The 72,089-nt window shown below is 44.9% G+C and overlaps 2 protein-coding genes across 3 annotated transcripts; both read left to right on the forward strand.

Annotated features, from left to right (window-relative positions):
- The first annotated feature begins 6,990 nt into the window (after positions 1–6,990).
- Positions 6,991–17,384, forward strand: LOC142249998 (protein SSUH2 homolog). The gene is made up of 11 exons (XM_075322062.1): positions 6,991–7,279; positions 11,290–11,359; positions 11,826–11,955; positions 12,353–12,413; positions 14,221–14,345; positions 14,844–14,906; positions 15,092–15,174; positions 15,311–15,403; positions 15,910–16,015; positions 16,735–16,842; positions 17,189–17,384. Exons 1-11 carry the CDS (start codon positions 6,991–6,993, stop codon positions 17,327–17,329), a joined length of 1,269 nt encoding a protein of 422 aa, XP_075178177.1. The 3' UTR covers positions 17,330–17,384.
- A 2,034-nt stretch (positions 17,385–19,418) lies between these two features.
- Positions 19,419–39,519, forward strand: LOC142249169 (protein SSUH2 homolog). Of its 2 annotated transcripts, XM_075320769.1 has the most exons (11): positions 19,419–19,655; positions 21,062–21,128; positions 21,243–21,375; positions 21,732–21,792; positions 22,034–22,158; positions 24,034–24,096; positions 24,636–24,718; positions 26,364–26,456; positions 27,854–27,968; positions 30,959–31,069; positions 38,605–39,519. In XM_075320769.1, exons 1-11 carry the CDS (start codon positions 19,646–19,648, stop codon positions 38,743–38,745), a joined length of 1,002 nt encoding a protein of 333 aa, XP_075176884.1. In that variant the 5' UTR covers positions 19,419–19,645; the 3' UTR covers positions 38,746–39,519. The 2 variants fall into 2 exon arrangements, with proteins under 2 accessions (XP_075176884.1, XP_075176885.1); XM_075320770.1 differs by lacking the exon at positions 19,419–19,655 and having other exon boundaries at positions 21,067–21,128; positions 21,265–21,375.
- The last annotated feature ends 32,570 nt before the right edge of the window (positions 39,520–72,089 follow it).

Below are 72,089 nucleotides of genomic sequence, written 5' to 3' on the forward strand. Positions count from 1 at the left end.
TGCCTCCTGACGTCAGCGCTGTCTATGCCCGTCTCACGAGCGGCCCGAGACTGTCACTAGCGGTGACGTCACGGGCTCTCGCGATACTTCTGACAACGCAGTCAGTGACAGCGCTGACATCAGCAGTACAGGAGATGATCACAGAAGGTAATGATCTCATCTATGCTCCTGATGGCAGCGCTCGTCATCCCCTGCAGTGACCTGAGCTGACCTATTGATGTTAGCTCAGGTCACTGCACAGCTCTCCCAGCCAATGGGGAACATTCTGATCTTCATTGACTGGGACAGCGACTATGGTATGGATCGCCGTGGGACCCCCCCCCCTATTGGATTACGCCGGACGTGGATTGATTGTTCTTTTCAATAAATTGGTTAAAGAGGCTATGTGGGGAGTGTTTTTTCAAATAAAACTTTTTTTGTTGTCTATTTTTTAATTACTACTGACTGGGTTGGTGATGTCGGGTATCTGATAGACGCCTGACCTCACAAACCCCAGGGCTTGATGCCAGGTGACATTACACATCTGGCATCAACCCCATATATTACCCCATTTGCCAACGCACCAGGGCGCGGGATGAGCTGGGGCAAAGCGCCAGGATTGGCACGTCTAATGGATGCGCCACTTCTGGGGCGGCTGCGGCCTGCTATTTTTAGGCTGGGGAGTGTCCAATAACAGTGGACCTCCCTAGTCTGAGAATATCAGACCCCAGCTGTCCGCTTTACCTTGGCTGGTGATCCAATATGGGGGGGACCGCACGTTTTTTGTTTTAAATTATTTATATAATTTAAAATAACAGCGTGGGGTGCCCACTGTTTTGGATTATCAGCCAAGGTGAAGCTGCCAGCGGTGGTCTGCAGGCTGCAGCCGTCTGCTTTACCCAAGCTGGCTACAAAATATGGGGGGACCTCACGTCGTTTTTTTTTAATTATTTATTTTATGGCTAAATACAAGGCTAAGCACCCTTTAGTGCCACATGAAAGTCACTAAAGGGTGCCAGCTTAGAAAATGCAGGGAGGTGGAACATTATATAGGTTTTTCTCATCTATCTATCTATCCCTCTATCTATCTATCTATCCATCTATCTATCTATCTATCTATCTATCTATCTATCTATCTATCTATCTATCTATCTATCCCTCTATCTATCTATCTATTCATCTATCTATCTATCTATCTATCTATCTATCCATCTATCCCTCTATCTATCTATCTATCTATCCCTCTATCTATCTATCTATCCCTCTATCTATCTATCTATCTATCTATCTATCTATCTATCTATCTATCCATCTATCCCTCTATCTATCTATCTATCCATCTATCCCTCTATCTATTCATCTATCCCTCTATCTATCTATCTATCTATCTATCTATCTATCTATCCCTCTATCTATCTATCTATTAATCTATTCATCTATCTATCTATCCCTCTATCTATCTATCTATTCATCTATCCATCTTTCCCTCTATCCATTATCTGTCTATCGATTATCTTTATTATTTATTGCAGGGACAAACCTGCGGTAAATCCGCGGTAAATCCGCGGCAAATCCGCGGCAAATCCGCGGCAAATCCGCATGCGTTTTTGCCGCGGATTTTTCCGCAGGTGCGGAAATCTTCCACTCCCAGAAGTTTCTCAAGAAATTTTCTTGAGAAAATTCACATTTCTAGTGCGCACATAGCCTAATAGGGATAACGGCTAACAGGTATCTGCATATCGCTGTAGGGTGGGCCGCGGGAGGCAATTCCCCTGGTGGGCCCCAGACACAACAGTCCAACCCTGTGCGTAACCGTAACATTGGTATGTAACACATCAACATTGCAATGTGTTATGGGCAGCTATTAGTTCGAGTGAGTGTAATGCTCCATGGGGACCATCCTGGTCACAAGGACACTTTCCTGGGGGCTCAGTCACCTTTTGTTATGGTGCTGATAGAAGGATTTGGTGGTTGTAGGATACTGTGTCACCAAAGTGTAACTTTTTTTAATTAGTGTCACACCTATCACTTGGGAGAGAAGGCACCTCGCTGGAGAAGCGTCCACTCCTCGTGGGCTATGTATCCATCCCATGGGGGGAGCTCTGTCTTGTCCGGGGTGCAGCTTGCGCCCGGTGTGTGCTCGCGGTGAGGGCGCTCCGTCTCCTGCAGTAATGAGGGGCTGCGATCTGTCATCTTGTCTCCATATATCACGTTACCCTGAACGAGCGCTGGAAATGTCACACTTATCCCAATAATTGGTGCGGCTGGCGCACAGCTCTGCCCTGCCGCGGTGATGGCTTAGTCACCTCCCGGAGATGTCTAATTGTACATGGTGCAGAGGGACAGGGAGCCCCTAATTAAAGACTCAATGGGGAATCACAAGGAATCAAAATGATCGACTGCTAAAAAGTGACACGAAAAAAATATCAGGATGTGCAAGAGCAAAGTCAAAGCCCCCGACTGTCATCACCGCGGAGAGGAGACCACCGGGATCATTAGGGATAGGAAGAAGACTCAGCGCCATATGGCAGCACAGGGGCAGGAGGACAAAAACGAGACAGGGGTCAAATATTACAAGTTATTTCCATCATGATGAAGGGTGACAAGCACTTATGGCTGCCATACATTACACACGCGACCTGCTGGAATGATGAGGGAAAATATAATACATGCTCAAGGCACAGATTATATCATTCCACACTGTATAGAACTATATGTGTACTATATGGGAGTATTATTTGTGAGTGTTATATTATAGCTGCATTTTAGCATGCTGTACACATACTCATTGACCCTTGTACGCTGGTATCATTCAGGCACCCTATGGAAGCATTTTTGGCCAAGGAATAAACACTGTATGGCAGTATTATTTGACAGCCTATGGTAATATTATGCAAGCACTGTATAGGATTATTATAAGAGGATTATTTCAGGTAAGTGTGATGGTGATACCATATTGAAGAATTGTTAAGGACTTGTATGCATAATGGGATTATATGTACAATGTGTGGGAGTATTTTGTAGACTCCATATAGGAGCTTTTATATGTTCCTGTATGGCTGTATTATGCTAGCATTGACTGAACACTATGTGGGGATAATGGTGTTATTCCAGGACTACATATAGGTGTTGTATGAGCATCATATGTGAGTATTACTTACGATCTGTATATCTGTATTGCAGTAGTATGCTGGCACTGTATTAGGGTATTATTTTGGCACTATATGGCAGTATTATGTTGGTACTGTATGGCAGTATTATGTTGGCACTGTATGGCAGTATTATATTGGCACTGTATGGCAGTATTATATTGGCACTGTATGGCAGTATTATATTGGCACTGTATGGTAGTATTATGTTGGCACTGTATGGCAGTATTATGGTGGCACTGTATGGCAGTATTATGTTGGCACTGTATGGCAGTATTATATTGGCACTGTATGGTAGTATTATGTTGGTACTGTATGGCAGTATTACTGTATGTTGCTACTGTATGACAGTATTATGTTGGCACTGTATGTTAGTATTATGATGGTACTGTATGGCAGTATTATGTTAGCACTGTATGGCAGTATTATGTTGGCACTGTATGGCAGTATTATGTTAGCACTGTATGGCAGTATTATGTTGGCACTGTATGGCAGTATTATGTTGGCACTGTATGGCAGTATTATATTGGCACTGTATGGTAGTATTATGTTGGTACTGTATGGCAGTATTATGGTGGCACTGTATGACAGTATTATGTTGGCACTGTATGGCAGTATTATATTGGCACTGTATGGTAGTATTATGTTGGTACTGTATGGCAGTATTACTGTATGTTGCTACTGTATGACAGTATTATGTTGGCACTGTATGTTAGTATTATGATGGTACTGTATGGCAGTATTATGTTAGCACTGTATGGCAGTATTATGTTGGCACTGTATGGCAGTATTATGTTGGCACTGTATGGCAGTATTATGTTGGCACTGTATGGCAGTTTGTAAAATGAACAGCTTTTTGAATGACAGCTGTTGCCTAGCAGCTGATAGCTGGGGTGGAGTTTGATGGTGATTCCTGCCCTGCCTGTCCAACCTCCCCTTATCTGTAATTATTTATGCTAATTCGGGGTTGGGGCCCAGATCTTAAACAAGGGGGGGACAGCGGAAGAACCAGATGTTATTCACCGGGGGCAATGATATTGGTGGAAAATATGGAATTCAATTATTAAACGGATTGTACACTACGACCCCTTCAACCCCTTATTCTGTGCTAAAGTGACCTGAATAATCCCGGCCCCGTTCCCGTGATGTCGGTGCAGCGTCTCCTCGCAGTCACATCACATTGTGTTTGTGTGAGTTCTGTTTTATTTATTTACTTATTTTTTATTGCGGCCACTAGCATTTCACAATTCCCCGTCCTTTGATCGACATCCCCTTTAAAACTTGTGGCCCAATGATTTTCTACATACAGTGTACGCCTGGTCAGAATGACCATCCCCTTTAAGATCTGTCATGGCAGCTGAAGGGTTACAACCCTGATTTACTCCTGTCTCAGGTGTGGACATCCCCCGCCTCAAATCGTGTGATGGGAATCTTTCCCCCCTGCATGGGCTTTGGCTGTGGAGCTCCTCTGTGCTGCTGTTACAATGTAGGTAGAATAATCTCTGTCCTGTCATCTTGTGGACTGACACATTGTAGCAAACTTCAGCTGTGAGCAGGTAGAGCCCGGTATATAGTTTTCTGCCTAGTTACAAAATTAATTAAAAATGTTTTGATTCCTGATTGCAGAGGTGACTGGTGTGATTTGGGGGAAATCTGACCCACTGCACTTCCCTTCCTTGGAGTTCACACTAGGTAGCAGCTATGGCTGATAACAGAGAGCAACAGTCCACATGTCAGTCTGAGCAGTATGTAACATCTGATAAAGTTTGTATGGTCAGAATATCCCTCCCCAAGACTTGTAGATATCATCACAGCTGAGGGTTTGCTACAATTGTATCTAGTCTGTGTGAACAGCAGCCTGTCGGGGTCTGTGGCAGCCTGCGCTCTGCGCTCGGGCCTGTCGCGGTCTGTGGTAGCCTGGGCTCTGCGCTCGGGCTCTACCCTGTTGCGGTCTGTGGCAGCCTGCGCTCTGCGCTCGGGCTCTACCCTGTTGCGGTCTGTGGCAGCCTGCGCTCTGCGCTCGGGCTCTAGCCTGTCGCGGTCTGTGGCAGCCTGCGCTCTGCGCTCGGGCTCCAGCCTGTCGCGTGGTCTGTGGCAGCCTGCGCTCTGCGCTCGGGCTCTAGCCTGTCGCGGTCTGTGGCAGCCTGCGCTCTGCGCTCGGGCTCTAGCCTGTCGCGGTCTGTGGCAGCCTGCGCTCTGCGCTCGGGCTCTAGCCTGTCGCGGTCTGTGGCAGCCTGCGCTCTGCGCTCGGGCTCTAGCCTGTCGCGGTCTGTGGCAGCCTGCGCTCGGGCTCTAGCCTGTCGCGGTCTGTGGCAGCCTGCGCTCGGGCTCTAGCCTGTCGCGGTCTGTGGCAGCCTGCGCTCTGCGCTCGGGCTCCAGCCTGTCGCGCGGTCTGTGGCAGCCTGCGCTCTGCGCTCGGGCTCCAGCCTGTCGCGCGGTCTGTGGCAGCCTGCGCTCGGGCTCCAGCCTGTCGCGCGGTCTGTGGCAGCCTGCGCTCGGGCTCCAGCCTGTCGCGCGGTCTGTGGCAGCCTGCACTCTGCGCTCGAGCTCCAGCCTGTCGCGCGGTCTATGGCAGCCTGCGCTCTGCGCTCGAGCTCCAGCCTGTTGCGCGGTCTATGGCAGCCTGCACTCGGCCTCCAGCCTGTCGCGGTCTACGCTCAGGCGCTCCAGACTATTGCAGTTTTCTGCACGTTTATTTTGGCTTGTTCCTTCAGTTGCGACAATTAATTTTTAAAGAACAAAGCTTTTTTCTCCCAGTAACTCTTAAAATGTCTAAGGCTTTGTTCTTATGTTGCTTTTTTGCTCCTTTTTATTTTTTTTTATTAATTTTGCAACCAGTAATAGTAGGATATATATAGATAATATAATTTTTTTTTTTTTTTTTCTGTTTACAAAAAGCAGATTTTGCTGCGTTTTTTTTTTTTTTTGGCTGCAGGTTATGTCCTTTGTCTACATCACGTGTTGCATTCACCAAAAAAAAGCAGCAAAAACGTAGCTGTTGCATTTTTGCAGCGTTTTTGCATATTCTCATTCTAGGAATAAAAAAAAACAAATGCTGAACGAATTGATATGCTGCAGCTTTCCATTTCAGTCAGGAAAAAAAAGCGATCATGTGCATGAGACGTCTGAAATCTCAGATTTTGCTGGTGCTGTAAAAAGCAACTTTTAGGCTATGTGTCCACGCTGCGGAAAATGCGCGGATTTTGCCGCGGATTTCTCGCGGAAAAGCCACGGATTTTCCGAAAATCTGCAGCAGCGGCACTTCCCAGCCATTTCTATGGCATTTTGGAAATGCTGTGCCCATGCTGCGGATTTTTCCGCGGCGGATTTGCCGCGGATTTTGATCCGGAAAAATTTGCAACATGTCCATTATTGTTGCGGATTTTGATCCGGATTTTGGCTTCAGAATTGGGGGAAAAAAAAAAATCCGCGGCAAAAAAAAGGTGCGGATTTGCCGCGAAAGTCGCGGATTTTCATGCAGAAAAATCCGCAGCAACATTCTACCGTGGACACATAGCCTTAAAGTGCATAAAAAGCTGCAAAAAAACGCAACGTGTGAACATGGCCTTAAAGCCCAACTCTGCCCAGTGACCCGATTAGTGACCGCATGACAAGTATATGAATTGGATCCTATGTGAGCGGATTGCAATCCATGACTATCCTCTCCAGCTATTGTGAATGTACAACTCCTGCAGCGGTCAGAGCATGCTGGGAGTTGTAGTTTCCAAAGAACTGAAGAGCCAGCGTTAATGTCTGTTTTCTGGCACTGCTATACATATAATTCCCCTAGTGGGTACCATGTATCTTTTTATAATGCTGGATGATTTATGGGTTAACTCTTTGCTCTCCAGAACTGGTAAGCATGGCTGTGGCTCCACCTCTCTGCACGGATTTTGACGACATTGACTTGAGCACTCCAAACTCTTCCCCGAAAATCGCTCCGGTTCCAAGATCCATGGGCACAGCAGCCAAGATGTCATCTTCGATGGTCCCACAGGGCGGCCCTGTACCCGCTCTGCCCCTCACAACATTGAACCCTGGCACCGAGCAGCATCATCCACTAAACCCGACTGTGATCAAAGGGAACTTGGGCATGATTGTGAATTCATCCAACCTTCCAGTTGGCTTGAGTGCCAGTCTTGCACCTCCAGGTACAGCTGTGGAATCACAGAGTGGTCCTCCAGTCCAAGTAGGGGTTAATCAGAAGTGCCGCCGTGGTCCTGGTTCTGGATACTCGGGGGCTATTACTGATGGTGAGAACATGTCTTGCTTTGGCTTAGGCCACTTCTTAAAATAAACAGACCAAACAGAACTAGTGCAGGGCATGAGGCGGCATAAGGATTGTCTGGTGTTTTGGTGATTCCCTGGGTCATGTCCTACCCACTAAGGCTACAGTCACATGCCCAGGAAAAATCCATCAGAACAGATCCAGAAACACACATACACAGCAAATAATTGTCAGTTTTTCTGATATTTCTCTTTATATTTTTGAGTAAAATGTTGGCTTGTGACTATCAATCTTTCTCTTGATTACATTCCAGAGGTTTGCAATCGGGTTCAGGTCTGGAGATTGGGCTGGCCATGACAGGGTTTTGATGTGGTGGTCCTTCAGCCACACATTGATTGACCTAGCTGTGTGGCACGGTGCATTGTCCTGCTGGAAAAAACAGTCCTCAGAGTTGGGGAACATTGCCTGAGCAGAAGGAAGCAACTGTTTTTCCAGGATAACCTTGTACAGTCATGGCCAAAAGTTTTGAGACTGACACCAAAATTCTATTTTCACATGATCTGTTGCCCTCTGGTTTTTAATTGTGTTTGTCTGATGTTTACATCACATACAGGAATATAATTGCAATCATATTATGAGTACCAAAAGGTTATATTGACAGTTAGAATGAGTTAATGCAGCAAGTCAATATTTGCAGTGTTGACCCTTCTTCTTCAGGACCTCTGCAATTCTCCCTGGCATGCTCTCAATCAACTTCTGGACCAAATCCTGACTGATAGCTGTCCATTCCTGCATAAGCAATGCTTGCATTTTGCCAGAATTTGTTGGTTTTTGTTTGTCCACCCGTCTCTTGATGATTGCCCACAAGTTCTCAATGGGATTAAGATCTGGGGAGTTTCTAGGCCATGGACCCGAAATCTCTGTTTTGTTCCATGAGCCATTTAGTGATGACCTTTGCTTTATGGCAAGGTGCTCCATCATGCTGGAAAAGGCATTGTTGGGCGCCAAACTGCTCTTGGACAGTTGGGAGAAGTTGCTCTTGGAGGACATTCTGGTACCATTCTTTATTCATGGCTGTGTTTTTAGGCAAGACTGTGAGTGGTGCGATTCCCTTGGCTGAGAAGCAACCCCACCCATGAATGGTTTCAGGATGCTTAACAGTTGGCATGAGACAAGACTGGTGGTAGCACTCACCTCTTCTTCTCCTAATAAGCTGTTTTCCAGATGTCCCAAACAATCGAAAAGGGGATTCATCTGAGAAAATGACTTTACCCCAGTCCTCAGCAGTCCACTCCCTGTACCTTTTGCAGAATATCAGTCGGTCCCTGATGTTTTTTCTGGAGAGAAGTGGCTTCTTTGCTGCCCTCCTTGAAACCAGGCCTTGCTCAAGCAGTCTCCGCCTCACAGTGCATGCAGAAGCACTCACACCAGCCTGCTGCCATTGCTGAGCTAGCTCGGCACTGCTGGTAGTCCCATCCCGCAGCTGAAACAGTTTTAAGATACGGTCCTGGCGTTTGCTGGTCCTTCTTGGGCGCCCTGGAGTCTTTTTGGCAACAATGGAAGCTCTCTCCTTGAAGTTCTTGATGATGCGATAGATTGTTGACTGAGGTGCAATCTTTGTAGCTGCGATACTCTTCCCTGTTAGGCCATTTTTGTGCAGAGCAATGATGGCTGCACGTGTTTCTTTAGAGATAACCATGGTTAACTGAAGAGAAACAATGATACCAAGCACCAGCCTCATTTTAAAGTGTCCAGTGGTGTCATTCTTACTTAATCATGACTGATTGATCGCCAGCCCTGTCCTCATCAACACCCACACCTGTGTTAATGGAACAATCACTAAAACAATGTTAGCTGCTCCTTTTAAGGCAGGAATGCAATGATGTTGAAATGTGTTTTGGGGGTTAAAGTTCATTTTCTTACCAATATTGACTTTGCAAGTAATTGCTGTTAAGCTGATCACTCTTTATGACATTCTGGAGTATATGCAAATTGCCATTAGCAAATCTTAAGCAGTAGACTTTGTAAAAATTAATATTTGTAGCATTCTCAAAACTTTTGGCCATGGCTGTATGTGGCTTGATTCAGCCCGGACTCCAGACTGATACATTGTAACAAACCATCAGGAGTTGATTGTGACAGAGCCAGGGTAGGGGCAGGCATACCACTGGTATCTTCTGTGCACAGAGGCCCAGAGTGGAATTGTGCATTATGAAGAGCTATTGGACTGCAAGGATCCTATACATTGCTGGTGGCCTCCTCTGCCTGTCTCTGTGTCCACCTGGGGGGGGCTCCTCTGCCTGTCTCTGTGTCCACCTGGGGGGGGGCTCCTCTGCCTGTCTCTGTGTCCACCTGGGGGGGGGGGGCTCCTCTGCCTGTCTCTGTGTCCACCTGGGGGGCGGGGCTCCTCTGCCTGTCTCTGTGTCCACCTGGGGGGGCGGGGCTCCTCTGCCTGTCTCTGTGTCCACCTGGGGGGGCGGGGCTCCTCTGCCTGTCTCTGTGTCCACCTGGGGGGGCGGGGCTCCTCTGCCTGTCTCTGTGTCCACCTGGGGGGGCGGGGCTCCTCTGCCTGTCTCTGTGTCCACCTGGGGGGGCGGGGCTCCTCTGCCTGTCTCTGTGTCCACCTGGGGGGGCGGGGCTCCTCTGCCTGTCTCTGTGTCCACCTGGGGGGGCGGGGCTCCTCTGCCTGTCTCTGTGTCCACCTGGGGGGGCGGGGCTCCTCTGCCTGTCTCTGTGTCCACCTGGGGGGGCGGGGCTCCTCTGCCTGTCTCTGTGTCCACCTGGGGGGGCGGGGCTCCTCTGCCTGTCTCTGTGTCCACCTGGGGGGGCGGGGCTCCTCTGCCTGTCTCTGTGTCCACCTGGGGGGGCGGGGCTCCTCTGCCTGTCTCTGTGTCCACCTGGGGGGGCGGGGCTCCTCTGCCTGTCTCTGTGTCCACCTGGGGGGGCGGGGCTCCTCTGCCTGTCTCTGTGTCCACCTGGGGGGGCGGGGCTCCTCTGCCTGTCTCTGTGTCCACCCGGGGGGGCGGGGCTCCTCTGCCTGTCTCTGTGCCCACCCGGGGGGGCGGGGCTCCTCTGCCTGTCTCTGTGCCCACCCGGGGGGGCGGGGCTCCTCTGCCTGTCTCTGTGTCCACCTGGGGGGGCGGGGCTACTCTGCCTGTCTCTGTGCCCACTTGGGGGGGGGGCTACTCTGCCTGTCTCTGTGCCCACCCGGGGGGGGGGCTACTCTGCCTGTCTCTGTGCCCACCCGGGGGGGGGGCTACTCTGCCTGTCTCTGTGCCCACCCGGGGGGGGGGCTACTCTGCCTGTCTCTGTGCCCACCCGGGGGGGGGGGCTACTCTGCCTGTCTCTGTGCCCACCCGGGGGGGGGGCTACTCTGCCTGTCTCTGTGCCCACCCGGGGGGGGGCTACTCTGCCTGTCTCTGTGCCCACCCGGGGGGGGGGCTACTCTGCCTGTCTCTGTGCCCACCCGGGGGGGGGGGGGGCTACTCTGCCTGTCTCTGTGCCCACCCGGGGGGGGGGGCTACTCTGCCTGTCTCTGTGCCCACCTGGGGGGGCGGGGCGGGGCTCCTCTGCCTGTCTCTGTGCCCACCTGGGGGGGCGGGGCGGGGCTCCTCTGCCTGTCTCTGTGCCCACCTGGGGGGGCGGGGCGGGGCTCCTCTGCCTGTCTCTGTGCCCACAGCTGTAGGTTGATGGGCAATATGTATTGGGACTGCGTTATAAATATGCAATTCTCTATAGTGGATACAATGTATAACTGTAAAATTATTGACCTGATAATCCCCAGATGCTCATTTTACACATCCTCCTGTATTGTCGGCTTCTTTGTTCTGGCTGCTTTTACTTCCAGGAGCAGGAATTTGTCTTTCAGGTCTCTTGGAAAGTTGGGTGACTGACAACCCCTTGTAAGGGCTTTAATGGTCACTATTTCCACAGGTGGGAAGTGTCGCTCTTCTCTTACTCCAGATTCTGCTGGGTCATCCTGCCCCACAAATACAGACCGCAGGTAAGAAACCCCATCTTAGCCTGAAGACCTGCAAGGGTTAAATTATATTAAAGGGTTATTCCCATCCCCAAGATCCTATCCTACTATATAGTAGGTATAATACTATTAGAAAATCCCTCCAATTAGAAGTGAAGTATAGTTTTCCTTATTCACTGTCACTTACCTCATGTGCAGGGCATTGCATAACCTTAGATATCCATGGTCATGACCACTAGCAACTATGTCCTGACTATATGAGTGGTCATAACTATGAACGCCTAAATTCCTGCAATGCCCTGCACATGAGGTAAAAGACATAGCTAATCAGGAGAACTATACTACATTCCTAATTGGTGGTATTTGCTGTTATTATTATTTATTTATTATTACTCCTACTACATATTAGGATAGAATCTTTGGAAATGGGAACACCCCTTTAAAGAGACAGGCCCTTCTAATCGTGATACATTGGGGGCTTCTTCCGCAGTATGCTGCTGATCACCGAAGCTGCAGCAAAACAAGCATTTCATGAGTATGGGAACAGCAAATGTTGCTACGGGAGCTCTCCAGCCAAAGACATGACGACAGCGGAGCTGCAGCCATTTAACACTTATAGGGTGAGTGCCTAGACTGCTGCTGTCTTCACCATGCTTTTCACTCCAGCTTTTCTCTATTACAACACTGCTATAATCAGTGATATCTTATCTGCATTGTCTATTGGATTCTTAGATACCGTATGTATGAGTTTCTCGTCTCTGCATGAACTCACAATGTTACTTTCTTTTTCTCTCATACTTTACACTGCAGCTTTGCTCCACCAGACTTTAAATGGCCTGAAATCCATTTTATCACAGGTTCAAGCTACTTTTTCTCTAACTTCCCCATGCTTTACACTGCAGCTTTGCTTTTTGTGAGCGGTGTGCAAGACAAGCTCATCAGAAAGTGTTAATGACAAAGAAGATGACATATTGTTACTTTGTACATCCAGATCTGTAGTTTGCATTTTATTTGCAGTATTCCCTGGAGACCTTCACGGAGTCGCGGACCTGCGAGTGGATAACGGAACAATATACGGGTCAGTACAGAGGGGTCTCTACTACATAATAGGCCACATTTACTGAGGTTACCAAAGAGGCGGGGCATACTGCTAGTGGGTGGGGTCAGACAAATGGGTGGAGCTTATAATAAATGAGCACATTCCTCATTGGTTGGAGCATTATTATATTAGGAAATTGCTTTTCGAGGGCCCCGTCAATTTTGGGGACTGACTCATCTGGGTTGGTTTTGAAATACACCTTGTGCAGAATTATTAGGCAAGTGGCATCTTAGAGGGGTTTGTTTTTGTTTTGTTTTTTTTATTGATCAACAACTATGTTCTCAATCAACCCAAAAGACTCATAAATATCAAAGCTTAATATTTTTGGAAGTTGGAGGGGTTTTTTTTAAGATTTGGCTATCTTAGGAGGATATCTGTCTGTGCAGGTAACTATTACTGTGCAGAATTATTAGGCAACTTAATAAAAACCAAATATATTCCCATCTCACTTGTTTATTTTCACCAGGTAAACCAATATAACTTTACAAAATTTAGAAATAAACATTTCTGACATGAAAACAAAACCCTAAAAAATTAGTGACCAATATAGCCACCTTTCTGATGACACTCAGCAGCCGACCATCCATAGATTCTGTCATTGCTTGATCTGTTTACGATTAACATTGCGTGCAGCAGCCACCCCAGCCTCCAGACACTGCTCCGAGAGGTGGACTGTTTTCCCTCCCTGTAGATCTCACATTTTATGTGGGACCACAGGTTCTCTATGGGGTTCAGATCAGGTGAACAAGGGGGCCATGTCATTATTTTTTCATCTTTTAGACCTTTACTGGCCAGCCACGCTGTGGAGTAGTTGGATACATGTGATGGAGCATTGTCCTGCATGAAAATCATGTTTTTCTTGAACAATACCGACTTCTTCCTGTACCACTGCTTGAAGAAGTTGTCTTCCAGAAACTGGCAGTAGGGCTGGGAGTTGAGCTTCACTCCATCCTCAACCCAGAAAGGTCCCACAAGTTCATCTTTGATGATCCCAGCCCATACCAGTCCCCACCTCCACCTTGCTGGCGTCAGAGTGGAGCTCTCTGCCCTTTACTGATCCAGCCTCTGGCCCATCCATCTGGCCCATCAAGAGTCACTCTCATTTCATCAGTCCATAAAACCTTTGAAAAATCAGTCGTAAGATATTTCTTGGCCCAGTCTTGATGTTTTATCTTATGTTTCTTGGTCAGAGGTGGTGGTTTTTCAGCCTTCCTTACCTTGGCCATGTCACTGAGTATGGCACACCTTGTGCTTTTTCATACTCCAGTAACGTTGCAGCTCTGAAATATGGCCAAACTGGTGGCAAATGGCATCTTGGCAGCTTCACGCTTGATTTTCCTCAATTCATGGGCAGTTATTTTGCACCTTTTTTGCCCAACTCCTTCCTGCGCCCCTGTTGGCTATTTGCCATGAAACACTTGATTGTTCGGTGATCGCGCTTCAAAAGTTTGGCAATTTCAAGACTGCTGCATCCCTCTGCAAGACAGCTCACAATTGTGCACTTCTCAGAGCCCGGCAAATCTCTCTTCTGACCCATTTTGCCAAAGGAAAAGAAGTTGCCTAATAATTAAGCACCCCTTATATAGGGTGTTGATGTCATTACACCACCCCCCTCCTCATTACAGAGATGCACATCACCGGATTTACTTCATTGGTAGTTGGCTCTCAGCCTATACAGCTTGGAGTAGGACAACATGTATAACAAGTATCATGTGATCAAAATACTCATTTGCCTAATAATTCTGCACACAGTGTATTCTCATTATATTGGTTGATCTCTCCGTAGGTCAGCACGTGGATGCCACGAATGCCGGATCGGTCCTGCAGCCTTGGGAGATCCCGGTTGTTGTACCTGACATGTTCAAAGATGGAACCCAGACGATGAAGGTTCCTAATACAACCTCTGTGAAGGTACCGAGCCGGTGGGGGGCAGCACATCTATGGGATTCTGATAGTCCAGCACCTATTAGTCCAGAATCCCCCTGTGTAGAGTACACCTGGATATGAGGCCAACTATTGTATGACGGGAAAGTGGGATGCCGGGCTATGGGGGAAGTCACAAACAGCTAATCTCTATAGATTTTTGCAACCGTCCCATTCATCTGCCTGATGCTTAGAGGGCAGGGTCCTTGAGGTCTGGGAGACTAGATGATAATTGGCCCTTGTATCTGTTACTACTATCCAGAGCATAACTGGCTGATAAAAGGGAAAAATAGCCCAGAGTGAAGGAGCAGCACGAGGCCTCAGATGATCTTGGCTTTGGTACATGTAGTAATGTCTTATTTGCCTAGTAAGGATCTGTCACTGTTCACATTGCATCTACAGACCCCAGTGTCACCCCCGTCCATGGTTTATTATTTCTACATGACATTTTCCTCTTCTCGTTTCCTTTTTCTTTTGTTTTTCTAGACTTGTCCACACTGTAAAGGGATGGGAAAGAACATGTGTCTGAAGTGCCACGGGACTGGCCGGGTGCGTCCTACCAACCAGTCGCTGACCATGGGGGGAAAAGTGGTGACATGTCCCTTTTTAAGTCTGTGACAAGTCCTCCATGGAGAATAGTGGGGCCCCACGTGGCCCTCCGTGGAGAATAAGCATCGTGGGCACACACTATGCTCTTCTGGATGATGATATTCCTCTTTCTATCCTTGCTGCAGATTCAGTGCATGTGGTGTAATGGGACTGGGAGGCGGTTGCAGATGGAGATGTGTCAGCAGTGCTACGGGATCGGGACTGAGAGGTGACTAATGATCCATGCTCTTATCTCAGGCCAGAGGTCTGCACCTGGTGACTCCACGTGGAAGCCATCAGGGCATTCTAGGAGTTGTAGTTCACCATGATGGCAGTCTGACTGGTTCTACCTTTTTCCTCTGCAGCTGTAGGATGTGTAACCCCAGCATCATTCAGAACTGCGTCACCTGCACCGGGAAGGGCCAAGTCCTGACCTACCTGCAGCTGAGCACCACCTGGTGAGGGCCTGATAACAGAGAATATTGCTGCACATCTGTGTCAGAAAACGTCATCACAAGTTCTGCCACCTTGTAATAGTTTTTAATTTTCTATTCTTCACCATTTTCAAAATCTCTGGTTACCCAGGAGTACCCACATTTACCCAGAGAAGGCAGAAAGCTTACCCTGGTCAGGATGGTCTCACAGCGGAGGGTTTGCTACAATAGTATCCAGATCACTTTCTATGATACACCATCAGGACCAATAGATCTCACCTGCACTGATACATTGTAGCAACAATAGATATTTATATAATAGAGCGTGGTGTAGACTGGATACAATTGGAACCACCCGGAAATCCGTCCCATACGTCTCTGGTTAATCTGCCCCATGTGACAGCTGGATTGATTAACTCCTAATCATCTGACATGCGCCGCACACCTGTCCGCTGATTTTTTTTATTATTATATTTAATATTTATTTCCTGTATTAACGTCATCTGAGATCTTATTTACTTTCTTTGCAGGAAAAATAATAAATATCAGTTTATATCGGACGATTACTCTGAATTCTCCCCGGATCTCTTCCACGCTGTGCACGGAGAGCGGATCCACACAGACGAGCAGTTATCGGTCAGATACCCCGTGGGGTCGGTCATCCAGGGGGCACAAACGTATAGTGAATGCAGTGGTGATCCACAGCAGCACAGAGTATTTTAGGGACTAGACCACGCTGATCATAGGGTCCAAGATGATGGCATTTTTAATGCAAAGTGAAGGGAACGGTGCTTTTAAGGAGTGCAGAGTATTTCAGGAAGGACATACAAAATGCTGAATATATAGGAGCTTGGGACAGTTACATTATGGAAACAGCTGGGGGGGGGGCAGCACTGAGTATTTCAGTAGGGGAATGAGGTGATTATGTGGAAGGAGGTCTATGTATTATAAATCAAGGTCCACAGCAGCACAGAGTATTTCAGAAGGGGAATGAGATGAGTGCATGGGAGGTCTGTGTATTATAGAGCAAGGTCCACAGCAGCACAGAGTATTTTAGTAGGGGAATGAGCTTGATTGTATGGGAGGTCAGTGTATTATAGAGCAAAGTCCACAGCAGCACAGAGTATTTCAGAAGACTGTATCCACTCACAAATTATGCACAGTTATAGTGGAAGGGGCATGTTCCCAGCAGCACAGAGTATTTTTTAAGAATGTGCAGATTTTATGGGAGGGCAGGACAGGAAAGGATATTCAGGAGTACATAGTATTGCAGGAGAGACATGGAGGGGCATTTCTTTTGTGGAATAAAATGTGTAAAACTTTTTTTTTTTTTTTCTTCTTTCCTTCCCATAAAGGCGTCTCCACTGTCAAATTTCCCAGACGCCACCATTACTTGGGCTTCCCAGAATGCTTTGGACCAGCATCGTATGCAGTTCTCCTCCTCGTGTCGTGTTCTCAGACAGGTACGTGTCAGTGCACCGGATCTGCTTAGTATTGAGGGATTATTTTATAAATTATCATTATTGCATAAATGGCTCCCATAATATCATATGTAGTGGAGAACTACAACTTGGTTTAAAAAAATAAATAATTGAAGCGACCGGTCTCCTCCACTAGAGGGCGAACTCCACACAGCTGAAAATGAATCCTATGCACCTGAATAGGAGCTGCTCACAGGTTGCCTCTGAGTGGTGGTTGCAGATTACATTTTTAGTTTTTATTTTTTTGTAATAGAAAGCTTGTACTTTTTAAAATAACTTTCTCCCCCTCCATACAGTTAATATAACAGGTTTTATCCCCTTCCTGCAGAGGCAGTGCGTTGAATTACTTCCACTCACCAAGGTGCAATACGTCTGGAAAGGGAAGAAATTAAGCTACTTTGTTTATGGAACGGAAAATAAGGTGTTTGTACAGAATTACCCCCAGAAGTGCTGCTGCGCCGTCATGTGACCTCCCTGGATCAATCACATATTGTTAACCCACCTCCCCCCTCTAAACCACCAACTCTTCTAATAATTAAGTTTCCACTTAAGCAAAGAGAAGACAAAAATTCACAACACGCGAATGTACAGAAAGATTTGTTCTAAAAAATAATAATTTTAGAAATTTTATTTTATACTATTCTGTAATGGTTAAATTTAAATATCTATTAAAGTTTGTACCTTTCCTGTTGTAATGATGTGTAATGTTTATTTACAAACAAAACAAACTTTTGAGTCTGTAGTTTATGGTATCAGATTGGGTTCTTCTTTCTGCAGTTTGGACTGTGACCACAAGATGGCAGTGTTGCATTAGTTCTCCATTGGGCTGTGTTCACATTGAGGTCACATGCAGCGCTATCCCTGCTACTTATAAGCTCGAGCGGTCCATCAGGAGTTTTTGGGATCTTTCACGGTGTTTTTGTTTTTTTTATTTTATTTTTTTCTTGCACAGTGAACAAAAGCTGTGATGCAGATGTGCCTAGAGCTTTTGTTCTGTGGATGTAGCAGAGTTAACACTGGCATTTGGCACAATCGATAGTGAAATAATAATCATATATATAATATGAGATTATATATATATATATATATATATATATTTGTAATTATTCAACAATATAAAATTATTGATTTAATAATTTTATAATATAAAATCTAATTATATTTTCATTATATTTATATTATGATTTTTATACTAATATAATAAAATATATAGAATGCAAATTAATAAAATTATTCATAGTAAAATAAAAATATTTTTATTTCTATTACAATAATATGTAATATACAAATATTAATAATCTTTGAATATTTTTTTAAAATTGTATTATATAAAATGTATATTAGAATGAAAATATATTTTATAGTTATTTATTTTTATAATGTAATGAAATATAGTAGATATTTTTTTATAAATGAGAATTAATTTATTATGAATAAGTATTATCATTATTTAAAAATATTAAAATATATATTCAATTTGTATTTTATTTTTTTGCTACAAAAAGCATCTTATTAGATACCTAGCCCTGTACGAATCAATGGAAGGGGGAGTGCAAACTTTTCTGAATCAATCACTCCCATAAAATTACAGTTGAGCAGAAATATTCATACTTGACCTCTGCTCCATTCACTGCCTTGAGGGTGGGGGAAGGACAAGTGACTCAGGACCTCTATATTAGTGACTGCTGGGGGTCCCAAAGGATACATGTATTTGATGTCAAAACCTCTTTTAAGAAAAAAAAAAAGTGCACCCCACAGTGTTAGTTCACAAGTTCAGCTCTGCTGCATCTGTCCATAATGTGACGACCATAACATATAATGTGCAGTGAATGTGTCGGCCCGGCATCCTATAATTAGCAGAAGTGACACCTTGATACAATGTGTCCCCGAGCCGCGGTCCGGTCAGGATTTCCTGTGGATTTTCTCCTGTAGATACTTCTTTGTTTTGTTTTTCAATATTTGTCATAACAACGTGATTTAATAGACACAATATAACCGCCACACCCAACACCGTGCTGCAGAATAACATGACGCTATCCACTGCTTCATTGTATAGAGATCACTCTGGGGACCTGTGCCATGCGATCAGTGGGACTACAATTCCCAGCATGCCCTAACAATTCCCTTTACTGCTAATGTACTGGAAAATGCTTGACTGTTCTACTTTTTATGTTATCAGATTCTAAATGTTCCTTTTTTCCTAGTTCGAAGCTGAATGTCGATCTATATTACTACAGCTGCACACGGGTTGTCACCCAGCTTTCCCAGGATCTGATACCCAGCTTTCCCAGACACTGATATAAATAGCCGCCGCTCAGCGGGACTCGCCGGCCCCTTTACTTTCTTGATCTTATCTGTTGCTGTAGTGTGTGTGACGCCCCCTAACAATGGAGCGGTTAGTTCAGCCGCCCTATATTTAGCGTGGAACAATCCATCTCCATGAGGCCACTCTGAGCTCCTCTTATCACAATCGGACCAGATTTTACAAGCCATTGTCTGCCCCGTCCCAAGGGGCATTATTACGGAGACCCATCCCCGGGGCATGCCCCACAGAGGTGCCAGCCGTGAGATTGCCCCTAAGCACTGTGCGTCCAGGCTCCAAGCGGGACATGACCTGATTTTCTGCTCTCCGTGGTGGATTCTTTACCTGTGGAGTGGGTTGTGTTGTCTCATTGCACAATGTCTGGAGGATCTGCGTTTATTAGAGTTTATCCGAAAAAAAGAGCAACCTCAGGAAGCGTCCACTCGTTACTGACCACCTGGATGTGACACTGGAAACATCTGCATGGAGCAAGGTGGGTGACATGAAGGCAGTTTCTGCACCTATTTTCTCTTATCCATACATTACATTGCTTTCATCATGCAGGATAAGAAGCTGAAGAACATTGACTTACAGTAAAGCCATAAAATATGACTTATGAGTCCCTGGAGGGAAGATATCTGACATTAAATTGCTTCCCCCTCCTTTCTGTCACAATGTCAGTGTGTCTGCAGCCACCACAAGGAATCTCCATCCATAGAGAGAGAGAGATACATGATAAGATTCTGTCTGCAGCCACCACTAGGGGGAGCTCCCTGTATACAGAGATTCATAAGATTCGGTCTGCAGCCACCACTAGGGGGAGCTCTCTGAATACCGAGATACATTATGAGATTGTTTGCTGCCACCACTAGGGGGGGCTTCCTGTATACAGATACACAAGATTCTGTCTCCAGCCACCACTAGAGGGAGCTCCCTGTATACAGAGATACATAAGATTCTGTCTGCAGCCACCATTAGGGGGAGCTCCCTGTATACAGAGATACATGATAACATTCTGTCTGCAGCCACCACTAGGGGGAGCTCCCTGTATACAGAGATACATGATAAGATTCTGTCTGCAGCCACCACTAGGGGGAGCTCCCTGTATACAGAGATACATGATAAGATTCTGTCTGCAGCCACCACTAGGGGGAGCTCCCTGTATACAGAGATACATGATAAGATTCTGTCTGCAGTCACCACGAGGGGGGAGCTCCCTGTATACAGAGATACATGATAAGATTCTGTCTGCAGCCACCACTAGGGGGGGATCCCTGTATACAGAGATACATGATAAGATTCTGTCTGCAGCCACCACTAGGGGAAGCTCCCTGTATACAGAGATACATGATAAGGTTCTGTCTGCAGCCACCACTAGGGGAAGCTCCCTGTATACAGAGATACATGATAAGGTTCTGTCTGCAGTCACCACGAGGGGGAGCTCCCTGTATACAGAGATACATGATAAGATTCTGTCTGCAGCCACCACTAGGGGGAGCTCCCTGTATACAGAGATACATAAGATTCTGTGTGCAGCCACCACTAGGGGGAGCTCCCTGTATACAGAGATACATGATAAGATTCTGTCTGCAGCCACCACTAGGGGGAGCTCCCTGTATACAGAGATACATGATAAGATCCTGTCTGCAGCCACCACTAGGGGGAGCTCCCTGTATACAGAGATATATGATAAGATTCTGTCTGCAGCCACCACTAGGGGGGGATCCCTGTATACAGAGATACATGATAAGATTCTGTCTGCAGCCACCACTAGGGGGAGATCCCTGTATACAGGGATACATAAGATTCTGTCGGTCTAGAATAGATAATCCTGTGTGATATGAGTTACACATGTCCTGATAGTTGTTATTCTTATTCTTATTCATTCTCTTTCTACAGGAACCTCTCTGTTTAGTGACAGTTCTGCCCCGTGTGACACATCTTCCAGTGACTGCCAGAATTACAGGTGAGAGTCACCATTGGTTGTTGTGTATCTGGAGTCTCCGTTCCTGAACAACAGTTGCAGCTTCTAGAAACTCCTCCAAATCAGAACCACAACTAACTGTTACTTCTTATCTAGAAATGTTGTGTTGATCCCTAAGGAGGCTGCCAGGGACGCTGTGCGGAGATATGTATCGTCCTCGTACTGCTGCTGTACACCCAGGGGAGAAGAGCCGGTGATCGAGAGGTTAACGCAAATGCCTATCTACAAAGTGAGTTGAGTTTAGTAAAAGTTCAAGATGTCCTCCAAATACATCCAGAGCTGCGTTCATAGCCACAAAGACCGGAGACAAACTGTTAGTGTGGAAACCGTCAGTAAGCTGCTGATGGAGTCCAAGCGGCAGTGAACCAAATTCTGAAGCTTTGGATATGAATTAAGCTAAAACACTATAAGAGCAAAATCTTAATTTCTGAGATGTATTTTAAGTGCAAAACCTGGTGCAACAACCACATTTTTGAATGCAGCTCTGGAGGTAAATGGAGCATAAGATGTGATACAACGTTAGGGATGTGCATGCACCTCTTATTTTTCCATATTAGTTTGTTATATTTTCGCCCCTTATTACAGTACAAACTGGAGACGTTCACCGAAACCAGACACATCGAGAAAATCTGCAAACCGTATACTGGTAAGTGCAGAGCACAGAGATAGCGGCCGGTCCTGAGATTTACAGATCTGCAGAGCCCGGCAAATGTGTCTATAAAAAGAAGCAATGGCCTGTATTCTGCTTACTGCGCTCACTGTCATCGTTCTGCCCCGAGTGCTGGAAGGATTTTTTTTTTATGTTTTCCAAATTGTCAACTCTGAAAACTTTGATCAGATCGTCCTAGTTCTGGTTTTTCAGAAATGTGTAAATTTCGATATCCTAGGTCAGCGAATCGACGCTCAGGACGGAGAAGCCCTCCCGCAGCTGTGGGGCATTGAGGTCTCCACTCCCAAAATGTTTCATGAAGGGTCAAAGAAGATTCCACTTCCTCGATCTGGAGAAATAAAGGTGAATGGTAGTGCTGGGTGGATTAGCAGATTTCCAGGATCAGGGGGTCTAACCAGATTTAAAAAAAAGATTCTGGCCTGGAATTGATCCCAGATAGTTTGCTGGACGGCGGTCCCCATATAAGTCTATGGAGGCCAGAATCCGGCACTTAAAAATGGTGGTAGAAGGGATAGGGGGTTAGAGCAGGAGCATTATACTTACTGAGCCTCCATGTGGCTGTAACTGCTTTCGGTCCGCTCACTCTATTTCCAGGGCTGATCATTTACCTTATTACATATGCACTGATTCCCCCGCCCACTGGCAGTCCTGGAGTCTGTGATTGGTTGCAGCCAGATGCGCCCACAGCCTGTGTGACATCGTCTGACTGCAACCAATCACAGACCCGGTCTGTTGGTCGCTATCATGGTGTAAAAATAAAACAAAAAATTGACTTTGGGTCCCCCATATTATGATACCCAACACAGGTAAAGCATAAGGCTACAGGCTGCAGCCACCAGCCCTGCGCTTATCTTTGCTTTGTATCAAAATAAGAGGAACCACATGCGAGTTTTTTTTTTTTTTGTTTATTTTTTTAAATTATTTAAATAATTTTAAAAAATGGTTTGCGTTCCCCCCCCCCCCCCCCCAATTTTTATACCCAGCCATGATAAAGCCCGACAGCTGGAAGCTAGTTTTCTCAGGCTGGGGAGACCCATGCTTATTGAGCCCCCCCTAGCCTAAAAATAGCAGCTGCCCAGGATTGTCGCATCCATTAGATGCGACAATCCTGGCACTTTACACCGCTCATCCCGACTGTCCGGCTGCGGTGGCAGTTGGGGTAATAAGCGGTTAAAACAGCTCACAGCTGTCACTAAGCCCTAGATTAGTGATGGTAGGTGTCTGTGAGACCCCCCCCACCCTATTACTAATCTGTAAGTGAAAAGAAATAAACACAAACGCCAATAGACTCTCAGACAGGGTATGTGATTGAAAGCAGTCAGACACGCTGTCACACAAGCTGGGGGACACGCTGACTGCTATTAATCACAGACGCCAGGACTGCAGGTGGGGCGGGGGAAGCCATGCATATGCATGAAGGTAAATGAATGGCCCCAGAAGTAGAGTGAGCGACCCAGAAGATGTTCTAGCAGCGCCGGAGACCTTGGCTCGGCACTCGGGTACTTTTTTAACCCGTGTGGATCTGAACTTTTACACTCCGGGATGTCAGGTGGTCAATTAGAACTTCTGCTATGGGGTCCCATGATTTCTGTATATGCCCTTGAGCAGCAGAGGCAGACATATCATTGGTGCAAGGGCTCAAGAGGTAAGGGGGCCATTACTACCAAAGCAGTAATCTGCTTCTGTAAACAGTCACACAGCAGGGCCCATATACTGCTGTTGTGCAGGGACCCTCTTCTGTCTGGGTCTGAAACTATACAGGGGTATGTATAGAATAATGTTACATAGTAACAAATGTGAAAAGGGAGATACTTGACCAATGAACACCTTTTTAAGGGATTTACCTTTTTTTTTCATTTGTTTATAATTGAATGTGTGACCTTGTGATTAGTGTTGAGCGGATCCTAACTGTAAAATGTTCGGGTCCGACCTGGACCCGGAAATCCGGCTGCATGGGTCTGGTGTTGGTGTGTGGGTGTGGGGGGTCTCTCTCTCTTCTCTCTTCTCTTCTTTCTCACCTCTCTTTCTCTCTTTCTCTCTCTTTCTCCTCTTTCTCTCTTTCTCTCTTTCTCTCTTTCTCTCTTTCTCTCTTTCTCTCTTCTTTCTCTCTTTCTCTCTTTCTCTCTTTCTCTCTTTCTCTCTTTCTCTCGCAACCCGCGACGGATCCCCCGGATTATTAGCAATCTGCTCAACTCAACTTGTGATACATTGTTGCAGACATGTCACAAATGTGGAGGCCGTGGGCGCTGCAAATGCACAAGATGTGGGGGATCCGGACAGGTAAGAACAAAGCTCTTTTGGGTTAAGTTCACATGTCCAGTCATCAGTTAGAACGGACCTAGCAGCAAGCTGTTGGCAAAAATAATTGTGCGGTCACAACTTTTTTTGTCTGTTTTTAAATAACTGATTTCAGCTGGATCCGTTTTTTTTTTTTTTTTTGTTTGTTTTTTTTTTTTTATAACATTGGAGTCTATGGAAAATGGATCCGTTATTTAGCCATCATTCTTTCTCCCATTTGTAAAGGATCAATTTTGCCAGATCGGTTTAAAATGGGAGATGACTAGCAATCAGTTAACGGATCCATTATCCATATACTCAAATATTAAAAAAAAAACCCACAAAAAAACAAAACACAGATCCAGCTGAAATCAATTGTTTAAAAATAGACAAAGTTCTGTTTGCAGAATTTTTTTTCCCAACATCTTGCTGCTAGGTCCATTTTAATGGATGATTACCGGACATGGCAACACAGCCTAATTCCTTTTATACAATTTTTAGTTTTATTGATTGGCTCCTAAAGGCTCTCAATTCTTCAACAGTTTAGATGTCGATGTTCCAGCAGCAGCCGCCAGAAATCCAGAAACAAGAGGTGTCCGGCGTGTTCAGGGAGCGGCAGAAAAAGGTGAATAATGCTGTAATTACAGAGTATTGTACAAGAATATAACTACTATAATACTGCCCCTATGTACAAGAATATAACTACTATAATACTGCCCCTACGTGCAAGAATATAACTACTATAATACTGCCCCTATGTACAAGAATATAACTACTATAATACTGCCCCGTATGTACAAGAATATAACTACTATAATACTGCCCCGTATGTACAAGAATATAACTACTATAATACTGTACTGCCCCTATATACAAGAATATAACTACTATAATACTGCCCCTTTGTACAAGAATATAACTACTATAGTACTGCTCACTATGTACAGAAATAGAACTACTATATTACTGCCCTCTATGTATAAGGATATAGATATTATAATGCTGTTCCTATGTACAAGGATATAATATACTGTCCCTATGTAAAAGAATATATCTACTATAATACTGCCCCCTATGTAAAAGAATATAACTACTATAATACTGTCCCCTATGAACAAGAATATAACTACTATAATACTGCCCCTATGTACAAGAATATAACTACTATAATACTTCCCCGTATGTACAGGAATATAACTACTATAATACTGCTCCTATGTACAAGAATATAACTACTGTAATACTTCCCCCTTTGTACAAGAATATAACTGTACAGGACTCAGGGCAGTGTTCACTTTTTGTTCTTGGGAAAATCCTTCTTCCAGATGTCCCAAACTGTCTGAAGGACTTTAACTTTCCTCGTCTTCTGCACTCCAATCCCTGCCCTTCATGCAGAATGTTATTCTCTCCTTGGTGTTTCTCTTGGAGAGAAGTGGCTGCTTTGCTGCATTTCTTGACACCCATCAGCCTCCAAAAGCCTTCTCCTTGTTGTGTGTGCAGATGCACGGACACTGCCCGCTGCCATTCCTGAGCAAGCTCTGCACTGGTGGTGAACTGACCCCGTAGCTGAATTCTCTTTAGGAGTTGGTCCTGGCTCTTTCTGGACTTTCTTGGGTGTTCTGAATCCTTTTTTTTCACAGCAACTGAACCTCTATCTTTAAAGTTCTTGATGATCAGATACATGATTGATTTAGGAGCAATCTTACAAGCAGCAATGTCCTTGCCTGTAAAATCCCTTTAGTGTGTTTCCTTGGAGGTAACCATAGTTAATTGAAGAACACCAGCTTCATATGAAGATCAAGCTCAAGAGTGCTATCAGCTGCCTTGTCCTTGTTAATGCTTTCTCCTGAGATAACAAGAACATAACTAAATGATGTCTTCAGAACATTTTGTATCAAGGCTGAAATCCAGTGGAAATATTTTTTTTTTGTTTTTTAGATAGTTATCATGGCAAGGAATTACTTAAATGATGTGATTGATGTCCATAACCATCTGGATTGAATAGAAATTGCTACTATAAATACTGAAGCAGAGAACTTTAAACCCAAACCTTGTGTCGTTCTCCAAACTTATTTTTTTCCCTTTTAGCTGTTGTGTTTTTATCATTTGCGCCTTGTCTTCCTTGCTTGCTGCGGTGACATCTTTTTGTTTTATAATCATATAGAGGGAATGGTGCGAATCTCGGTGATGGAGGGCAGGGAAGGACACGGAGGGCTCAATTCTCCTGTCAGTTTGTGACTTTTTTTTTTTTTTTTAACTATTTACTGTAGATGCAGCAAATGTTCTGGACGAGGTCGAAAAATCTGTGGTTTATGTAAAGGAGAAGGACGACTTTTTTATTTCCAGCAGCTGGCGGTGAAATGGTGAGCTGTGTGTGTGCGTGTATATACAGCGGGTGAAATAAGTATTGAACACGTCACCAATTTTCTAAGTAGATATATTTCTACAGATGCTAGTGACACGAAATTCTCACCAGATGTTGGTAACAACCCATCCAATTCACATAGGCAAAGAAATCAAACCCTAGATGTCCATACATTAGTGATATGTAATAATGAGAAATGATACAGGAAAAAAGTATTGAACACGCTTACTGAAATTTAATTAACACTTTGTACATAAGCCTTTGTTGGTGATGAAGCTTCAAGACGCCTCCTGTATGGAAACTCTAGTCACCTGCATTGCTCAGGTGGGATTTTTTTCCCATTCTTCCACACAAACAGTCTTCACATCCTGCAGGTCCCGGCTCCTTCTATGATCTCTGAGCTTTAGTTCCTTCCATACATTTTCTATTGGATTCAGCTCCGGTGATCGGCTCGGCCATTCTGCAGCTTTATTTTTCTTTTTATGAAACCAATTGCGAGTCTCCCTTTCTGAGTGTTTGGGATCATCGTTATGCCGAAATGTCCACCCTCCTTTTATCTTCATCATCCTGGTAGATAGCAGTAGATTTTTATCTTGAAGGTCTCTGTACATTTTGTCCATTCATCCTTTCTTCAATCATATGAAGTTTGTCACTGCCGTATGCGGAAAACAGCCCCACACCATGATGTTCCCACCTCCACACTTCACTGTTGTTGGTGTTTTTGCCTTTTGTCCTCCAAACGTGGTGTGTATTATGGCATCCAAAGAGTTAAATTTTGCTCTCATCTGACCAGACTATATTCTCCCAATATTTCCCAGGCTTATCTAAAATGTTGACGAGCAAACTTTAAACGTGTTTGAACCTGCTATTAGTTCAGCAATGGAGTCTTGCGTAATGAGCGTGCATACCGGCCATGGAGGGGGAGTGCATTGCTATTGTTGTCTTTGATACAATTGTACCTGCTGATTCCAGGTCTTTCTGTAGTTCTTTGCACTTCCAGATTATGGTCCCAACAGTTCTCACTGGAACCTTCAATAGTTTCAAAATTCTTCTGTAACCCATGTCATGACTATGTTTTGCAACAATAAGGTTGTGAAGGTCTTGATGCAGCTCACTGGTTTTACCCATCATTTGAGGTTTCTTGTGTGGCACATTGGTAACGAGGCACCTTTTTATAAGCCATTAGTTGAACCAGCTGATATTATTTATGACTAAGTGGCAGGATTGCTATCTAATTACTGATAGATTTCAGCTGGTGTCATGACTTCCATGGCTTTTTGCACCCCTTTCTTCATGTGTTCAATAATTTTTCCCTGCTTCATTCCTCATTATTACACACAACTTAGAATTCTGCCTTCATCACTTTTCTTGGGATTTCCTTTTCTCTCTTGGCAGGAAGACTCTGCGATCTCAGGTAGTCTCAGATCCTCTGGAGCAGGAGCTCAGTTTGCCGCTTACCCTCCTGCAGAAGGTGACAGGGGAGGTGATAACGATGGACGGTGATGTGACGGTAAATGATGGAATATATACTATGTTGTATTAGATTCATAGAAACGACCTGTAGCTGAGAGCAAGCAACCTGGGTGTCAGATACATATTAATAGAATGGGTTCAGTCAATGAATTAGATACATTCATGCAGATTAGATACAAATAGATTGGAAATAACAAAAATTGCATAACTGTGTGTTAATTAGATACATTCTCATGGGTTAGATACTTTGCTGTGGATTGAGAACACTCTCTAGATACAATGCATATTCCTGGATAACTTAAAGTGCACTAATTTCCAGGATTTTCCTATATAACCTAAAGCCAGTGCTATACTGGTACTATCAGGCGGAGTCTATATATACCTTTAGTGGTCATCTAAGATGTATAGGTTTTGAACACAAGCAAGTAAAGCTTGTTGAGTGACAGCAGCTGCCGATCAGCTGATAGCTGCGGTGGGTATTCATAATTATCCCCTCCCCCTGTTACTTATGCTTATTCTATTATACAAGTGTTTTACTAAGTGGCTAGAAGGACCTGTGGTGATATCATACCCATGTGACCAGAAGGGGCGGGGCCTCAGCCAACATAGCTTATACCAGGAAGCAACATTTTCTGTTGGCCGAGGCCACGCCCCTTCTGGTCACATGGGTATGACATCAGTACAGGTCCTTGTAGCCACTTAGTAAAACGATTGTATAATAGAATTAACATAAATAACAGGGGGAGGGGATAACTATGAATACCCACCAGATATTATCTGATCCTCAGCTGCTGTCACTCAACAAGATGCTAATTTTACAAACTTGCTTGAGTTTCAAAACCTAAACATCCGAGCTGAAAATTTAAGGTATGTATGGAATCAGCCTGATAGTGCCAGTATAGCACTGGCTTTAGGTTATATAGGAAAATCCTGGTGATTGATGCGCTTTAACTAAGAATTAGATGCCTCCAGACAGATGAGATTAATACCGTACATTACATAAATTAATGTAAATATTTACCAGTGGGTTAGATACATTCATTAATTCAAAACCTATATGACAACTAGAAACCTATTTCTAGCACATTAGGTAAATACTTGTAAATACCATTGTATCTGAAGGTTAGATACTCACCCAGAAATCACATATCCATTTGTTGGTGGCACAAATAAGATGCACCAAAGTCATTAAAACTTGTGCACCTCTCGCTGAACTTTTCAGATCACTTCTCGTTCCAAAGTTAGAAAATATTGTCCGATTGTGGCCCTAGATACATTTCTGCTAGAATCCTTTATGCCATAAATGACTGTGAATGTGTCTGCGATGCCTCCTGTAAAGTTGAGCAAAAAGATCTGCAGGACCCTGGTCCAATGGTCTCGTTAGTAGCCGGTGGTAGCTGATTCGCCACTCTGCCAGCGTCTCCGGTGTGATGTCATGGATGGATCACTCCATAACAATGATGTCACTCTGGGACTATAAATCGGAAGAGGCGCCAGCATCGGTGCAGATTTGCAGAGCTCTTTTCTGGCGGCCATGGACAAACAACAAATTACTGTTTCTGGCATATAATTACTGATAAATCGTTCCCTTAGTGAGATACATGGTGGTTACCGTAATTGGATACACTTTGCTGATTGTGCAGAAAAAGGACAGAAGACGTGTTCACTCCGCGCTGCTGCTGAAGATTTTCCAATGAAAGATCCAGGACACACCGGTGGAGATGAGGGCTTTCATTCAATGCTTTTGAAAGCCACTACAAGCTCCTTCTTCAGGATTTGACCAGAGTTCCGGTGTGTCTTAGATCTTCCCTTGGAAAGTCTTCAGCAGCAGCGCGGAGTGAACATGTCTTCTGTCCTTTTTCTTGCCTCATCCGCACTATCCTGTGCACTCGTGTATCTGCAGGAGCTGAAAAGTTGAGCGGGCCTCTTTCTCTTTAACTCCGTTTATACCAGATAAGACCCTATTTTGCCACTTTGCTTCTTAGTATTCTTTCACTTTGCTGATTAGATACTCGTCTGTAAATCAGGTACCGCACACATTGATTTGACACAATCTGATTTATTATTTTTGGGGTTTTTTCTTGAGTTTTTTTATTTTTTTGCGGGGTTATTCAGGCTTCAGCTATAAATTGCGGGAGCTTTAGCGTCGTATATTCGAGCGACATTTGCCAGTAAGTGAGGGAAACTCCCATCATATCACAAAATGATGAGATTCTTGATCCGCAGATCTGCTCTGTATCACAATTCCTCTGTGCAGAGCATCTTGCACACTAGGAGATGCTCTGCTGTGTTTTCCTGGGCTACTGGCTGGAAGGTTGATTGACAGTGCTGGCTTCCATGCTGGTTCTGGGAGGTGCTGATTGCTCAGGTGTTCTTCCTTACTGGTAATTGTTCTGCTTCTTTACTGAGCATGATCTCCTAGAACCTTGCCAGTCATACTTTCTGGTTTTGCAGTTGTGCTGTTGGTTTGAGTTCCTGTGCTCTGTTTCTTGACCCCGGACTGTTGTTTGACTCCTGTCTAGCTGCCCCTTGTTCCTGTTGTGACCTCCTGGCTTTTGACCTTGGACCGTTACCTGACCACGTCTGTTTACTCCCTAAATCCATTACGTGCCTTCCCAGAATTCTGATCCTCGGATAGTGACCTGACTACGCCTCTGTGTACTCCGTGTCCATAAGTGACCTCCTGTTACCAGACCCCGGTTTTCCTGATTACTCTGTTTGTACTACCCGTAGGTAGTGACTAGCATCACCCTCTGATTATTGATGAACACTTGGTGCAGGTTCAGCACAGATACCACTCGTTACACAGATGCCCAGGTCGTGGCAGAAAACAAAGAGCCCCTCAGCCCCAACGTAGAGGCTCTCACTCCTACTTCTGCTGTTTGATACTAATATCCACTTCTGGCAAGGGTTTCTTATCCATCCCCTGCTCTCACTTTGTTGCAGGAGTCTGGAGAAGCTCAGTGACAGGAGGAGCAGTAGAGGTACATCTCTGGAATAAAGGATTTTCTTTCTTCATTATTGCAGGTTCAGCCTTTAGCCGGATTTGCTGACGTCCCGGAGATTTCTGACGCTTCTGGGAGATTGATCCAAGAACACCAGATGACGTGTGGCCCTTCGAGTCACATCCTTAAGCAGGTACAGACCCTGATCATGTCACAAGAGACAGTGGTAACAATGTAGTATTCATGGTGTAGTACTAATATACCCAGGCAGAAAAGGGCACCTGTGCAACAACAGTATATGGGCGAACAGCAGCACTAATATTGCGGAATATTGTAGTAATAAAAGCACAGTATCAATACTCTAATACTGGTATAGCAGTAATATGCTCATAGTAACTGTGCAGTAAAATGGCAATTCTAGAGCAGTGGTAACAATGTATCACCGGGGCTGTACAGTAATGTTATAGTGCCCGATTCAGCGTCCTGGCCTGAGCTGCTGATTAGAACGGAAATTCAATTGGTAAATCTCAACGATTGGTTGATTGGATCAATGTTATCTGCGTCCTCATTATTTACCCAGAGATTGGAGCGCAGACTGCATTTATCAATCAGATCCAGAAACTGGCAAAATGTGTCCATCTGTTGCTGTTGCATCTAAGCTTGTGTGATACTGTGTGCCTGTTGTGTGTGGTACTGTGTACTGGGTTGTGTATCTAATCCTATCCTGTGTGATACTGCCTGCTGAGCTGTGTATCTAGTCCTATCCTGTGTGATACTGCCTGCTGAGCTGTGTATCTAATCCTATCCTGTGTGATACCATCTGTTGAGCGGCTGTATTTAATACTACCATGTGTGATACTTTATACTGAGTTGTGTATCTAAGCCTTTGATGTATGACACTGTTAGAATTAGATACACAGCTCATCATCTGTAAAAGGGGCATTTGCACTCTCTCTTTTCAGACAACTGTGTAATTCAAGCCCTGACCGCTGGCACTTCCGAGTCAGGGTGACATCAGCAGCATGATTAGGTCATCTGATCATGCTGCTGATGTCACTCATCGGTGGTAAGTGCTCCAAAGGGCTGAAGACACACACAATTTATTGTAATTGGGGAACAAGTGAGGGGAAGATGGGTGGTGACACAGAATTGTGAGTAATAGGGGGAGAAATTTTAGGACACAGTTTGATAAGCAAGGAAGGGGATGGGTGCAGACAGTATGTGGAGCAAAGAGGGATGAGTGCAGACACAATATGGGGAGTGAGAAAAGAATGTACGTGTGACATCCTGGTAAAACCAGGTAGGCACAGATAGGCCCCTGCACAACACCATCCCCCACTTAGGAAACACACAGCCGACCTGAAACCCTAGTCACACCCCCCTTAGGGAAACATAGACACACCAGTGGGCGTGATCAGGCGGTTGAACATGCCCACCCAGGGGTCTAGACAGCCCAGGGTGGGAAAACAAGCATTTCTAGTCAGATATGTTTGGAGTAAGAGTTTGGAGAGGACTGTGGGCTGGAGCTAAGTGTAGCTCCAGCAAGAAGGAGTTCAAGTTGAACGGTACAAGGGTTGGAGCCCTGGTGCCACTGGCTAGGAGGCAGACGGTGGTCTCCGTCTGCAGGAGACGGGAAGACGGCTCGGAAGAACCGAGGTGGACCGGGACAGGGTTGTAGCCTGCCAGTACAGACACGGGGAACCGACCCGGAAACCGTAGCACAAAGGGGGGTAGTCGGACCCTGAAGCCAGAACTGGAAACAAGCGGACTGGTTAATTCACTGATTGAGGCTAGGACTAGAGGTCCTGTCCCACCCAAAGTCCCTCATAGAAGACAACAGCCCACCGATAGGGATAAGAGGTCACCGCCAGGGGCCATAGATCCCATGGGCCAGCATCTGCGGGCACAGCTCCTTAGGCCACATCCAGCCGGGAGCGGACTCCTGAGTTTCACGCTAGGAAGTCCACCTTACACAAAACAGTGCAGAGAAAAGGATAGAGAGCACCAGCCAGGTGGGGGACCCGAATGCAACCGGCCACGGCACCAGCCCCCAGCACCTTGGCTTACCAGAGACTTGTGTGGTTTATTAACTGTGAGTACACAAGCACTCCCTGCGGTCGCTATACTCTGCACAGAGACACCGGGCCCCGGGGCCACCATCCCTACCCACAGAGGGGTTAACAACTACCTGCCACAACATCTCCCCCGTGTGCCCTAAAACAGCAGTGGTGGTGTCCCACTTCACCACACACCGTGGGTGGCGTCACGAACTTACTACGGCCTAGCCCATACATCTACGTCCCCCCTTTTTATTCGGCGTGTCCGCAAGACCCCCGGGTCCGGAGACCCTTGCGCCACCACCCCAGAAGGCCTGGACCCGAGCAGCACCGGCTACTGGCACGGGGGGTGGCACACCCCAGGAAACAAAGTGAGGGGGAATATATGTGGACACAGTATGGGGAGAAAGAGGGATAGGTACACACATAGTATGGGGAGCAGGAGAGATGGGTATACACACAGTATGGGGAGTGAGGGGAGGATGGGTGCGGACATGGTAGGAGGAGTGAGGGGGATGGGATGCGTGTGGACACATTATGGTGAGCTGGAGGGTGGATAGGTACAAACGCAGTATGGTAACTGAGGGAGTCATGTATGAGGAGACTATTTCAGAGAGGTAACTATACATACACAGTATTGGGAGTGAGGGGGATGGATGCGGACACAGTATTGGGGTGCAGGGGGAATATGTGAGGGAGGAAACAGTTTGGAGAGTAAGGGGTAAATATGTGAGGAGATAATGCGTTATGATGCGGTATTGATGCAATTTGTTTTGCCAGGAGGTGTAGATTGGGTGCAGGAATATAGTGTAAAAATTTCAGCACCAAATCTGAATCTCTGCCAGGAGATATAGGTCTGTGAACTCTGTGACCTCACCTGAGGTCAGGTTACCTGCGATCTCACAGGTGGAGGGCCATGGGATCCTCCAGCTGTGACCGCAAACAACCGGAGTGATGTCACCACTCATCCCGCTGCTCAGTCTCTGCCTGAAGCTCACAGCGGTTGGTCAAGTTCTATGGCCGTGCGCTGTGCCTTCAGATATTGCAGTCTGAGAACCCTGCCTTACCCACAGCCATTTGTTTCACTTCCCATATATAGCTTGGTCCTTTGCAGAGCAACGTTTTTAACTGCAGGTGAGGTTACATATAGGCTAGGGACCCCAAAAATAGAGATTACCTTGGCTTTGGGGCTCTTTTGCAGTGATCAATACAATGGCTAAACATCTCTTATATTCCTATTATTCATAGCAGTTAGGCTTATTCCATTTTTCATGTTTTTTCACTTTTTCAGATAGTTCATTGTATTTTTCAGTCTAGTATTCCCATAGCAACATTCCACTATACATTGTGACTTGTGTGCAACTCTTTATCCTATTGTATGTTCAGATGTAGCAGAGCTGGAACCATCATGGGACCCTGTGTGGATTACGTCAGACCTGGGTGTTTTGGGGGTTAATAAATTAGTGAAAGAGGCTCATTTTTTGTACTCCTATTTAAAAAAAAAAAAAAGGATTTTTTCGGTGTTTGTGTTTTCTGTCTTTTCAATTACAGATTAGTATTGGGCTTAGTGGCAGCTGTGAGCTGTTACTAACCCCTTACTACCTTGATTGCCACTGCACCAGGGCAATCGGGAAGAGCCGGGTAAAGTTCTGTGATTGTCGCATCTAATGGCTTGTGATTTCTTTTCTGGTAATTCTTCTGTGCTGCTCTGGGTTCTGGTAATGTATTGTTCTGCTGGTGGTTCTTGTGATGTTTTTCTGCACTTCTGATAGTTCTGATGATGTATTTTTCTACTGCTGGGGGTTATGGTGATGTACCGTATTTCTGTACTGCTGGGGGCTATGATTATGTATTCTTGTGCTGTTATTTGTTCTGATCTTGTACACATGTAACAATCTGTAACTGGTAAGATTTCATGATTCATGGCTATGTTATTAGAGTGTTGTGTCATCTGAAAAGTTAAAGGTTTCTATGTTTTTATTATGTTTTTGTAGTTGGGAGCATTAAAAGGGTTGTCCAAGTTTGGGACGAAAGTACAGTAACTATGCGATGGCAGACGTCTGAATTCTCTCACAGCATGTGCACTGCACACTGTTAGGCTATGTGCACACTAGAAAAAGGATTTTTCTTAAAGGGGTTATCCGGCTTATTTTGAGTTTTTTTCATTATTTCCCTATTGGGCTACATTGGGGCAGGTAAGTAGATAGTGACCACTTACCTGCCCTGCTGTCAGCCCCACTCCCCCGGCTCAGAGTGGTCATGTGACCGCTCCTGCCGCGATTTTGCTGCTTCCGGTCATTTCATGTCAACATGGGTAGGGCCATGTTGACATGCAAATCTGGAAACAGCATGTCGCCTCCCTGCTGGGCTGTACAGTGCGTGGAGTCCCCGCGCCCTACCGTGCACCCTCCCACACATTTCCCCGCACCCCGTACTCTCCCCACAACCTCCCCCTGCACTGATGTGGGGTCTGTGACCTGGGGGCGGGGCCTGGCGGCGGCTGCCGTGGAGTCAGCGCCAGCGCCGGGCCCCTGCTCAGGATCACACATTCAAATGTACCGGCATCACAGATCACAGATGCCGCTACATTTGAAAGCGCTGATGAGAAGGAGCGCAGCTTCTCATCACTGCCCCGCTGTCTGTGCTCTCTTCAGCACAGCGGTGACGTCACTACTGTGCTGATATGTGCAGAGCACGGACAGCGTGCGAACGTGCAGGAGCGGCGGGGGCCGAGGACGGGTGAGTATGTACTCCCTACATGTGTTCCCTATAGGGGGGTCGGTGCAGAGCACCGTGTGTGCGTGCAGTGCAGAGCCTGATGTGTGTATGTGGTGCAGAGCCTGATGTGTGTATGTGGTGCAGAGCCTGATGTGTGTATGTGGTGCAGAGCCTGATGTGTGTATGTGGTGCAGAGCCTGATGTGTGTATGTGGTGCAGAGCCTGATGTGTGTATGTGGTGCAGAGCCTGATGTGTGTATGTGGTGCAGAGCCTGATGTGTGTATGTGGTGCAGAGCCTGATGTGTGTATGTGGTGCAGAGCCTGATGTGTGTATGTGGTGCAGAGCCTGATGTGTGTATGTGGTGCAGAGCCTGATGTGTGTATGTGGTGCAGAGCCTGAAGTGTGTATGTGGTGCAGAGCCCGATGTGTGTGTGCGGTGCAGAGCCCGATGTGTGTGTGCGGTGCAGAGCCCGATGTGTGTGTGCGGTGCAGAGCCCGATGTGTGTGTGCGGTGCAGAGCCCGATGTGTGTGTGTGTGTGTGTGTGTGCGCTGTGCAGAGCCCTGTGTGTGTGTGCTGTGCAGAGCCCGGTGTGTGTGTGTGTGTGTGCTGTGCAGAGCCCGGTGTGTGTGTGTGTGTGTGTGCGTGCTGTGCAGAGCCCGATGTGTGTGTGTGTGTGCGGTGCAGAGCCCGATGTGTGTGTGTGTGCGCGGTGCAGAGCCCGATGTGTGTGTGTGTGTGTGTGCGGTGCAGAGCCCGATGTGTGTGTGTGTGTGTGTGTGTGTGTGTGTGTGTGCGGTGCAGAGCCCGATGTGTGTGTGTGTGTGTGGTGCAGAGCCCGATGTGTGTGTGTGTGTGTGTGTGTGTGTGTGTGCGGTGCAGAGCCCGATGTGTGTGTGTGTGTGTGTGTGTGTGTGTGTGCGGTGCAGAGCCCGATGTGTGTGTGTGTGCGGTGCAGAGCCCGATGTGTGTGTGTGTGCGGTGCAGAGCCCGATGTGTGTGTGTGTGCGGTGCAGAGCCCGATGTGTGTGTGTGTGTGTGTGTGTGTGTGTGCGGTGCAGAGCCCGATGTGTGTGTGTGTGTGTGTGCGGTGCAGAGCCCGATGTGTGTGTGTGTGTGTGTGTGCGGTGCAGAGCCCGATGTGTGTGTGTGTGTGTGCGGTGCAGAGCCCGATGTGTGTGTGTGTGTGCGGTGCAGAGCCCGATGTGTGTGTGTGCGCTGCAGAGCCCGATGTGTGTGTGTGCGGTGCAGAGCCCGATGTGGGGCTATCATTTGCAATGCTGTAGTGATAACAGGTCAGGTGCTGGGGCAGAATATACTGACAGGGAATGTGTGTGCATGGGGCGGGCAGGGGGAGGGGCTGGCAGGGGTGGGGGCTGGACACTGAGGCCTGGCGGTGCCAGCTGTGACTGGGAGGTTCAGCACAGGAAGTGGTCAGTTTGCTGGAGCTGAATGTAAACAACGAGCTGCAGAGAATAAAGGGATAATTCAAGAGGAACAAAAGTTAGAAAACAAAAAATAACAATGTAGGGGTGATTAATATGACAATACAGCACAGATTAGCTTAAACTCAAAAATTTTTGTTATGTTGGACAACCCCTTTAAGAAATTTCTTGAGAAAATTTCTTGAGTGAAGGATTAGTGCACCTGCGTTTTTACCGTGATTTGGTGCGTTTTTACCGCTGGTTGCTCCCTGCGTTATTGTGCCATTATCTATGGTAACTAACGCAGTTAGCTGCAGAAAAGAAGTGACATGCTCATTCTTTTTCTTAAGAAAATCTACTGAAAGAATTTTCTTAAGAAAAAAACGCAGTGTGCGCACAGCTAATTTTTTTTGCGATAGGTTTGGCTGGGGAATGTCTGCAGAAAGGTTACAAGAATTTCTCAAGAAATTTCTGCAGCAAAAACACACCAAAAACGCAGGTAAAAAACGCAGTGTGTGAACACAGCCTTAAGATTCTCTGGTGCTGGCGGTGAGAGTGAGAGGTCCTGAAACTGCACCTAGGTGACTTGTATACATATGGCCACATGACTGGCCTTGCTCAATACATTTGAACTGAGTGAGGTTGAACACGTCTAGTCAGAATGTGTGCAAAAGTATGCAAATTCTTGTGCTCACATGGCCGTCCACTCTTGCAATTGCCATGGGATAATCCGAAAAGTGTGCGGTGCACATTCTGTGAGAATTCAGAATTCTGCAGTCACTTAGAATAACTGCAGATGTTCATCACAAACCTGGACATACCCTTTAATTAAGAAATGTAAGAACTGTAGCCCAATCCTAACAGTGTGTAATATACTCACTGTAAGGATTCAGATTTACTTTTTTATTTCAGCATGGCCACTCCACTCATGCAATATTTTTTTTTTTTTTTTTTAATTGTTTAGATAATTTAAAAAAATGGCGTGGGGTCCCCGCTATTTTTGATCACCAGCAAAAGTAAAGCAGACAGCTGGGGGCTGGTATTATCAGACTGGGTCAGCTTTTCTTCCTCTCAATGAGACAGGGGCTGTAGTTTTCCACTGAACAACTGAACAGTGAGAGAATTATAAAGAGCAGCTCATCAGCACGTGACTAAGTGTGCAAATTGCATATGAATGAGCGGTTACATGACGAATGCTCAAACTGACTGAGGGGTGCGCCAAACAGAATTCTTCCCCCAGGTGCTGAACAGCCAAGATCTGTCTCTGATGTGTAAACTGTCTGTTGACCGGCTGCATCTAAGCCTGTAATGTGTGATACTCTCTGCTGAACTACTTTAGCGATCTATATTTTTTTACCAGCTGCATTACCTAAGAGTGGCCACAAGATGTCGCCAGTTTCCACCCTGAGCTGCGCCTGATCCATTTTAATCCCATTATTACCATTGTACAGAACCTCTTACAATTAGCTGCATTATTCCTATGAGAAATAAAAGAATTTCTTTTTTTTTTTTAATGTTATTTCCCCAGCGTCAGACGGTGGAGATGATCCCAGTAGCACACGTCCAGTATGGATACAGAGGGAAGAACCTGGCATGCCATGTATACGGCCTGGAGCGCAGAGTTTTCGCTCCGCGGCGTCTCCATAATCTCGCTTGCTCGATTATGTGAGATTTGGATATTCATGTTTTACGGAAGCCATTGCCTCGCATGAAACCAATAAATAGCTTCGCCTATGAGGCTGCACTCGCTCAAAGACAAAGCTTTAATGTTCTACAGATTTACCTGCCGGCAGATTGCAGTAAAGTGTGAACGCTCTGCTACCCCGCAAGCAGCAGTTAAGGAGTAAAATGCATCATAGGGCAGCAAGTAAGCAAACAATACAGCATAAGCAATCATCCTCATAGTGGCACTTATGGGAGAGCCACCGGGGAGTGATAAATGGAATATATATATATATATATATATATATATATATATATATATACACATACACACACATATACACACATACATACATACATACATACATACATACATACATACATACATACATACATACATACACACACACACATACACACATGCACATATACATATATACACATATATACATATATACATACATACATACACATATATACAGTTAGGTCCAGAAATATTTGGACAGTGACACAAGTTTTGTTATTTTAGCTGTTTACAAAAACATGTTCAGAAATACAATTTTATATATATAATATGGGCTGAAAGTGCACACTCCCAGCTGCAATATGAGAGTTTTCACATCCAAATCGGAGAAAGGGTTTATAAATCATAGCTCTGTAATGCATAGCCTCCTCTTTTTCAAGGGACCAAAAGTAATTGGACAAGGGACTCTAAGGGCTGCAATTAACTCTGAAGGCGTCTCCCTCGTTAACCTGTAATCAATGAAGTACTTAAAAGGTCTGGGGTTGATTACAGGTGTGTGGTTTTGCATTTGGAAGCTGTTGCTGTGACCAGACAACATGCGGTCTAAGGAACTCTCAATTGAGGTGAAGCAGAACATCCTGAGGCTGAAAAAAAAGAAAAAATCCATCAGAGAGATAGCAGACATGCTTGGAGTAGCAAAATCAACAGTCGGGTACATTCTGAGAAAAAAGGAATTGACTGGTGAGCTTGGGAACTCAAAAAGGCCTGGGCGTCCACGGATGACAACAGTGGTGGATGATCGCCGCATACTTTCTTTGGTGAAGAAGAACCCGTTCACAACATCAACTGAAGTCCAGAACACTCTCAGTGAAGTAGGTGTATCTGTCTCTAAGTCAACAGTAAAGACAAGACTCCATGAAAGTAAATACAAAGGGTTCACATCTAGATGCAAACCATTCATCAATTCCAAAAATAGACAGGCCAGAGTTAAATTTGCTGAAAAACACCTCATGAAGCCAGCTCAGTTCTGGAAAAGTATTCTATGGACAGATGAGACCAAGATCAACCTGCACCAGAATGATGGGAAGAAAAAAGTTTGGAGAAGAAAGGGAACGGCACATGATCCAAGGCACACCACATCCTCTGTAAAACATGGTGGAGGCAACGTGATGGCATGGGCATGCATGGCTTTCAATGGCACTGGGTCACTTGTGTTTATTGATGACATAACAGCAGACAAGAGTAGCCGGATGAATTCTGAAGTGTACCGGGATATACTTTCAGCCCAGATTCAGCCAAATGCCGCAAAGTTGATCGGACGGCGCTTCATAGTACAGATGGACAATGACCCCAAGCATACAGCCAAAGCTACCCAGGAGTTCATGAGTGCAAAAAAGTGGAACATTCTGCAATGGCCAAGTCAATCACCAGATCTTAACCCAATTGAGCATGCATTTCACTTGCTCAAATCCAGACTTAAGACGGAAAGACCCACAAACAAGCAAGACCTGAAGGCTGCGGCTGTAAAGGCCTGGCAAAGCATTAAGAAGGAGGAAACCCAGCGTTTGGTGATGTCCATGGGTTCCAGACTTAAGGCAGTGATTGCCTCCAAAGGATTCGCAACAAAATATTGAAAATAAAAATATTTTGTTTGGGTTTGGTTTATTTGTCCAATTACTTTTGACCTCCTAAAATGTGGAGTGTTTGTAAAGAAATGTGTACAATTCCTACAATTTCTATCAGATATTTTTGTTCAAACCTTCAAATTAAACGTTACAATCTGCACTTGAATTCTGTTGTAGAGATTTCATTTCAAATCCAATGTGGTGGCATGCAGAGCCCAACTCGCCAAAATTGTGTCACTGCCCAAATATTTCTGGACCTAACTATATATATATATGTGTGTGTGTGTGTGTGTGTGTGTGTGTGTGTGTGTATATATGTATAGATATGTGTGTGTATATATAATATATATATGTATATATATATATATATATATATATATATATATATATACACACACATACATGCACACATACGCACACACATACACACACACGGTATGGAAAGTATTCAGACCCCTTTAAATTTTTCACTCTTTGTTTCATTGCAGCCATTTGGTAAATTCAAAAAAGTTCAATTTTTTTCTCAATGTACACTCTGCACCCCATCTTGACAGAAATGTAGAAATTTTTGCAAATTTATTAAACAAGAAAAACTGAAATATCACATGGTTAGAAGTATTCAGACCCTTTGCTCAATATTGAGTAGAAGCCTTTTAAGCTGGTACAACCATGAGTCTTTGTAGGAATGATCCAACAAGTTTTTCACCCCTAGATTTGGGGATCCTCTGCCATCCTTCCTTGCAGATCCTCTCCAGTGCCGTCAGGTTGGATGGTGAACGTTGGTGGACGCCATTTTCAGTTCTCTCCAGAGATGCTCAATTGGGTTTAGGTCAGGGCTCTGGCTGGGCCGGTCAAGAATGGTTACAGAGGTGTTCTGAAGCCACTCCTTTGTTATTTTAGCTGAGTGCTTAGGGTCATTGTCTTGTTGGCAGGTACTGTACAAATTCTTTTGTAACCTTGGGCAGATCTGTGCTTGCCACAATTCTGCTCTGAACTCCTTGGTCAGTTCCTTTGACCTCATGATTCTCATTTAGTCTGACCTGCACTGTGAGCTGTGAGGTCTTATATAGACAGGTGTGCGCCTTTCCAAATAAAGTCCTATCAGTTTAATTAAACACAGCTGGACTCCAATGAAGGAGGCGAACCATCTCAAGGAGGATCACAAGGAAATGGACAGCATGGGACTTACATATGAGTGTCTGAGCAAAGGGTCGGAATACTTATGACCATGCGATATTTCAGCTTTTCTTGTTTAAAAAAATGTGCAAAAACTTCTACATTTCTGTTTTCTTCTGTCAAGATGGGGGATGGGGGCAGAGTGTACATTAATGAGAAAAAAATGAACTTTTTTGAATTTACCAAATGGCTGCAATGCAATATCCATAAATATGTGTGTATGTATATGTATATATATATATATATATATATATATATATATATATATATATATATATATATATATATATATATATATATATATATTATAATATTCACATATACGTGTGTGTGTGTGCATATATATATGTGTGTGTATGTGTGTGTATATATATAATATATGTGTGTGTGTGTATATATAATGTGTATGTGAATGTATATATATGTATGTATGTGTATATATATATATATATATATATATATATTATGTATGTATGTATGTGTATATATATATATATATATATATAATGTATATATATGTATGTACGTGTGTATGTATATATATATGTATGTGTATATATATATATATAATGTATGTGTGTATGTATATATATATATATATATATATATATATATATATATATATATATATGTAAGTAAATGAATTTTTCTATGTGGGACACATATGTTTGAAGGCCAAAATCTGTCTGATTTTTCAGCAGTTAAAGATTTTTTTTCTTTCTTTTGCTTTTCCTAATTTTGCATAAAAAAAATCCAAGAAATATTACAAGAAAGAAAGAGAGACTTAAAACAAACACAAATGAATTTAGCCTCTATCTGTAACTGCACTCTTGTCCAGCAGGTGGCGCCAGTGCAGTAACAATCTGCTGCTGCTTTTTATAGGGACCTATGGGAGCACAGATAAAGGGGACAGTGCAGTGCGGCCGAAGTCTTCCATATCCTCCCCCCAAAAATAAATTCTGTACTGTTGCATTTGGTGTTGGTCGCATCATCGGGCAAATCTGTTTCATGATTCTGATGCAATTATATCACAATTTCAGTCTTTACGATGTCATCACTTTATACCTGGAGCACCTAGAAGAAGAAGCACTTGATATGTGATCGCCATTGTGCTGGGCTGGGAATGCGCTTTTGTTCGGCTGCCTGTATTTTAATAATTATAAAATAAAGATTATATCGCCTAAATCAGTGAGTGCCGTATCAATTTCTACTTTGGTGAAACTTTTGCTTTATACCTAGTGATGTCATTATTTTATACCATATGATGTAACCATTCAATCTTTATGAAGTCATTACTTTATGCCTTGTAATGCCCTCTTTTCTGTCTTTGTGATGTTGTTCCTTCATCATTGTGATATCATATATACAGTCTGTGATGTCATCGCTTATTCATTGTGATGTCATCACTTTATACCGTGTGATGTACTCTCTTCAGTCTGTGATATAATTGCTTCAGTCACTGTTATGTCATTTCTTTATAAGTTGTGATGTCATTGCTTCGTTATTGTGATGTCATCTCTTTATACAATGTGATGTCAGCTTTCCAGTCTGTAGTGTCATCACTTTGTCATTGTGATGTCATTGTGTTCACCTTATGATGTCATCGCTGTCATCTTCGGTCCTTGTGATTTCTCCTGTTTTAGATTTTGTTTAATGTGAAATAAAATATCTCTCCAAGTCGCAGCCTCAACAGGAGATCATTCATCACGTCTGTAGTGTTGGGTCACAATCAGACCATTATATTATAGCCTCTATGGTACGGTTAGTTCTGGTGTCTGCTACCTCTGCGCTCCCCATGGCTATGCCCTGATTTGGCTTTTTAATATGGCTGCCTGTATGGGGGTCTTATACTGCACCTGCTCCACAGTCTCCCCATCAGATCCGGCCGCCAGCATTCACATCAACATGTCTTATACGGCACGGTGCCTCAGTGGTTAGCACTGCAGTCTTGCGGTGGCTCAGTGGTTAGCACTGCAGTCTTGTGGTGGCTCAGTGGTTAGCACTGCAGTCTTGTGGTTGCTCAGTGGTTAGCACTGCAATCTTGTGGTGGCTCAGTGGTTAGCACTGCAGTCTTGCAGCGCTGGGGTCCTGGGTTCAAATCCCACCAAGGACACCATCTGCAAGGAGTTTGTATGTTCTTCCCGTGTTTGCGTGGGTGTTCTCCGGTTTCCTTCCACACTACAAAGACATACAGATAGGGACTCTAGATTCTGAGCCCCAATGGGGACAGTGTTGCCAATGTATGTAAAGCGCTGCGGAATTAATAGCGCTATATAAATGAATAAAATTATTATTATTGTTATTATTATAATACATTTCCCCTCTTATCTTGCATATTTAGAGCACTATAATCTGCTGACTATTATAGGCTGGCGCATACATAGAAATCATGGTCCCCATAGCAGAAGTTCTATTTGGGACACTCTTCTCACTAAAAAAATATTATTCTGCTGAGTCAAATAAGAACATATCTCACACTTTTACAGACCTTAGAAAGTAATCCTCCTCATATTGAAGCCCCTAGATTCCCCTTTCATTGCAACCATAAAGTATGATCCCAACAAACATACCCCACAATTACTGTATGATCCCCACAAGGAATCCCTTTACAGTGACTTCCTCCACATGTACAGAATGATAACCCTACTGAACCCCCCCTTAACTACACCAGCAAAGTATGGTGACCCCAACACAGTATAATCCCTAACTGTGACCCCCACACAGTCCTCCATGCAGTATAATGGCCCCCAACACAGCCCTCAAATAGACCTCCACAAAGTATAAAGACTGTCTCATAACCCTCCAAATATTATCATGGCCCCACATTGCCTTCCTTATAGGATAAGGCACCCTCTATAGTCCTCCATTTAGTATAATGCACCCCTATAGTCCTCCATATAATATAATGCCCCTCCCATAGTCCTCTATATATTATATTGTACACCCCCACAGTCCTGCATATATTAAAATGCACTTCCCATAGTCCTCCATATATTATAATGAACCTCCATAGTCCTCCATATAGTATAATGCACACTCCATAGTCCTCCATATATTATGAACCCGCATAGTCCGATATATACATTATATTGCACCCCTAACAATCCTGCATATATTAAAATGCACCCCCATAGTCCTCCATATAGTATAAGGCTCCCCCATAGTTCTCCATATAGTATAATGCTCCCCCCATAGTCCTCCATATGGTATAATGCTCCCCCCATAGTCCTCCATATAGTATAGTGTACCCCCCATAGTCCTCCATATAGTATAATGCTCCCTTCCATAGTCCTCCATATGGTACAATGTACCCCCCCCCCATAGTCCTCCATATGGTATAATGTACCGCCCCATAGTCCTCCATATGGTATAATGTACCCCCCATAGGCCTCCATATGGTATAATGTACCCCCCATAGTCCTCCATATGGTATAATGTACCCCCCCATAGTCCTCCATATGGTATAATGTAGCCCCCATAGTCCTCCATATGGTATAATGTACCCCCCCATAGTCCTCCATATGGTATAATGTACCCCCCCATAGTCCTCCATATGGTATAATGTACCCCCCCATAGTCCTCCATATGGTATAATGTACCCCCCCATAGTCCTCCATATGGTATAATGTACCCCCCCATAGTCCTCCATATGGTATAATGTACCCCTCCATATGGTATAATGTACCCCCCCATAGTCCTCCATATGGTATAATGTACCCCTCCATATGGTATAATGTACCCCCCCATAGTCCTCCATATGGTATAATGTACCCCCCCATAGTCCTCCATATGGTATAATTTACCCCCCCATAGTCCTCCATATGGTATAATGTAGCCCCCATAGTCCTCGATATAGTATAATGCACTCCCCATAGTCCTCCACCAATGTACTCAATTTAAAATACTCTCCTCTTCTCTTTCCCTCGTTGCTCCAGTCTGTGCAGTGGCGTGTGTTGTTGTTGTGCAGTACATCTTGGCACAGCGGGTGTGTAATAGTGACGTCATCCGCGTTGCTGTAACAGTTGAAAGTACGATCCTGGGCGTGGGGGTGCCACATATCTGCTATGTGGTCTGCCGCCATTGGTGGATGCCACTGATTATAGGTGTAGTGGTCCTTTACATTATTCCTTGCGTCTAATTTGGCAATGAAGTATTTATCAGACTATTACTTTACCTGTAGCGCCCTCACAGGCAGAGCAGAGTCATCGCACCCCACACCAGCAGCCGCTGCTCCTGCACCTCTAAGGTCCAGCTGCCACCACTGATGCTCACTAATTCCAGATTTATCTCTTTACATACTAAATAAACATAATGGAGCATGAAAATCTTCAGGGGCCGCGCGCGCCGGCCGAGGAGCCTATAATTGAAATCTGAAAATCTCCTGATTGAGTTCTGAGCTTCCACCTTCTGGTATCCGTCAGCCGGGTGATTACGGGATCTGCAGGCCACGGGCCGACTCCGGGACATCGGGGGCTAGCGAAATATAACAAGTGTGCGAATCATGCAACGAAATACCGGGAGCGACCACCGGCATCCTGACCCCAGAGAGCGGCTCAGAGGCAAAGATCACACAATCAGCTCATGTCAGGAGAACCGGCAGCCAGGACCCGAAATCTGCTCCATGTGCGAAACTGACCTAAGGCGGAAAAGCAGCAGCACACATGTGTCTGCACACAAATATTGGAAACAGTCAGCAAGTCAGTCAGTAGAACAGTGAGTGCAGCCCTGGGGTATAATGCAAGATCAAACGCAGAACCAATACAGGATAAGTAATGTAATGTATGTACACAGTGACTGCACCAGCAGAATAGTGAGTGCAGCTCTGGAGTATTAGGCTATGTGTCCACGGTAGAATGTACCTGCGGATTTTTTTGCCTGAAAATCCGCGACTTTCGCGGCAAATCCGCACCCGCGGATTTGCCGCGGATTTTGATGCAGATTTTTTTTTTTTTTTTTCCCCATTCAAAATGAAAAATCCGCACCAAATCTGCACCAAACAATTGACATGCTGCAGATTTTTCCGGATCAAAATCCGCGGCAAATCCGCAGCGGAAAAATCCACAGCATGGACACAGCATTTCCAAAATGCCATTGAAATGGCTTGGAAGTGCCGCTGCTGCAGATTTTCGGGAAATCCGCGGCAAAATCCGCGCAAAATCCGCGCGAAATCCGCAGCGTGGGCACATAGCCTAATACAAGATCAAACGCAGAACCAATACAGGATAAGTAATGTAATGTATGTACAGAGTGACTCCACCAGCAGAATAGTGAGTTCAGCTTTGGAGTATAATACCGGATGTAACTCAGGATCAGTACAGGATAAGTAATGTAATGTATGTACACAGTGACTACACCAGCAGAATAGTGAGTGCAGCTCTGGAGTATAATACAGGATGTAACTCAGGATCAGTACAGGAGAAGTAATGTAATGTATGTACACAGTGACTGCACCAGCAGAATAATGAGTGCAGCTCTGGATTATAATACAGTGTGTAACTCCGGGTCAGTATAGGAGAAGTAATGTAATGTATATACACAGTGACTGCACCAGCAGAATAGTGAGTGCAGCTCTGGAGTATAATACAGGATGTAACTCAGGGTCAGTAGAGGATAAGTCATTTAATATACAGTGAAACAAAAAGTATTCAGACCCCTTTAAATATGTCACTCTTTGTTTCATTGCAGGCATTAAGTAAATTCAAAAAAAGTTAATTTTCTTTCCTCATTAATGCACCCCATCCCCCATCTTGACAGAAAAAAAACAGAAATGTAGAAAATTTTGTAGATTTATTAAATAAGAAAAACTGAACTATCGCATGGTCATAAGTATTCAGGCCCTTTGCTCAGATACTCATATATAAGTCCCATGCTGTGCATTTCCTTGTGATCCTCCTTGAGATGGTTCTACTCCTTCATTGGAGTCCAGCTGTGTTTAATTAAACTGATAGGACTTGATTTGGAAAGGCGCACACCTGTCTATATAAGACCTCACAGCTCACAGTGCAGGTCACACCAAATGAGAATCATGAGGTCAAAGGAACTGACCAAGGAGCTCAGAGACAGAATTGTGGCAAGCACAGATCTGGCCAAGGTTACGAATGAATTTCTGCAGTACTCAAGGTTCCTAACAGCACAATGGCCTCCATAATCCTTACATGGAAGAAGTTTGGGATTACCAGAACTCTTCCTAGACGTGGCCGTCCAGGAAAAATGAGCAATCGTGGGAGAAGAGCCTTGGTGAGAGGGGTAAAGAAGAACCCCAAGATCACTGTGGCTGAGCTCCAGAGATGCAGTAGGGAGATAGGTGACTTTGTGCAACTTTCTCCTATCACTGCAGCCCTCGACCAGTCGGCTATTTATGGCAGAGTGGCCCGACGGAGGCCTCTCCTCAGTGCAAGAAATATGAAAGCCCACATAGAGTTTACAAAAAAACACATGATAGACTCCCAGACTATGAGAAATAAGATTCTCTGGTCTGATGAGATGAAGATACAGCTTAGAATTATCAGCAAAAAACCAGGCACTGCTCATCACCTGCCCAATACAATCCCCACAGTGAAACATGGTGGTGGCAGCATCATGCTATGGGGGTGTTTTTCAGCTGCAGGGACAGGACAACTGGTTGCAATTGAAGGAGAGATGAATGCAGCCAAGTACGGAGATATCCTGGAAGAAAACCTCTTCTAGAGTGCTCTGGACCTCAGACTTGGCCAAAGGTTCACTTTCCAACAAGACAATGACCCTAAGCACACAGCTAAAATAACAAAGGAGTGGCTTCAGAACAACTCTGTGACCATTCTTGACCGGCCCAGCCAGAGCCCTGACCTAAACCCAATTGAGCATCTCTGGAGAGACCTGAAAATGGCTGTCCACCAACGTCCACCATCCAACCTGACGGAACTGGAGAGGAACTGCAAGGAAGAATGGCCGAGGATCCCCAAATCCAGGATCCCAAGAAGACTCATGGCTGTACTAGCTCAAAAGGAGGCTACTACTCAATACTGAGCAAAGGATCTGAATACGTATGACCATGTGATATTTCAGTTTTTCATATTTAATACATTTCCAAAAATTTCTACATTTCTGTTTTTTTCTGACAAGATGGGGGATGGGGAGCAGAGTGTACATTAATGAGAAAAAAAATGAACTATTTTGAATTTATTAAATGGCAACAAAGAGTGAAAAATGTAAAGGGGTCTGAATACTTTCCGTACCCACTGTATGTACACAGTTACTGCACCAGCAGAATAGTGAGTGCAGCTCTGGAGCATAGTACATGCTGTTTATGTTTATTTTATCTGTAAAATATTGACATGTAATATAACTAGATTCTTTAATATAGTAGCTGATGTTTGCCGTGTCCTGCTTGTTATTTGTTTTTTCTTTGCCGTTTTATTTTTCTGCTTCCTGAGCCCAGAAAGAATGTAAATTGTTCTTATCCAGAATTGCAGATCTCGTCTTCCGGAAATCAAAGCTCTCAAGTGTAAAATTCCATTCTTCGGCAGCAGATTCTCGGTGGGCATTATGTCTATCCCATTCACAGAGGGTAAAAACTAATCATTCTGAAAGCTTGTCTGTAGTTTGCTATAATGTATCAGTGCAGGTGAAACCGTCAGTCAAGGAGCAGTTAAGTTTATAGATTAATTAGACTGGATATAATTGTAGCAAACACTCAGCTGTGAGAAGTTTTGGTCTGTACAGTCTCAGGATGGAAACAACTATCTTCATATTCACTTACAAAAAGCAGAAATCTTGAAAAATAAGATTTCAAACCCAAATTAGATGAAAAATCCTAAAACTATATAACAGAGACATGAATATAAAAGGGAAACCTGTGGCCCCTCCGTGGCCGGCTGTCCGGACATTGCACAGATCCTTACAAATCTTTATTTTTTTATATAGCGCTAACATATTCCGCAGCGCTTTATATACAGTGCCTACAAGTAGTATTCAACCCCCTGCAGATTTAGCAGGTTTACACATTTGGAATTAACTTGGCATTGTGACATTTGGACTGTAGATCAGCCTGGAAGTGTGAAATGCACTGCAGCAAAAAAGAATGTTATTTCTTTTTTTTTTTTTTTTTAAATTGTGAAAAGTTAATTCAGAGGGTCATTTATTATTCAACCCCTCAAACCACAAGAATTCTGTTTGGTTCCCCTAAAGTATTAAGAAGTATTTCAGGCACAAAGAACAATGAGCTTCACATGTTTGGATTAATTATCTCTTTTTCCAGCCTTTTCTGACTAATTAAGACCCTCCCCAAACATGTGAACAGCACTCAAACTTGGTCAACATGGGAAAGACAAAGGAGCATTCCAAGGCCATCAGAGACAAGATCGTGGAGGGTCACAAGGCTGGCAAGGGGTACAAAACCCTTTCCAAGGAGTTGGGCCTACCTGTCTCCACTGTTGGGAGCATCATCCGGAAGTGGAAGGCTTATGGAACTACTGTTCGCCTTCCACGGCCTGGACAGCCTTTGAAAGTTTCCTCCCGTGCCGAGGCCAGGCTTGTCCGAAGAGTCAAGGCTAACCCAAGGACAACAAGGAAGGAGCTCCGGGAAGATCTCATGGCAGTGGGGACATTGGTTTCAGTCAATACCATAAGTAACGTACTGGTCTCCGTTCCAGACGAGCCCGTAAGGTACCTTTACTTTCAAAGCGTCATGTCAAGGCTCGTCTACAGTTTGCTCATGATCACTTGGAGGACTCTGAGACAGACTGGTTCAAGGTTCTCTGGTCTGATGAGACCAAGATCGAGATCTTTGGTGCCAACCACACACGTGACGTTTGGAGACTGGATGGCACTGCATACGACCCCAAGAATACCATCCCTACAGTCAAGCATGGTGGTGGCAGCATCATGCTGTGGGGCTGTTTCTCAGCCAAGGGGCCTGGCCATCTGGTCCGCATCCATGGGAAGATGTATATTACGGCCTACCTGGAGATTTTGGCCAAGAACCTCCGCTCCTCCATCAAGGATCTTAAGATGGGTCGTCATTTCATCTTCCAACAAGACAACGACCCAAAGCACACAGCCAAGAAAACCAAGGCCTGGTTCAAGAGGGAAAAAATCAAGGTGTTGCAGTGGCCTAGTCAGTCTCCTGACCTTAACCCAATTGAAAACTTGTGGAAGGATCTCAAGATTAAAGTCCACATGAGACACCCAAAGAACCTAGATAACTTGGAGAAGATCTGCATGGAGGAGTGGGCCAAGATAACTCCAGAGACCTGTGCCGGCCTGATCAGGTCTTATAAAAGACGATTATTAGCTGTAATTGCAAACAAGGGTTATTCCACAAAATACTAAACCTAGGGGTTGAATAATAATTGACCCACACTTTTATGTTGAAAATTTAATTGAGCAACATAACTTGTTGGTTTGTAAGATTTATGCATCTGTTAATAAATCCTGCTCTTGTTTGAAGTTTTCAGGCTCTAACTTATTTGCATCTTATCAAACCTGCTAAATCTGCAGGGGGTTGAAGACTACTTGTAGGCACTGTACATCAAGAACACTGTCCCCATTGGGGCTCACAATCTAAAGTCCCTATCTGTATGTCTTTGGAGTGTGGGAGGAAACCGGAGAACCCGGAGGAAACCCACACAAACACGGGGAGAACAATAAAACTCCTTGCAGAAGGTGTCCTTGGTGGGAATCAAACCCAGGACCCCAGCTCTGCAAGACTGCAGTGCTAACCACTGAGCCACCGTGCCGCCCATGATAACCACTATATAAATATTCCCTGTGCCGGATCTCGCAGCATTCATCTACATGATTCCATGGATTCTTAGGATTCCATGTAAAATCACACACAATATTTTGCGCCTTCGAGGGCCACAGGTCACCAGTCAGGCGCTCGCCCCAAGAATACTCCCATTTTCTGTAATTAGATTTAAGCACATTCCGCTTCATGCCACAGTTTGGAGGAGCCGGAGACACAAGGAATGAAGAAAAGTCAATTTTCAAGGAGGAAACCATTGAAAACAAAATTCCTTCCTTTGAAGTTTGTGGTTGGAGGTTTTTAAGCCGGGATCCATTAGTTGGGGTGATGCCGATGACCCCTATCTCCTCCCTTATATCCCCTCCAATCTCTGGGAAGACGATGGAAACAGATTATTTTTGTGCTAAAAGTACTTTAAAGGGAACCTATCACCTGAAAAAAACGCTATTAACCATGCTGTAACTGTTTCTATACAGAGGTGTCACGATTCCTCTGTGCAGAGCATCTTGCACACAGGTGATGGTCTGCCGTGCATTCCTGACCTACAGAGCTGGTAGTGACATGTTCCCTTTGTGCAGAGCATCTTACCTTCCATGATTAATCTGTAAGTTACAGTAAATAAATACACACACACACACACCTGAAGAAATCCTTTATTTGCAATAAAAAACACTAACACATACCCTCATTCACCACTTTATTCAGCCCGATAAAGCCCTCCATGTCCGGCGTAATTCACGGAGTTCCAGCGTCGCTTCCAGCTCTGCTACATGGAGGTGACAGGAGCTGCAGAATACACCGCCGCTCCTCACAGTTCCACGCAGCAAATGAGGTGGTCATGTTGTGTCCTCCAGTTTCTTGACCCCGGCTTTTCTGACTACCCTTCCGTCTAGCATCACAAGAGCTGTAAATTTGTTCTGACCATTGGAGGAGTGGGACAGTGTATCCATGTTCGCCGTTGTAATGAGCGGAGTCTAGCTGTCACGCCTCTCTGTATTATATGAGTGACAGATTCACTGTCCCTTTATATACCCTTTGCTACCAGCAGAGGGTGCTGATTTTTCTCTTTGCCATTTGGATGCTGGGCCTGGAGGTGAAAGGAGCTGCTGAAATGCTCTCTTGAAGTTGCTGTGGTGGCTGCAGGCTTGGTGCTGACTGCAGCAGTCTGTTGTGTTACCCCCGTCTGTCTTCCTTCCCTGGTGTGTTGTTTTAGTGCAGCAGTGGGGCTAGCATCCCTTACCTGCCCACCCACTAGCCAGGACTACTGTAGGGTTACTCAGGGCTTCAGGTTTCTGCTCGGCTACAGGTGAGGAACCAGTATAGGGACTGGTTAGGAGTACAGGGTACAGCGGCAGGTAAGTGGAGGAGGTGTCCATCTCCTTCTCACTAGTCCTAGGGATCGCCATTGTTAAAGTGTCTCCAGTATACCCCTTGTTGTTGTGTGCTTTGGCTCCCGCTGGACCTTCCCCAAGTCCATGCCATGACACTAGCAAGTCATGACCAGGATGGAAACTTTTAAGCAAAAATAAACTTTAAAAGTTGACACACCCCCCCCTCTCCTGAGGTAATGGTGCATCCAGGAGCTCAAACCTTCCACTGTCTCAAGCTTTATTAAAATTATTCAGATATTGAAATCTGCAATGTGCTCCTTAAAGAGTCACTTTATTAAGCAAATCAACAGGGCCCCCAACTCTTAGAGGGATCATGTGTGTGGCGTTCCCCTTTAAGAGATATATATGACATTACAATGAGGCTGAGGTCATACTACACAGTATCTTATTTCTGGACCCATCACCTCACCTGTTCTCACCTATAACCTGACATCATCTTATTGATAATTGTCAGTAGCTCACCTCCTCGTTACTGACGCCGCTGATTAATAATCTCAGGATATTTCCTATGATGTCAGACAGAAAGTGATAACCGATTAATGTTACATTATTTCATTGTTAAGTACTTACAAATGCTTCTCTTTATTTCCTGTATCCAGTGGCGTCACTAGAGTTCGATGGACCCCGGTGCAAAATTTGGACCTGGCCCCCCCATCCCTGCATGTTAGTCAGATGTATGTATATGTATGTATACATTTAGTGTTCTACATCCAATAAAGACATATGAGTTGCCCTCCCCCCATTACGTAGTAATGTCCCCCATATTGTTCCAATGTCCCTCATCCTGGGCTCCTTCCTGGTAAATATGTCCCCCATCCTGGTAAATGTCCCCCATCCTGAGCCACTTCCTGGCATATATGCCCCCCATCCTAGTGTATATTGTCCCCATCCTGGCATATTCTGTTCCTCTCCTGTTATATACTGTCCCCCTCCTGGTAAATATGTTCCTCTCCTGATATGTACTGTCTCCCACCTGGTATATTTTGGCCCTCTCCTGGTATATACTGTCCCCCTCCTGGTAAATATGTTCCTCTCCTGGTTTAAACTGTCCCCCTCCTGGTATATTTTGTCCCTCTCCTGGTATATACTGTCCAGCTCCAGGTAAATATGTTCCTCTCCTGGACCCCCTTCTGGTATACACTGTCCCCCTCCTGGTATATATGTTCCTCTCCTGGGCCCCTCCTGGTATATACTGTCCCCCTCCTGGTATATATGTTCCTCTTCTGGGCCCCTCCTGGTATATACTGTCCCCCTCCTAGTATATATGTTCTTCTCCTTGGCTCCTCCTGGTCTATACTGTCCACCTCCTGGTATATTCTGTCCCTCTCCTGGTATTTACTGTCCCCCTCCTGGTATATATGTTCCTTTCCTGGGCCCCTCTTGGTATATACTGTTCTCCTACTGGTATATACTGTCCCCCTCCAGGTATATACTGTTCCTTCCTGGTATAGTCTGTCTCTCTCCTGATATATACTGTCCCCATCCTGGTATATATGTTACTCTCCTGGGCTCCTCCTGGTATATATTATGCTCACCCTCTCCAGCTTGCACGTTGCGTGGTGTCCTTCTCTATAGCCAATGCGCAGTGGCTGGCAGCTTTCATCAGCGTCTGTGCTATGGCAATGCATGACATCATTGTCATGCGCTGGCTGAAGTCACGGGACACTGCTGTAAGCTGCCAACTTCTGTTTGGCCTGCAGCATCTATCGTAGTGCATGGCCCCAATGGGTTTCTGCACCGTAATGCATTTCAGCTGGGTGTATGGCCTCGGATGCACATCAAGCTGAAGCATGGGTTGGGGCCATCGGGTCCCCTGCACCCTTGGTCGCCATAGTGATCCCTGCGACTAGAATCGTTCCACCCATGCCTGTATCTTAGTGATCTTCAGTTACAGCCTGACTTACACTTTGGTCACATCCAAAGCTGCATACACAATTCTACTAGTTTTCTCTTCGCATAGAGCACTACATTGTGCGAGCTCCTATCGCTTTTACACAGTTCAGCTTTTTGGTAACACCTCTGATTGGAATTATTCCAAGTAGCAGACACGTTTTTAAAAATATTTTCTTTGGAAGTGAATGGAGAAGAAAGCAGGATATCCTACATAGAGCATTTAAAGCGACACTGTCATTTTATGCAATCAGATCCACCATATAGCACTGGTGGACACAGACAGTAAAGGGCCCCTGTGCAAGAAGAATATATGGGCCTTTTCCAGCCCAAGAGGCATCATAATGCACTATTCCATCAGTTTTGGGGGTAGAAATGGTCCCCTTACCTTTTGGGCCCCTGTGCGGCTGCACCAATGATATGTCCGCCCCTGTATATAAAATGTGTAGCGTTACAAGATCTCAGGGCTTTTCCAACTCCATGACCGGTGATGAGCTAATACTAACAGCTCTGTCATTGACCCAAGGCGTCTCTTCAAAAAGTACACTTTCCCTTTAAGAGGTCATAGTCAAGGTCAGCTGAACTTGGTGACTCCTCTTCCATCAGGATTTGGACCTTCGCCGCTGTTTGTTCCATCAGGGATACATTTATACATTTGTGTCCTATTTTTCTGGACCTGCGTCATTTCTCTCCCCGGGGACCCGTCCACTATACACCAGTGACGGATACTTCCAAGAATCCGAGAAATAACTGGCTACCATTAGTTATATGGGATGACAAAATCACCAAAAATAGGAAAAAAAAATGCTAAATACACTGTATTAATTGTGTGTTAAAAATCATGGAACCCAATTAAAGTGAAACTACACCTTAAATCCACTTTCAAAATTACCTTAGGGAATTGCTTGTTCACTAATTCCCAAATATTGGCCAAATACTTGCTCAACAGGGCATCTACTGATACATTGTTCATCAAACTCTACCTGGAAACCATCAACAGGGAGGGCTGTTCCAATTTAAAGGGATCCTGTCACCAGATTTTGGCCTTCTAAACTAAAACTGGCACCTTAAGCAGTGCCTGTGCTGCATTCTATAAAGAAGCACGTTACCCCCTAACTCCCCCTGTAGACCCGAAAAATAACTATATAAAATCTCCCGCCGTGATTGTAAATTGTCCAGTTTCATGAGTGTCCTAATCTGCGCCTCCTGTCCGTCCTTTCACCCTCCTCCTGTGCTGAATGACATGGATGACGCCTCGGATGCCATCCACGTAGGCGGGCAAAATCTCCATATTCCCAGCTCGCGCAGGCGCACTTCCCTCTGCCCTGTTGCGGGCACAGCCAAAAATATAGGTGCGCCTGCGCGAACTGGTGAGTTCTCTGCACAGGCGCGAGATTTTGCCTGCCGATGTAGATGAAGTGGGTGATGTCATCCACATCACCGGGTAAAATCTCGCGCCTGCCCAGAAAACTCGACAGTTCGTGCAGGCGCACCTATATTTTCGTCTCTGGCTGCAATAGAGCAGAGAGAAGTGCGCCTGCGCGAGCCGGGAATATGGAGATTTTGCCCACCTATGTGAATGGCATCAGAGGCGTCATCCACGTCAATCAGCACAGTAGGAGGGACTGGAGGTGCAGATTAGGAACCCATCAGACAGAACAATTTACATACAGAGCGGTAGATTTTATAAAGGTATTTGTGGGGTCTACAAGGGGGGTCAGGGGGTAACGTGCTCCTTTATAGAATGCAACACAGGCGCTGCTTTAGGTGCTAGTTATAGTAGAGGCCAAAATCTGGTGACAGGTTCCCTTTAATATTGACTTGTTAGCTGTAGAACGTCAGCGCTGTATAATAGCCATTAAGTCCTCTGTTCTCTGTTTTGCATTATTCCTGTTTAGCTGCAATAGTTAATACTGTGCGCGAGGCAGAGAGGTGCGACTCCTCGGGACGCCGCTCGGATGTTACCTCATTCGCCCTCTCTCCGGATTATTATTAATGGCACATTCACTTTACATGTGATGTAGTCTGCGGTGATAGATGAGTAGTCCGCAGCCCTCCCGGCCCTCGACCATCGCTCAGCCATAGGCGCCACGCGTTTTGTGTACGAGGCTCGGACTACCAATAAACATTTATTCCACGGCGGCTCCTATTTGGCGCCGGAAGACAAGGATATGTCTCCCATCTGATGGGATACTAGGGAAGCTGGACAAATGGTCATCAGGAGGGGGGGGGGGGTAACGTGGGACCACTCAGCTTTTTATGGATCCTGAATGACATATACTTAAAGGGGGTATCTACTTTTAGGAGATTGGACCGCAAACACTCTAACAAGCAGCAGGTATTCACCCTCCTCAGGTCCAGCACTGGCTCCCTGCCGCTGCTTTGTTCTCGGTGTTTTGGCTGCAGCGGTCAACAGCGCACAAAACCGCTGCAGCCAATCACTGATCCCTGCAGTGGTGATATGAGGTGATGTCACTGCTGCACCCAAAACATCAGGAAAGAGGGCGAGTACCGGCTGTAGGTATTTTAGAGCATTTAATAAAAGTAGAAAATTCCTTTAAGTGTGCACCATCCTAATGATCTGCTTGACTTTGCATTCATGAATCAGGAGGCCCAGGATGAACAGCAATTTTGCACCAGCTTTTCCAGGCGTCTCTATTCTCCAGGCAGATTTATTAGTTGTCACCCAGATGTATCCATTGTATCTGAATACAATGTTGCACAACGTTTCCATTTTTCTGCCAGCTGTTCCCTCCACAAGGTGAATGGAGAGAATGGAAGTGCGGCCGGTGCCAGCCCCCCTCTCTAGTATCTGGTCTGGGGGACTCATCCATCAAACATCTGCAGAAAAGATTCATTTTAGGATAGAAATCTCCATAAAAGGGTCGGAGCGAGTCGCTTGTTGTTGTTTTTACTTCACCAAATGTTAATGACATCACCCTGCAAGCAGCTGTACGTGTGCCAGGCGTCCCGGCCTACAGGAACGCCGCTCGCCCTCCACACATGTGCTGACACATAGGCACGTTCAGCCCTCTCCCTGCCTGCAAGATGTGTGTGTGGGGGGGTCTGACCTGGAAATGGGGGTCTGGGGTGTTGTATCGGAGTTCATATGGAATTAACCTGGTATATATAAGAGGTAACAGGGCCCAAAGCCTATGCAGATTACATAAAATGCAAATTTACATGCAGTTTTGGACACTCCATGGAGGAACAGAAAGGGGCATCAAGATATCAGAGACACAGACTCCCTATGAGATTATCAGCCACAGCCACAGCTCTTCTAACAGTTCCAGACAAAATATCTCTATATGTCCCACTGTGACTATCGAGATTCCACCCAACACCAAGGAACCCCCATGGAGCGCCACCAAACACAGGGTACACAGGAAACCTTTTAACAACGGTGGGCCCTGCTATTAGGGAGAGGGGTAAGCGGACACCTTCTGAACTGACTTAAAGCTATTTCCTGAGCTCCCTAACTTCCCTATAGTTTTTTTTTTTCACCTTGTCGCCAAGCACCTAATCCCTTGCTAGCCATGTATTCACCCTCACTAGTGAGATGGAAGGCGAGAAACATTAGTCCCAACGCTGCACTAATACAACAGGAGGAAAGGAAGACAAACAGATGAATCAACAAAATGATACAACACCAAACTCACTGCTGCAGCCAGACACCAAGGAAAACACATTTAATATCTAGAGTCTCACAAGACTAAATGAGACTCTGTACCTAGACCTGTCAGTCACAGCCACAGCTCTTCTGACAGTGCTTGCCATAATGTCCCTATATGTCTTGCTGTGACTATTGGGGTTACACCCAACACCAAGGAACCTCCATCGAGCGCCACCAAATACAGGGTACATCAGAGACCCTTTAACAATGGTGGGCCCTGCTATTAGGGAGAGGGGTAAGCTGACACCTTCTGAACTGACTTGAAGCTATTTCCTGAGCTCCCTAACTTCCCTATATGTTTTTTTTTCACCTTGTCATCGAGCAGGATACCTAATCCCTTGCTAGCCATGTATTCACCCTCACTAGTGAGACGGAAGGCGAAAAACACTAGTCCCACTGCTGCACTAATACAACATAAGGAAAGGAAGACAAACGGGAATCAACAAAAGGATACAACACCAAACTCACTGCTGCAGCCAGACACCAAGGCCTCAGCCAGGACCGCTTCCACAAGGGCTTCAGCATCAGCAACCTTCCTCCTCAATGGCAAGTATCAGAGAGTGGATTTTTTTTTTTATTACCGGCGCCATCTGGTGGTTCATGTGACTATTTAAAGTTCATGAATGTGGTGACAACCAGATGCATAAGAGGAGAGGTACTCAGAGGCTGCTAGCAAGGAAAACTGACATCTACCCTTGGAGCACCAAAAGAAAGGAAAACACATTTAATATCTAGAGTCTCACAAGGCTACAGTAAGTGAGACTATGGACCTAGACCTGTCAGTTACAGCCACAGCTTTTCTAACAGTACTTGCCATAATGTCTCTATAAAAGTGCCACACATAATGTCCCTATATGACACAATGTGATTATTGAGGTTCCACCCAACACCAAAAAACCCCCGTCAAGTGCCACCACCCACAGGGTACACCAGAGACACTGTAATATTGGTGGGCCCTGCTATTAGGGAGAGGGGTGAGGGGGCACCTCCTGAACTCTCTTGAAGCTGTTTCCTGAGCTCACTAGCTTCCATATATGGGTTCTTTCACCGCGTCGCCGAGCAGAATACCCAATCCCTCACTAGCCTTGTACTCACCCTCACTAGTGAGATGGCCGACGAGAAACACTAGTCCCACCACTGCACTAATACAACATAAGGAAAGGACAACAAACAGGAAAATCAAGAATAGGATACAACACCAAACTCACTGCTGCAGCCAGACACTAAGGTTGCAGCCAGGACCGCTTCCACAAGCAGGACTACAAAAAGCAAGGGCTTCAGCAGCAGCAACCTTCCGCCTCAATGGCAAGTATCAAAGTGTAGATTCTCTATAACCGGCGCCTTCTGGTGGTTCATGTGACTATTTAAAAATGATCGGTGTGGTCACAGCCGGATGCATATGAGAAGAGGTAATCAGGAGCTGCTAGCAAGGAAAACTGACATTAACCCTTGGAGCACCAAATGAAAGGAAAACACATTTAATATCTAGAGTATCACAAGACTTAAGCGGGCTTTACACGCTGCAACATCGCTAGCATCGGCTAGCGATGTCGAACGCGATAGCACCCGCCTCCGTCGAACGTGCGATATTGTGTAATTGCTGACGTAGCGAACATTATCACTACGGCAGCGTCACACGCACATAACTGCTCTGCGATGTCGCTCTGGCCGGTGAACCACATCATTTATAAGGGGGCGGTTTGTGCGGCGTCACAGCAACGTCACACGGCAGGCGTCCAATAGAAGCGGAGGGGTGGAGATGAGCGGGATGTAACATCCCGCCCACCTATTTCCTTCTACATTGGCGGTGGAGGCAGGTAAGGGGATGTTCCTCGCTCCTGCGGTGTCACACACAGCGATGTATGCTGCCGCAGGAACGAGGAACAACATCATTAATAAACAGAAAACGATTTTTTGTTTCAGAACGACCTCTCCGCGGCAAACGATTTTGTCCGCTTTTGCGATCGTTTAAGGTCACTTATAAGTGTCACACGCTGCGATATCGTTAATGACGCCGGATGTGCGTCACAAACACCGTGACCCCGACGATAAATCATTAACGATATGGTAGAGTGTAAAGCCCGCTTAAGTGAGACTCTGGACGCAGACCTGTCACTAGTCTCCTAATGATGGGAAACATTTGTGACAGTCCCCCCTTTCTACGAGGGGTCTCAAGAGCCTCAAGACCGAACTTGTCCGGATAACACATACAGAAGGGACGCTCCATCCTACTTGCTATGTCAGCTGACCTTCAAGGTTACCAATTACGCAAACCGATGACAGTGGAAAAAACTTTGGTTTTGAGACACAAAAAGTTGAGACTCCTGAGCCACGAACTGTGAAAAACGTAATGGATATTAAGTACTGTGGGTAGCTCCCGCCGAACGGTTAATAATGTCCTCTACTCAATAAGGACCAACAAATCTAGAGTCCAGAGCCCCAGATGCACTCATCCACTTGATGTTTTTTTGTGGACTCCCATATGTAATCATTCACACACAGGTCCGGACCTGATTGTTTATTACTGTTCATGCATTTTTTAGAAGGCGGCAATCCCCTTAAAGAACCGATAACTGGAGCGTCACCCTGGAACTTGCAACTCATGCCCACAAAAATAGGGTACTCAATGGGAATGACCATCCCCTACCTCCACCACCACTCCCGGGGAGATTCTAAGATCTAGACTGAACTTGTAATGAGGGTGAAATTGAGCCACTTCTCTATGGTAGAACCTTGGCCGGAAAGGAGGATAATATGGAGGAAATGTACATACCTAGGTTGCCTTCCTCCACATAACCTGGGTGGTGGGGTTCAGATGGAGGAACATGTTGGGGTATACAGGAAAAAACGACTTCTCAACTTTACATTTAGGAAAAGGACACTCAGTAGGGACGATCCCCCTTCCTCGATCACCTCTCCTGGGGGGACCCCGAGGCCTAGTATCGACCTGAAGAGTGGGTAGAGTATACACTCTTTGTTAGCCGGAAAAGAGGGAAAAACAGAGCAAATGTACATACCCAGGTCACCTTCCTCCACACGACCTGGGGGGCACGGCTTTTTGGATGGTGTTTCATGTTTGGGTATTGAAGGACAAACCCCAATGTAATGACTCTTAAGACCACAGTAGAAGCATGCCCCCATCTCACGGTGAACGGCAAGTGACCTAGACTGAGGGGAGGCAGCCCCAACTGCATGGGGTCAGCAAACTGCACCAGTGGGAAGGAGAACAGGGGGCAAGGTCTTTGTAGGACTCTGATGGGTTGGTGCGGCATTAGTTCCTTCCATGTGCACTATATGGATATTACTGGGATTTTAATGAGGGGTGATGGAAGATTTGCTGTTCAGGAGATGAGAAGTGCTGGGTAAGAGCTTCCATATGAGTAGTGACCCCGGTTCTCCATATGCACATACATCCCGATGGATGTGAGGTCTGATATGTCCTGGGGATTTTCTATTACTCCATGTGGAGCTGCTGTGATATTTTCTTTGGCCTCCTCGTGCTTTGCTCTGCAGGGATCGGTGGCTTCGCTTTGTGTACGCAGTGCGTGCTGCGCCTGTGTGTATTGTGCTCTCACTCATCCGTGCCCTGCTCTGCACGAATCCCGCTGCGCTCCTTGTCATGAAAGGTTTTTGTTTTTTTGTCTTGACTGAACGCTAAAATCAGCCGAGGAGAGTTGTTATCATTTCACAAGTTATTGTTTTCCAGAAGAACATTGAGTTTTATTATGTTACCCCAAGAAATCTCTCCAGGAACCTTTTAAGTGAAGCCAAGTGGTCTGAGACGTTCAGACAAAGCTCTCTGGGGTCACTTACAGCGCAGAGAAATATGTCAGCACCTTCAAGACACCTCAGCAGACAATCGCTCATTGCCGACTGCAGATTCTTGGACGACTAATAAAGTGGGAAAAAAACAAATATTCACGTCTAAAGGCCCTGTCACACATACAGATAAATCTGTGGTAAATCTGTGGTAAATCTGTGGTAAATCTGTGGTAAATCTGTGGTAGATCTGTGGCAGATCTGTGGTAGATCTGTGGCAGATCTGTGGTTGCAGTGAAATTGTGGACAATCAGTGCCAGGTTTGTGGCTGTGTACAAATGGAACAATATGTCTATGATTTCACTGCAACCACAGATCTGCCAAAGATTTATCTCTGTGTGTGACGGGGCCTTTAGTCCATCAATTAATTCCACGACCACAATCACAAAACTACTGCACCAGGCGGCACTAAAGGCTGCTTTACACACTGCGATATCGGTCCCGATATCGCTAGTGTGGGTACCCGCCCCCATCTGTTGCGCGACACGGGCAAATCGCTGCCCGTGTCGCACAACAGCCGTCACACATACTTACCTGTCCGGCGACGTCGCTGTGACGGGCGAACCGCCTCCTTTCTAAGGGGGCGGTCCGTGCGGCATCACTGAAGCGTCACTGAACCGCCGCCCAATAGCAGCGGAGGGGCGGAGATGAGCAGGACGTAACATCCCGCCCACCTCTTTCCTTCCGCATAGCAGCCGGGAGGCAGGTAGGAGAGCTTCCTCGTTCCTGCGGTGTCCCACGGAGCGATGTGTGCTGCCGCAGGAACGAGGAACAACTTCGTTACTGCTGCAGTAACGATTTTTAAGAATGGACCCCCATGTCGCCGATTAGCGATTTTGCACGTTTTTGCAACGATGCAAAATCGCTTATCGGTGTCACACGCAACGACATCGCTAATGCGGCCGGATGTGCGTCACAAAATCCGTGACCCCAACGACTCCGCATTAGCGATGTCGCAGCGTGTAAAGCCCGCTTAACCTTATGTATGAACCTGCTCCTAATTGCTCTGCACCTGTCGCCACTCTGTCATTGCGGACAACACAAGAGCAATTCTGATAAGTGAAGTCCCATCCAGGCAAGGAGCTTGTGAGTTATTACCGTAACATTGTTAATCTGTTAGCACCATGCTGTGAACCTAGGGTGGGGCCACACTCAATTTAAACCTCCTGTTGACTGCCACTGTTGCCAGTTATAAGGTGAACCTACCCTGGTTTAATGCTTGGTTTTTCTCCTGTCTCTTTTTACATAGTTACATAGGTTGAAAAAAGCCCCTGGTCCATCTAGTCCAAAATTCCTCCACCAATTCTACATTTTGTCCCTAAGTCACTTATAACCCACAATGTTGTGTGTACTGAGGAAATCATCCAGTTATTTTTGAAAAGCTGTTATAGTATTTGCCATCACTACGTCTTGTGGTCGGCATTCCACAGTCTGACTGCTCTAACTGTAAAGAACCCTTTCCTATTTAGCTGCCGGAATCGCTTTTCTTCCACTCGCAGTGAGTGCCCCCTGGTCCTTAGTATTGTCTTTGGAAGAAATAAGTCATGTGCCAGTCCTTTATATTGACCACACATGTATTTATACATATAAATGAGATCTTCAATGAGACATCTTTTTTTCTAAGCTAAACATATCTAACTTTTCCAACCTCTCATCATACGGGCGGCCTCCATTCCTCGCAATAATCTAGTTTCTGCCTTTGAACTGACTCTAAAGCGGGCTTTACACACTACAATATATCTTACGATATGTCGTCGGGGTCACGTCGTAAGTGAAGCACATCCGGCATCATATGACATATCGTACCGTGTGACCGCTACGAGCGAGTGTGAACGAGCAAAAATACTCACCTTATCGTTGCTCGTGACACGTCGCTCATTTTCAAAATATCGAACGTCCTTCTGCGCGTCGGTTGTTCGTCGTTCCCGAGGCAGCACACATCGCTCGGGAGGTAAGTACGTGTGACAGGGGTGACCGACTTTGTGCGACACAGGCAACAAATTGCCCGTGCTGCACAAACGATGGGGGCGGGTGCGATCGCAAATGTGATCGCACGATTAATTGAAACGTGTAAAGCAGCCTTAACTTCTGAATGTCCTTTTTAAAATGTGGAGCCCAAAACTGGATCCCATATTCCAGATAAGTGATTTATAGAGGGGTAACAATACATTGGGATCACGGGATCTAATCTCTCTTTTTATACACCCTAAAATCTTGTTTGCTTTTGCAGCTGCTGCTTGTCATTGAGTGCTGCTGCTCAGCTTATTTGTAATGAGAATACCCAAGTCCTTCTCCTGTTCTGTAGTCCTGAGTTTACTTCCATTTAATGTATACGCAGTTATAGGATTACTCCGTCCTAGGTGCATTACTTTACATTTATTAACATTAAACCTCATTTGCCAAGTATCTGCCCATTCTGACATCTTATCCAGATCTTTTTGTAATATTGTACTATCAAGGTCAGTTTTTGATATCCTACATAGTTTGGTGTCATCAGCCAAGACTGACACTTTACTATCAATCCCATTCATAAGGTCATTAATAAAGAGAGTAAAAAGAATCGGTCCTAGCACAGATCCCTGCGGCCCCCCACTGCTGACTATAGCCCATTTAGAGAATGTACCATTTTGTTCTTCCTGTTTTAAGTTCCTGACCTTCTTTTGTATTTTAACCACCACACTGTTTCTGAATTTGTCCATCACTTTGATCTCCTTGACACTACTCAACTAGATGACACCTCTTTCTGTCAACTCGCTCCACTGGCCAGCAGCCAGTTCATGGACATAACCCAAGGAGCCTGTATAACTCCAGATCCATGTTTATGAGTTAAAGGGTGTATGACAGGATTCCCCTTGGACTTGTTAAATTGAGTGCATACAGCATAACCGGAAGTCTATAAGTTCCTAATAGGCTTCTACAGAAAGGCTTTGCACAATAAACTTGGGCTTCACGCTCTAATCCCTGTCCAGGGATTTGGACTTGCACATGACCCCGTGGGTTACATCCAGGGGTGTAACAATCGCGGTCGTGCAGATCACAACTGTGAACAGGCCCGGGGGTGCAGGGGGCCCACATACCCTAGCCCCTGATTCAGATGGATTTGTGCCCGAAGTCACACATCTAGGTGAAATACATCGCAGCACAGAGACCCATTGGATCCCTGCTCTGCAATGTGCTGGCCACCAATGAAGTCCATGAATATTCATTGCTCCCCACGCACACAATCCTGGGCATGGGGAGAATATGCTGACAGTTGCCGTTGCTGTAAGTGGCCGTGCATGAAACTGACATTAGGCGCTGCGCCGCTTACACGCATGCCAGTATGGCAGGAGAATGCCAGGGGGAGCGCAGGGTAGGTGAGTACAATAGTTTATTATTATTTTTTTACTGTGTGTGGCATGGTGGTGGGCTATATACCAATATGGGGGGGGGCTATATATCAGGATGGGGGCTATATACGAGGATGAGGGGGCTATATATGAGGATGGGGGCTATACACCAGGATGGGGGGCTGTATACCAGGATGGGGGAGGTATATACCATGATGAGGGGGCTATATACCAGGATGGGGGACATTAGTACGCAATGAAGTGGGAGGGGGGCAACTTGTATGTCTTTTAAAGGATTTAAAATACTACAATAGCCCATAGATCTGACGAACAGGTGGGGTGGCCAGGCTTAAACTCTGCACAGGGGCCCATCAGACTCTAGGTACATTACTGGTTACGTCCATGGAGTGGCTGATGATTGCTGGTAGAGCTGGCAGGAAGGAGGGTCATCTAGCCAGGTCATAGCCAGTAGATCAAAAAGTAAGGGACAAAGTCTGAAACAGTCAAGATGTCAAATTACAAGCCAAGGTCAGGAACTAAATCGAGAAGTAGAAAGAGGCTGGAATAAAGCCAAGCAGTAGACCAGGGTAAGTTCAGCGCATAATTGGCAACACTGGCGAGCTGCAGGAGGTTTCAATTGAGTGTGGTCCCACCCAATGATCACAGCAAGGGTTAAGCAGATGAACAATGTTAAGGTATTAATGCACAAGTTACCTGTCTGGACAGACCCATAAATCATTTAACAGAATTGTGTCACCCCACATTGATTGCAAGGAAAGTGCGATACCGCCGGGCGACAGATGCAGAGGTTGCAAGGGCGGGTTCAGATATATATATTATACCTATAAGTCATAACCAATGTTAAAATTGCTCAATAAATAGTACAGGTTAGACTTGCCCCTAATAGTGTCATCATAACAACCATTATGCATCATCATAAATATGGTAACATCTATATACAGTGCCATACAATGTATTGGAAGCCTTGACACTGTTTATGGGGGATATCTGCACTATTATTATGTCACTGGCATGAGAAGCTATCACTATTTATATGTGATATGTAACTGGTAATGTTATCCCATGAAATGTCTCTATAATGGACAATACTACCCCATACAGTGGGGAAAATAAGTATTTGATCCGCTGCCGATTTTCCAAGTTTTCCCCCTACAAAGAATGGAGAGGTCTGTAATACTTTATCATAGGTAACTTCATCTGTGACAGGCAGAATAAAAAAAATCCAGAAAATCTCATTATATTATTCTTAAATAATTAATTTGCATTTTATTACATGGAATAAGTATTTGATGCAATAGAAAAATAGAGCTTAATATTTGGTAGAAACCTTTGTTTCCCGTTACACAGGTTGGTCGTTTTCAGTCGTTCTTGGCCAGGTTTGCACACACTGCAGCAGGGATTGTGGCGACTCTTCCATACAGATCTTCTTCAGATCTTTCAGGTTTCGAGGCTGTCACTGGGCAACATTGAGTTTCAGCTCCTCCAAAGATTTTCTCTTGGGTTCAGGTCTGGAGACTGGCTAGGCCACTCCAGGACCTTGAAATGTTTCTTACGGAGCCACTCCTTAGTTGCCCTGGCTGTGTATTTCTGGTCATTGTCATGCTGGAAGACCCAGCCAGGACCCATCGCCAATGCTATTACTGAGGGAGGGAGGTTGTTGGCTAAAATCTCACGATACATGACCCCATCCATCCTCCCTTCAATACAGTGCAGTCATCCTGTCCTCTTAACGGAAAAGCACCCTCAAAGTATCATGTTTCCATTCCCATGCTTCACGGTTGGGACGGTGTTCTTGGGGTTGTACTCATCCTTCTTCCTGCAAATATGGCGACTGGAGTTGATACCAAAAAGTTCTATTTTGGGCTGATGACTTTCTTTCATGCCTCTTCTGGATCATCCAGATGGTCACTGGCGAACTTCAAACAGACCTGGACATCTGCTGGTGTGACAAGAGGGCTATTACGTGCCCTGCAGGATTTTAATCCATGACGGTGTAGTGTGTTACTAACTGTAACCTTTAAGACTGTGGTCACAGATCTCTTCAGGTCATTGACCAGGTCCTCCCGTGTAGTTCTGGGCTGATTCCTGATCTTCTCAGAATCCTCCTCACCCTAGAAGGCGAGATCTGGCATGGAACCCCAGACTGAGTAAGATTGACAGTCATCTTGTGTTTCTTCCATTTTCTAATAATTACCCCAACAGTTGTTGCCTTCTCACCAAGCTGCTTGCCTATTGTCCTGTAGCCCATCACAGCCTTGTGCAAGTCTACAATTTTGTCCCTGGTGTCATTAGACAGCTCTTTGGTTTTGTCCATGGTGGAGAGGTTGGAGTGTGATTGATTGAGTATGTGGACAGGTGTCTTTTATACAGGTAATGAGTCCAAACAGGTGCAATTAATACAGGTAATGAGGGCAGAGTAGGAGCTTCTTAAAGAAAAAATAACAGGTCTGTGAGAGCCAGAATTCCTGCTGGTTGGTCGGTGATCAAATACTTATTTCATGCAAATTAATTATTTAAAAATCATACAATGTGATTTTCTAGATTTATTTTTATTCTGTCTGTCACAGTTGAAGTTACCTACAATAAAAATTATAGCTCTCTCCATTATTTGTCAGCCAGTGTTATCTGTAGCACAATGGCAGCTAGCTATCCTCTATAGACAGTGTCAGCAAGAAAAATAAAACAACACTGTAAGAAAACTTTCCCAATAATTAATGCCATAATAAATCAATGGCAGCCAAAGCTTCCCCAGTGTTTATCAATTCCCAATTATATTATATATATATTATTATATTTATTTATTTATTTTTATATTAAATATATATATTATATTAAATATTAATATATTATATTATATATAAATATATTAAATATTAATTAATTAATTAATTAATTAATATATTATATTATATATAAATATATTAAATATTAATTTTATATTAAATATATATATTATATATTTATTATTATTATTATATATATATATATTATATAAATTATATATATCCCCAATACAGAATCAGAAAGAGCCACTAAAAAACAGTATCATTCCTTAAGATCAGCTTTGAAGGGAAGCAGCACGGACATAACAATACCAGACTGAAAGAAACCAAATTTGTTGAATTCTTCGCATTTTTAAATGTATGAAATGTTGTATTGCGGTATTAAACACAAGAAAACAGCTGTGGACACCAAGAAGACTCGGACCAAAAAAGTGAGACAAGGAGGAGTCGACGTTTGTGGCAAAACATTCAGGATCACACCTGATATCTTATCCTTGATGAACTGTACTTCAGATCTTTCCAAAATGTGTCCCTCTTTCAACTCCTATTTCCCATAGGACACAACTTGGCAAACATTAATCCTGCTTGGAGCGATGGACTAACTTACTTGGAAGATTTTCTTTCTCCAGGTCTAAAAGATTTCCTGGCAAATTGTATTTACATGTTGACTGAATAATCACAGTTTAGAAGGAAAAGAAAGAGAAGGAAGAACATACAAGAATATAACTAAATATAACTACTATAATACTGCCCCTATGTACAAGAATATAACTACTATAATGTTGCCCCCTATATACAAGAATATAACTACTATAATACTGTCCCCTATATACAAGAGTTTAACTAAATATAACTACTATAATACTGCCCCTATGTACAAGAATATAACTACTATAATACTGCCCCCTATGTACAAGAATATAACTACTATAATACTGTCCCCTATGTACAAGAATATAACTACTATAATACTGCCCCCTATATACAAGAATATAACTACTATAATACTGCCCCCTATATACAAGAATATAACTACTATAATACTGTCCCCTATATACAAGAATATAACTACTATAATACTGTCCCCTATGTAAAAGAATATAACTACTATAATACTGCCCCTATGTACAAGAATATAACTCCTATAATACTGCCCCCTATGTACAAGAATATAACTACTATAATGCTGCCTCCTATGTACAGGAATATAACTACTATAATACTGCCCCCTATGTACAAGAATATAACTACTATAATACTGCTCCTATGCACAAGATTAAATACATAAGATCCAACAATGACAAAAAGCACAGATGTGTGGGTCCCAAGGGGTATCACACACTGTGCAGAGCTACTCAGATAGCAATACAAAACAGGAGGAAACGAGTAACTTTGCTTCAAAAAATATATGTAATTTTTATTACTTATTTTTTATATTTCATGTACTTATTTTTAGTAATATTTATGGAAAAATACAAAATACATATAGCAATATATAAAGAGATTACAGCAATTGGTTGGCCGAGAGGAAAGGTGTTTTAAAAAAGGCACAGATTAATCCTGCCAGACTCAGAAAGATAGTACTCATCAATAACAATATCACATGAATACAAGAGTATGTCACATAAAAATAACCACGTGTTCCTACGTGAATTATTGCGCCACATCACACAAAATAATTTAACAGTTTCCCCAGTGAGGATTATGCAGAAGACTCAATAAACATATTGCACGCACTGCCAAAAAGATGCGAACATTGCTGCTCAATAGGTATATAGGGGGGCATAAATAGCATCCACCTAACCACAATACAGCAGTGTGAGCGTATGTCCCTAAGAGAGTATCTGCATACCTCATATAGGGGATCCCAAAGCTGGAATGTTCAATTAATAAAAACAGTCATGCAGGGGTCCCACCTGCATAGTGCAAGAAGTGCTGCAAGGAAGGACACCACACAATCGTACTACTCAAGCATCAGTGTGCACAAGAATATAACTACTATAATACTGCCCCCTATGTACAAGAATATAACTACTATAATACTGCCCCTATGTACAAGAATATAACTACTATAATACTGCTCCTATGTACAAGAATATAACTACTATAATACTGCCCCTATGTACAAGAATATAACTACTATAATACTGCCCCTATGTACAAGAATATAACTACTATAATACTGCTCCTATGTACAAGAATATAACTGCTATAATACTGCCCCTATGTACAAGAATATAACTGCTATAATACTGCCCCTATGTGATAACAGAAGTGATTTTTCTTATGTTGTTATAGAGGCCTTTTTTCTAACTTCTGCTCTTTATTGGATGACTTTGGCTTGATTTTGGACTGTTTCATGTTTTTTTTCTCACTTTCGAGTTTTCTGTCTAGGAAATAAGAAACAGACAAACAAATGAAGAAAATTGTCAGCAGAATGTCGGCCTCCTCCTGATAAGACCGGAAATGATCCATCTGGTGAATCGGAGATCAGACCATCGTCTCTGTGAACCCTCAGCCTTGAGCCATTATTTCATATATGGGATTATTTCCACCCATGGGCTTACCCAGCAAGGGGCGGGGGGGGGGCAGCTTCCCCCCCCTAGAAGCAGGGGTACGGTGTAGTGGGCCGGTGCCTGTAGCGGGCCGCTGTATCTGCAACCACCGGTGCGCCCCTCAGGAGTGTGTGCATGCCGGGCACACTAGCTGCAGCAGGAGGCAGCGCGCTGTGCTGTGCCGGCCCTGCTGTGTGCTGTGCTGTGTGCCCGGCATGCACACAGTGCAGAGGAGCGTTCCGGTGGCTGCAGCTTCCTCCTTCCTATTTGTGTGTGTGTAGGGGGAGATGGGGGGGTGCATTGTGTGTGTGTGTGTGTGTAGGGAGTAACGGAGGTGCATTGTGTGTGTGTGTGTAGGGAGTAGGGAGTAATGGGGGGTGCATTGAATTGTGGGTGTGTTTGTAGGGGTGATGGGGGTGCATTGTATTTGTGTGTGTGTAGTGGGTGATGGGGGGATGTATTGTGTGTGTGTGGGGGGGTAATGGAGCGTGCATTGTATTGTGTGTGTGTGAGGGTAATGGGGGTGCATTGTAGTGTGTGTGTAGGGGGTGATGGTGGGTGCATTGTATTGTGTGTGTGTGTGTAGGGGATGATGGGGGGTGCATTGTGTGTGTGTGTGTGTGTGTGTGTGTGTGTAGGGAGTGATGGGGGGTGCATTGTGTGTGTGTGTGTGTGTGTGTGTGTGTAGGGAGTGATGGGGGGTGCATTGTGTGTGTGTGTAGGGAGTGATGGGGGGTGCATTGTGTGTGTGTGTAGGGAGTGATGGGGGGTGCATTGTGTGTGTGTGTAGGGAGTGATGGGGGGTGCATTGTGTGTGTGTGTGTGTGTGTGTGTAGGGAGTGATGGGGGGTGCATAGTATTTGTGTGTGTGTGTGGGGGGGTAATGGAGCGTGCATTGTATTGTGTGTGTGTTAGGGTAATGGGGGTGCATTATAGTGTGTGTGTGTGTAGGGAGTGATGGGGGGTGCACTGTGTGTGTGTGTGTGTGTGTGTAGGGAGTGATGGGGGGTGCATAGTATTTGTGTGTGTGTGTGTGGGGGGGTAATGGAGCGTGCATTGTATTGTGTGTGTGTTAGGGTAATGGGGGTGCATTATCGTGTGTGTGTGTGTGTGTAGGGAGT

This window comes from Anomaloglossus baeobatrachus, chromosome 8 (genome assembly GCF_048569485.1).
Source record: "Anomaloglossus baeobatrachus isolate aAnoBae1 chromosome 8, aAnoBae1.hap1, whole genome shotgun sequence".
In the NCBI taxonomy this organism is placed as follows: domain Eukaryota; kingdom Metazoa; phylum Chordata; class Amphibia; order Anura; family Aromobatidae; genus Anomaloglossus; species Anomaloglossus baeobatrachus.

Excerpts from the sequence above, each read along its gene's own strand:
- LOC142249998 (XM_075322062.1), top strand. The coding sequence starts at position 6,991 with ATGGCTGTGGCTCCACCTCTCTGCACGGATTTTGACGACATTGACTTG. Across the intron at positions 7,280-11,289 it reads TGCCAGTCTTGCACCTCCAG|GTGGGAAGTGTCGCTCTTCT; the intron begins GTACAGCTGTGG and ends CTATTTCCACAG. Across the intron at positions 12,414-14,220 it reads GATAACGGAACAATATACGG|GTCAGCACGTGGATGCCACG; the intron begins GTCAGTACAGAG and ends ATCTCTCCGTAG.
- LOC142249169 (XM_075320769.1), top strand. Across the intron at positions 21,376-21,731 it reads CGCAAATGCCTATCTACAAA|TACAAACTGGAGACGTTCAC; the intron begins GTGAGTTGAGTT and ends CCCTTATTACAG. Across the intron at positions 21,793-22,033 it reads AATCTGCAAACCGTATACTG|GTCAGCGAATCGACGCTCAG; the intron begins GTAAGTGCAGAG and ends TCGATATCCTAG.